A 72089-nucleotide genomic window follows, 5' to 3' on the forward strand; every position below is an offset into this window, starting at 1 on the left:
ATGCTATTTTCACGCATATTTCACACGAAAATAGCACATATCAAGCTCATTAAACTTAATTGCCCACTGAAATCAATGGAAGCATGTTTGTGTGTGCAAATATGCAGGGCATGCATGTGCAAAAACTACAGTAAAATACATACACACGCGCAAAAACGCAATGCCCATTGCCCAAATACACAGCACAAATGCATGCATAAATACACTTATGCCCGTGTGAACATGGCCGCATCGTTCAAACCATTATTAGTAATATCTGATTTTGTCTGTACAAGTACGCTCACATTTGTGGAGTTCTGTAGAATATGTTAGGCTGCTTTCACTTCCGCAATGGAGTCGGTTCAAAATGGGGTAAATTAGCTTCTGCCTCATTTGAGGGGCTTTGCCTTCCCTTGGATCAACAAGGGGGAGGGGTGGAAACAGGCAGAACTGGATGGACCTTTGTCTGCTTTCAGCCTAGCATACTGTGTTACTATGTAGGAGTTCCGCCTTTCTCTTCCGTTTTTGGAGGAGAGAAGCTGAAACAAAACGGATCCATTTTTTTTCCCCATTGATTACAATTGAGTTTCAAAAAAACGCAAAGCAGACCGAAAAGCTTCTGTTTTCTTCCAATCTGTCAGGTTTCCTTTTTTTTTGACTGCGAAAATCCCGCAATCTGCAGCATTATTTTTTGTCCAAAAAAATGGAAACCGGACAAAATGAAAACCCCCCCGTGGGGAAATCAATGAGGAAAAAAATGGATACTTTTTTTTTTTTTTCAATTAAATTTCAGATTCTCCAGCAAGAACGGAGCAGAAAGTCGAAAACCCTGAAGTGACCTTAACGTAGGTGTGAAAGCAGCCTCAGTGCTATAAAATAAAGATAATGTTTAGTATTATTAGAACCATAAAATGGAAAGTAGCATTGAACATTGAGCACAGTCTCACTTTTACAAAAGTTATTGTTAAATCCATGAAGTTAATGTATTTCCAACTAAAATGGATGTGAATGTTATAAACAACCTTCCTTTAAAATTCTAAAGAGAAGGTTTTTCTGACATCCATCACATTTCTCTCCAACCTGCATATTTAATTTGCATTAGGCTTTTCTAACAATCCATGTGAATGAGGACAATGCCTGAGCTGTCCTATTAGTTTTAAGTGGGTAAAGCTGTAAATAATGATAATGACAGATTACTAGTTAATACATACAGATGTGCAGAGATAAGGGCACCCAGGTGTGAGAATTAATTATATTCTTTCTTTCCCACTGCTCACTAAAGAGAGAAATTATGGCTTGGAAATATGAATGCAATTATTTTCGGAGCCACATAAACAGTAATATTTATGCACTATTGTTTGAGTAGGATTGTATAATGCATATTCATGGTATTTTTTTAACAGATTGCTTTATGTGGGATTACACTGGATATTCTCGCTTCAGGTTTCCCAGCTGGCTAGTTTTTAAACTAGACGATTATTGGGGTGTACAATGAAATTCATTGTATAACTAAAGGCACAGACTCGTGTAAATATAAATACAATGCAACATAGCCTTAAACCACTTCCACACTATAGATGAATGCCTTGGAGATAGCGTGACACTATAAGACCACCATCACACGTGGCGTAAGCACTATGGGCATTTCCCAATGGAAAAACCACAGCAGTTGTACTATAGTGGCCAAAGTTGCACCTCAATGCTGGGGATTTGGCCGCAGTTCTTGAACTGCATTATTGTGGGATTCAACACTTGTATGGTAAGAGGTGAATTCCCATGCTGCTGGTTCATTGTGTAAATTTTCCACACCATGTGAAGGAGTTTTCTGAATCCTCTCCGCATGGTTTGTACTGTAAAAGCTGCAGAATGCAAATGAAAAGAGTTGTGGAGTGATTGGATAAATGGCCTTGCCACATGAAGCCCTAAAAGTGGTTTCTTAAGGCCCGTTTACACTGGATGTATGCGGGCAAATGATGCCCATCACTCGTCCCCACATATACTCACTCCCGTGCTGTTACACAGGAGCGAGTATCGCTGCTCTCTCACATGCAGCTTCAAACCCTGAAGGATGATCGTTCAGTGTAAACAGCAGCTGTTCAGTACTGAACAGCCACTGTGTTACGTGAATGGAGAGAGGCAGGGGAGAGCGAGGAGTGAAATCTCTTCCAGTCGCCCCGCCCCTCTGCTGACAGCTCTGTCAGAGAGCCAGCGATACTCGCTCCTGTGCAGCATGATGGGAGTGGGTACTCACAGGGATGAGCATCGTTTGCCCGATATTCATCCAGTGTAAATGGGCCTTTAGTCTATAAAGCGACTCTCAGAGGCTCCATGTGTGTAGTGACTTCTTCTTCCGCTTGTGTAGAGCTTGTTGATCACCAGACGCCTCTACGACACAATCCAAGAGATTTCTCCCAGTTAATAGAATTTGAGAGTGGGCACATTATTGGAATGCGAGAAGCTTGATTGTCATATTGACGGATTTTGCCACCACCTAGACTTTTCTGACTAGAGTGCTAGGTTGGGACCAGTGGATGTGTGAGGACATGTACACAAGGCAACCAAGCTCAGGATGCCCTCATTCTGGACTGCTATGGAGTAGAACCCGATTATCTTCAGCCATGAATCCAGATTCAGTTTCAGCACCGACACTACTAGACTCATATAGACATCCAATATTGTTTAACATCCATGACTACGGGACATTGCAGCGCTTTTAGACTTTCCAAAGCCCACTGTTGGCAATGTTATTCAGAAATGGAAAACATCGGATGTGTGGGCAGTGCATCATCCCAAAAGTGAAGTTTGGTGGAGCTTGTGTTATGGTGTAGGGGGGGGGTTTCTGCTGTAAAGGACTAAGGCTATTGGTTATAGTAAAGTCCACCCTCAACACCAATGGGTGACATTCTGGACAATGTAGCATTATCTACCCTGTGGCAATACCTTGGTACAATTCCATGTCTCTACCAGTGTCGAGGTTTACTTTGAGGAGCAGAATGCCTCCAAACTTTATTGGCCAGCCCAAAGTCTGGATCTTAATCGCATCGAGCATCTTTGGGACAAACTAGAAAGCCGTATTCGTCCATCATTCCCTGCATAAAATCGAATGTCATCAATTCCCAGAAATTACAGACTGTTGTAATAAGGAGGGGAAAATACACAATGAGAGACAGAGCCCTGTCCCAACTTTCTTGATATGTGTTGCTGCCATCAATTTCTTTAACAAATAGTTTATTGGATTTTGTCAAAGGAGAATACAAATATAACAATAATATAATAAGGCATAGATAATCCACAATAAAAGTGATGAGTTGCAGGTAAGTAGTAGTGAGATGACCACCAGCTCGAATATTTGGTGCAGGGCGCTTATAGCATACAATAATTGTAAATGGGATAGAATAGGAAGAGTGTCCACTATATCTTGCCTTCAAGCCTGTGGAAGCCTGTCGAAGAAATATTGCTGCGGAGATCAAGATGCACAATAAAATTTCTAGTTTACAAGAGCTAAGTTGTAAGTCATACATCATGGTCTTCTTACAAGCATTGTAGATGTAAAATAGGTAGAGAATAAGAGAAAAGAATAACAACTAAAGACAATAAATAAAAAGAAAACTGGTCTGTAGTGAGCTTTAAAAAATCGGTTGGTACATTGATAGAGTCAATCATTTATGTATCTATACTAGTATATCCTTTTCTATACCAGATGTTTATTGAATAAGGAGAAATTAACATATGTATCCAGGCAATTAAAGCCACTCAACGACATCTACATTTTTCTAGTTCACCGATTCTGGTAACGATCAAATGTTCCAACAAGCAGTAATGCTTGACCATCAAGAATACTTCAGTTAAAAAAATGGTGACAGAACTTCTCCATTTTCTAGCTATGGGTTTTTGGGTTGCGACTAAAACATGAGAGGTAACAAGAAGGCCAGTGGTATTATAGCTATCTATATCTAGTGATAAAAGGGCTATACTTGGACCCCAACTAAGATTAGTTTGTAAAATCAAGCATAGTGCTGGGTGCACCTGATCCCATAATGGCTTAACCCCTCAGTGACCAGACCTGTTTGGGCCTTAATGACTAGACCAAATTTTGGAAATCTGACGTGTCAATTTAACATAAAATAACTCTGTAAAAGTTTTGCATATCCAAGTAATTCTGACATTGTTTTTTCACCACATATTGTACTTCATTTAGGTCTCATAAATAGACCAGTAGCAATTGTATATTCTTCTTAAAAATGCCAAAATTTGGAAAATTGTAAATAAAATTGTCATTTTTTTTCATATTTTCAACTGCAATGTCAAATATGGACAAACATACTGTATAAATCTTTGATGACATATATATTTCCATCTGTTTAATTTATTCTGGAAGCACATTGGAAGAACTTTATTATTATTTTTTAACCTTTTAGGAGACGTACAAATTTAACATTACTTATTGAAATTTTGAGCAACATTTTGTTTCCCTACATCAAGCCAAGATTGCAAAGACACATAAGTGTCAGAATGATAGCTACCGCCACAAATGACCGCATTTTAAAAAATACACTCCTTATTCCATTCAATGAGAGGTGTCATGAGTATTTTGACCCTACAGTTTTTTTTTCTCCAAGAGTCAATGCAATTCAGAGGAGAAAAAATAAAATTTAATGTATTTGCAAATATGTCATTTTAAAGACAGGTTTATTTTCTATAGTGAACATGAACTTAGCATGTGCATCCCAAAATGGATCCCCCTGTTTGTATTGTGTTCAGAAACATACCCATTGTGGCCCTAATCTTATGTCTGGATGTACAACAGGGTCCAAAATGAAAACAGCACCCGGTGGCTTTCAGAACAGAAATATTGGTAGACTATATTTTAGGCTCCATTGTAATATCCTCAAACTGCCAAAACAATAAAAAGCTGCCACAAATGACCCAATTTTGAAAACTAGATCTCTTAATCAATTTATCTAGGGGTGTACTGCCTGTTTTGACCTAACAACTACTGGGTGTTGAAGCTGGACACGTGGCCTGAACTCGCGCTGTATGCCCTGGAGGTGCTTGCTTGTCCTGCGGCTAGCGTCTTGTCGGAGAGGGTGTTTAGTGCGGCTGGGGGAATCATCACAGATAAGCGTACCCACCTGTCAACCGACAGTGCCGACAGGCTAACACTCATCAAGATTAACAAAGCCTGGATTTCCCCAGACTTCTGTTCTCCACCAGCGGACAGCAGCGATACCTAAGCAATACGTAGGCTGCACCCGCGGATGGAAGCATCGTTCTCTATCCCCATCAAAAACGGGGACCTTTTAGCTTCATCAATCTGTGTATAATATTCCTCCTCCTCCTCCTACTCCTCCTCCTGAAACCTCACGTAATCACGCCGAACGGGCAATTTTTCTTAGGCCCACAAGGCTCAGTCATATAATTTTTGTAAACAATTTTTATACGTTTCAATGCTCATTAAAGCGTTGAAACTTTCACCTGAACCAATTTTTATTTTAACTGGGCTGCCTCCAGGCCTAGTTACCAATTAAGCCACTTTAACCAAAGCGATTAATGGTTTTCACCTGCCCTCTTGGTTGGGCATGGGCAATTTTTCTGAGGTACATTAGTACTGTTGGTACACCAATTTTTTGGGGCCCTCGCCTACAGTGTAATCCAATAAATTTTTTGCCCACCTGCATTAAAGCTGACGTTACATCAGCTGTGATGGGCACTGCAATGGGATATATTTATGTACCGCCGGTGGCTTCCTGGCACCCACCCATGCTGTGGGTCCACAGGGAGTTGTAACTGCATGTGTCCACTTCTAAAGAACCCCAGTCTGACTGGGGCATGCAGTGTGGGCCGAAGCCCACCTGCATTTAATCGGACGTTACCTCAGCTGTGATGGGCACTGCAATGGGATACATTTATGTACAGCTGGTGGGTTCCAGGGAGCCACCCATGCTGTGGGTGCACACGGAAATTCCCATTGCGGAGTTGTACCTGCCTGTGACTATTTATAAAAAAACGCGGTCTGACTGGGGCATGCAGACACCTTGACAGAATGAATAGTGTGTGGCACATAGGTTCCCCATTGCTATGCCCACGTGTGCAGCTCCTGATGGCGGTGGCACAGGATTATATTTCTCATTCCTTTTGTACAGCATTGTGGGCTATCGCCCCGCCCCTTTTAAAGAGGGTCGCTGCCTAGCCGTGCCAACCCTCTGCAGTGTGTGCCTGCTTTTCCTGTGGCAGTAGCACTTATAAATAGACATGAGGGTGGTGTGGCATGAGTGCAGCTGAAGGCTGCGCAGGGACACTTTGGTGTGCGCTGTGGACACTGGGTCGTGCGGGGGGGTTGGGCAGCATGTAACCCACGAGAAGTGGCAGCGGAGTGTCATGCAGGCAGTGATTGTGCTTTGTTGGAGGTAGTGTGGTACTTAGCTAAGGTATGCCATGCTAATGAGGGCTTTTCAGAAGTAAAAGTTGTTGGGAGGGGGGGGCACTCTTGCCACTATTGTGGCTTAATAGTGGGACCTGGGAACTTCAGATGCAGCCCAACATGTAGCCCCTCGCCTGCCCTATCCGTTGCTGTGTCGTTCCCATCACTTTCTTGAATTGCCCAGATTTTCACAAATGAAAACCTTAGCGAGCATCGGCGATATACAAAAATGTTCTGGTCGCCCATTGACTTCAATGGGGTTCGTTACTCGAAACGAACCCTCGAGCATCGCAATAATTTCATCCCGAGTAACGAGCACCCGAGCATTTTGGTGCTCGCTCATCTCTACTCATTATGTACAAATGTATGTTCATCTAAGAGTGTGGGTTTAAGGACTTAAACAGACGAGCATGTTACGTAATATACTCGCTCCTACGCAATTTATTTGTGAAGAGAAAGAGTGTATTTTGCACGCATTCCTGCGCAAATGCTAAGTGTATTTGCGCAGGCACCACTTCTTCACATGGATGGGGGAATCACCCCACCCTGATTTAAATGGCTAATTAGCCTAATGTGGTACCAGTCATCAGATCGTGGGTATGTGCAATGATGGGCGTGTTTACGCACCTCCCATAGCCTTCTATGGGACTCTTTGGTGCGCAAATACACACAAGATAGAGAAGGTCCTATTGTTCTAAAAAAAAGGAAGTGAGAATGAATCCAATGAAATCCATCGGTTCTATTCTCCATGGGATTTTCCCGTGCGCAAAATAATGGTAAAACACGCTCATCTGTTTAAGCCCTAAACGTGAAACTTTCCTGCTGGTCATCTGGTAATACTTTATTTGTGGTCTGCTCATTAATATGCTGAAGAAATGCATAACTTGATATATAAATGTGTGATAGAAGCACGCCGCCAACGTTTTCTTAAGCATATATATTACATTGCTCAGATAAACGGCCTCATTTATTGGTGGAACCCAGTAAAGTTGAGGATTTATCCAAATTACTTTATAGCCATGAGCCATATTCATTGCTTATTTAGAAGGCTGCTGTAAATACGCCTTTCATATCCACAGCCTTACTTTTTCTATTCTTCCGTTTCTGGAATATGTAAAAAAAAAAGCTAACAACTTTTTGATTTATTTTTTTAAGTTATTAGTAATTTAATAGGATAGAATTTGTGTTTTATTTAGTGCTTCAGCTTTTTGAGCTTCATGTATTTTCTATGCCTTTCTACAGTTTGTTTCAGTCCATTTTCTGATCAGGCACATCTCTGCACCGTGAATCTACCGAAGCAGCATAGAACCCCACTCTGCTTTTTGTTTTATTTATAGAAAATTGTGTTACTATATTTTACTTCTACTTCTATTTTACTTTTGTATTGTAAAAAGACAGGTTCCTTGACTTATTATCCAGCCCGATCTACCATCTGCCCATATGTATATGCCAGTTAAAATGATGCATTGCACTGCATTATGTTTTCTTACTTTGTATCACATTCCAGCTTTGTAACATTCACAGTCGCTACATTTTTTCGACATCGTCTAATTTCCAGTTTATCATTTCATCATTAAAGTATAAAGTGTATTGTCACAAAGAACCACAAAGTCGGCTTTACATAACTTTTTTAGGGTGGTTTCACAAACAGGTTTTATTGGAAAAAAGTTGGCAGTTTTTGATACAGTTTTTGAACCAAAGCCAGAAGTGGATTCAAAGGAAATGGAAAGATTTATACTTCTCATTCTGGCTGGATCCATTTCTGGCTTTGGCTCAGAAAACTGTATCAAAAACTGTGGTGGCATTTTTCCATAAAATGCTGTGTGTAAGACCAATCTAATAGATGTTTGGTTTAGAATTACATTAAGATGAAAGAGAAACATTTTAACCTTTATGAACAATACACTGAGTGATAGATCGCACAAATAACATTAGTGACAAAAAAGGAATTTGTAGGATTTAGGAATCTGCAACTTTCATCTGTTCATCTTGCTTGTGACCTAGCAATACCCAATGGTCCATAAAGACAGAATGTACTTTCTGGAGAATGAACATAATTCTAGGAAGAAGTGAAATAAGACAACCACTGTGCTGCTTTCATAATTAGAAATATTGGAACGCCTCTGAAGGCAGCCTAAGGAGAAGCTATTGTCTATAATAAGAGCACTAATAATGGGCTGCAGATATGCTGATTGCACGGATTATTGCTTTCACTCTTTTTAATGGATAAACAGAGAAAAAGGAAATGTATTTTTTCGAGCATGTTTATATATTGATAAATATCAGAAGTTTTGATTGGTGGGGATTTAGGTGCCAAGACCTCTACTAATCATTAAACCAGTAGCCCAATGAAGCCAAGCAAAGTTGATCATAGCCAAAGGAGCAGGTACTTTTTTTGACACTTTGTTCGAGTGATCAGTGGGGTCTCAGTACCTCAACCTATTCTATAACATGGCAGAAGTTTTTTTCAAATGACACAAGCACAATATCTTATAGTTTAGCAAAGTATCACTCGATATTTAATGCATTAAGCATGCCACAGTTTATTTGCAATTTTAAAAACTTTTTAATGCCTTAGGACTCATTTAGACAAACGTGGTTTTAGCGCAGTATAGGCACGTGAAAAGATCGCGACTATACTGCACTAAAGATCGTGTGAATGGGTGACTTCCGTCTTTTAAGTCCCGAGGTGAAATTGCCCGTTCACACGATCGGCAGCTGCGTGGTGCATGTTATCCAGCTCCCATAGGAGTCTATGGAAACTCTTGCACATCACGCACCAAAGATAGGGCTGGTTCTATCTATTCACGCACAACGGACCTTAGATGTGAGCATTGCAGTCACATGTCCTATCTTTGTTAGGTGCGAGGATTTTGCACATCTAAAATTCCTTCATCTGAAGGGTTCTATAGGAAGCCATGGGTTTCAAAAGAAGCGATTTCTTTGTGCACCTATATTGCGCTAAATCCACGCTCGTGTGAATGAGGCCTTAAGATAACTTGCTGCACAAAGTGTTCACAGACACGTTGAAATTTGCTACATCTGTGCTTTTAACCCTTATTGACCAGGCCTTAACAAGGGTTATTTGTCAGATTAAGAAATTAATCTAATAGCAGAAAATGGTATAATAATAGAAGAGGAGAGAAGGAAGGAAGGAGAGGGGAAAAGGAAGAAGAATTAGAATGGAGAAGGAAGAAAAAGAAAAGGGAGAGGAGAGAAAGTGGAAGAGGGAAGAGGGAGAATGGAGAAAAGGGAAGGCGGGAGAGGAGGGAAGAAGAAAGATGAAGAACGGAGAAGAAGAGAGAAGAAGTGAGAACAGATAAGGGAGAAGAATCAGAAACGATCATAACTCACCTATTACTTCCACTTCTGCTCCAGCACAGATGCTCTGGTGGTTCCCACCCATCTTTGTTTATTTCCCTGGAGTGAGGATATTTCGATCACTGCACATGTTTCACACTAAACAAACAAATTATTTTTTGGGCTTTTATTGTCATGTGGATACTAGTGTTCCCTTTAATCTGCTGTGCAGTCACCCAGCCGCTCCTCTCCCCCTTTGCTAAGTCCCCTTTACTGTCTGTGCACAGAATGATCCTCAGAGTATAGGAACAGCTGCACCCTGGTCTGTGGTGTACAGTCTACACACTAAATATCATTTCTGATCCAGGACTGCTAGACTATCACAGGTCACAGCGTATCAGCGGCTGTACAGTGCTGCCATCTAGTGGCTTGAGCCCGCGTACTGTTTCTCTACAACGGGGAGAGGCACACAAGCTGGATTGGGTTTCCTCAGTTCCTTTTTTCCCATTCTGCCACTATCCGCATTGACACACTTTCCACAGCACTGTAATTGGCTGTGATATGGGGCACTAATGGTGGCACTGTGATAGCAGCACTGTGGGTGGCTTTGTTGTGGGGCACTGTTATGGCAGCAGTGTTGTATGCCTTCAATGAGAAGATAAATTGGCTGTAACCAAATAGCGGGCCTTCTACTGGCACACTACTGGAAGAAAAATAAAGTATTGTTTTTTCGGTTACGTTTTTACAGCGTTCACCATGTAGTAAAAATAAAATGATAATTTTATTCTGTAGGCCAGTACGATTCCATTAATACCAGTTTTAGATTTATAGTCCTGTATTACTACTTTTAAAAAATAATGCAAAAAAACTTTAAGGGCTCCTTCACATTGGCGAGAAAGTCCCGCAATTTTCTTGTGATGCGAAAGTGAGTGAAAACGCATAATTATGAAACAAATGATTTCCAATGGCTTCATTCTGATTTGCAATGTTTTGACTCCTGTGATGCTGCATGAAAAAAATTGCAGCGTTTCCTTTCCTTTTGCAATATTACCCATTGTTTTCAATATATGCATCAGTGTAACAGGCCTCTCTCCGTTTAACTTAATTTAAGAACTTCATCTAAGGATCTATGGATCCAACGTCAAGTATATGCATTCAGTTACCACACCATACTCGGCTGGTGAGCATTGTAGAACCTATGTAGACTTTTGTAAGCTGGGCAATAAATCATAGTATCTTGCTGAATTGCAGCACTGGGCAAATCAGCCCAAGGGCTTATTCCGATGTGCAGATATCGGCCGGGTTTTCACGCCCGGCCAATATACACTGTCCCTCTCTGCAGGGGGAGGAGGCGGGCCAGGAGCACTGAGCTTCTGATCCCTCCCCGCCCCTCGCCACTGTTTGCAATGGGAGGGCCGGGACAGGGGCGGAGCTAAGTTCCACCCCTCCTGCCCCATCCCGCCCCTCCAATTGCAAATAGTGGTGAGGGATGGAGAGAGGGCAGAGAGGGGGCGGGAGCTCAGTGCACTGCTCCCGGCCCAGCCAACCTCCTCCCCCTGAAGAGAGAGACAGCATATATCGGACGGGGGTGAAAACCCGGCCAATATACGAACGTCGGAATAAGCCCTAAGCATGTTTTTTTTTTTTACTGATCATGCAGCACAAAGTGAAGTGAAAAGATAACAAGGTTCTAGAAGGGGCACACTGTGCATACTGGGAAAGACCAGGCTGCTATTCGCTGAGTTGATTGCATGATCACATATCAGGATTTGCCATGTATAAGAGAGGCACTCTGTGCGATTGGCTTAAGGACCTGCCCTTCGTCCTTTGTTTCTCTCCATTGGCTGCTCAGCATGCAGCATCTCTTGATGGTCAGTCAAATGGGAGCATCCCTTCCTCATGTTATAATAACAGCAGTCATTTAGGGCTCATTCAGATGGGCATATACGTACAACGCTGCAAGTATCTCGCAGTGTTGTAGCATTGGAGCCTATTCGTTCTGCCAGCAGAGATTGTGTACAGAGATTCTGGCGTCACGGACATGCACAGTGGGACTTTTACTTTTTATCTTTTTTAATTCCCCGCTTTTGGCAGAGCAGGGCTGTATATTGGAATGCTGCCCCTTTCCCAATGTCTGCAAATGGACAGCATTTAATACACAGCCCTGCAAAGGCTGTGGGTAGTAATAGAGCATGCTGCGATTTTTTTTTTCCTTTGTATTGTACGCAATGTCCACTCACAGTTCAAAACAGGTTTGAATGGAAGAATGAAAGTCCACAGACTTTCATTGCCTCCATTCACCACATGTTACACATGGGAAATATGCATGCATAATACACAGTGACAATACACCTACGTGAATGAGCCCTTAAGTGGGTGTGCCTATAGTAACCCCAAAACCCTGGGGATGCCACTACATTGGCGAAATATGTTGGGGGGATTTCTATGTTTCTTTTAGCTAAAGCACGCAGACCTGGGGATATTATTTAGGCAAAATCATTAGTCTGCAGCAGTGACCTGCTTGATATCTAACATATCTGTTAGCTATTAAAGGCATTGTCCCGTGGCAGCAAGTGGGGTTATACACTTCTGTATGGCCATATTAATGCACTTTGTAATGTACATTGTGCATTAATTATGAGCCATACAGAAGTTATTCACTTACCTGCTCCGTTGCTGGCGTCCCCGTCTCCATGGTGCCGTCTAATTTCAGCGTCTAATCTCCCGATTAGACGCGCTTGCGCAGAAGGGTCTTCTCCCTTCTCTTGGGTCTCGGCACGAGCGGCTTTCTGGCTCCTCCCGCTTCTACGCGTCATCGCGTAGCTCCGCCCCGTCACGTGTGCCGATTCCAGCCAATCAGGAGGCTGGAATCGGCAATGGACCGCACAGAGCCCACGGTGCACCATGGGAAAGGACCCACGGTCCATCGTGGGTGAAGATCCCAGCGGCCATCTTGGCTGCAAAGAAGAAAGGAGCTGCAGAGACGGGATTCGGGTAAGTAAAATTATAATTTTTTTTTATCACGTCCCTTGGGTTTGTCCTGCGCTGAACGGGGGGGTCTATGAAAAAAAAAAAAAGCCTTTTCGGCGCGGGACAACCCCTTTAAGGAGATCTCTATACAGCCGAGTATACAGTATATTGCAGCAGCATTGAATGCTATGTATTATAGCTGGCTGAGCGCTCCCAGGTTTGTGTTTTTAATTCCTATGACTTTTAGTATTTTAATGTAGTTCAATAAAAGTTAGATTTTAATGAGGGTATTCAACTTGGGTGAAGTTCTTGCCTTTTAGGCAATTTTGGTGTTAATTATTGAATATCCCTTTAGGCAGTTTCTGTGGTAGAGTCCATGTAACAGAGAAATTGACTAGAAACTGAATATATAACCCCAAGTAAATCTGAGCTGGTCAAAGTTGAGATCACATGACCATCTGAAGAGAAAGAGGCCAGGAGTTTCAGATAGAAATAACTAACCACAATGCCAGTAAATCACTTATATATACTCGGGGCATAGCTACATAATGGATGGGGAAAAAATCACAGAAGAGGCTCTTTAACCCCTTAATGACACAGGATGTACAATTATATCCTGCATGTTTGAGGTATGCATGGAGTGGGATGGCGGGTGTACCTGGCTCCATACAATTTGGGTGGTGGTTGCTTTTTACAGCTGACACCCGCCCGTAACAGCTTTGATTAGCCGCAACGCTTATTGAAGCTGTTAACCCTCTAAATGTCACGGTCAATTCTGCAATTTAGACAGTGGCAATTAAAAGCAGCCGATGGATGTTCGGGGGTCTTGTATGGCCCACTGCAATGAGATTGTGGGTTGCCATGTGGTTGTAGTAGCAGCCAGGGGCCTTCTGAAAGGCCTCATGGCTGCCATTGCAGAGTGCCTATCAAGCCATCAAAAAGTCACATGGACTCCAACATTATACCAATAGAAACTACAAGACGTTCTGCAAAAAAAATGAGTCCTCGCACAACTATGTCTAAAGAAAAATAAAAAATGTATGGCTGTCAGAAGATAATAGCATTTAAAAAATTCAATACCTTTGAAAAAAAAACGTAGTACAGCAAAAGAAAAAACCTGTATAAGTTTTGTATCGTAGTAATCAAACTAAACCATAGTATACATTTATGTCATTTTTGTTGCAGTGTGTATGGTGTGGACACAAGACGCACCCAAAGATAGTGGAATTTCATTCTTTTTCCATTGCACTCCACTAAGAATTTTTTAAATGTTTTTCAGTGCATGGTATGGCATATATATGTGTATATATATATATATATATATATATATATATATATATACATTACATTATATAATATAGTACCACTGAAATCTTTGTTGATGGATAAATAAAAGACTTAGGACTTTTTAGAAGGGGGGAGTAAAAAACAAAAATGGGGAAAAAAATTGCTGCGTCCTTAGGTGGTTGAGAGTATTGCTTAATAGGAAATTGTAACCTCTTCAAAGTTGTACAGGGAACAGACTGATTTCTTCAGCTACTTAGAAACATATAGCTTTTGGGAGCTTAAAATACACATCATATCTTCTTCATCGCAGTAAACATATCTGCTGAAAGTTTTTTGCAGGACGGATTATGCAAATCTGCTTAAGACAAGGTTACCGGGCTGTCTTGGGAGCTTTCCTGAGCAGGGTAGGATCGGGGCTTAAAATGTCCCAAAATTTGATATATATTACTACCACTACAAAGAATAATCTTTATTTATAAGTGGACATGCACATACATAGGTGCTTGTCTTTAACATTTCTCAGCTTTTATTTGGTGGAAACAGTTTAAAGAAATGCAATGTGTTTGGAGGCAATGCAATCTTCAGTATTTCTGGGGACACGCTGTACACTATATATCATACAAAGAAGAGTGGGGGATATGATTAAGAGTACACATAGTGGGACAGAGACATAGAGGTAACAGAAAATAACAGGAAACCAGATAAAATCAAAAAGTAAAAAAAAAAACTTTTTTGCATCAGTAATGTATGTGCATAAAGGAAGAATTGGCAATACACTAGTACTATCAATAGCTGTGAATGAGTAATATATGTAAAAAATGGTACCGGTCATAATGATAAAGGTAATAATAATCAATGGCAATATTATTATAATCTGAGGGATGGGACTGAGGGAGATGGGAGTGTAATAATAAAATATAGTTTTGGGGCATTAAGCCAAGGTGGGGAGTTGAATCTTGGGGAGCAAAGGAGAGGGAATGTAAAATAAAGAGGTATACCAATATTAGTGTATTGGGGGAGTGAGTATGTCAGGTGCGTGCAAATATTAAGCAATTATTGATTGCATCAATAAAACAAATTATATATCATTTAAAAATATCTAAATATAGGAAATAAAATCTAAATTAAAGAATACATAAGTAAGTAAAAAATAAAGATAAAGAATGCTATAATAATATAAAAGTGTAATGAGTTTGAATTCGAACTAAGTAAAGTTTCTATGTAATGTGAGCATCTAAAATATGAATTGGAATCACTGTTTGAAATACACTTGCATATAAGATCACAGTTGTAAATGAGGTGTGTCAGTTTTCAAAAACATTTTGAAGTCCTTCATTAAGTCCCATTGGAGACAAAATGTTCAATTTGTAGATCCAGAACATGTCTCTTTTCTGAGTGTCCCGAATCTATCAGGGGCATTGGGAAGGATCAGTAACAGAGCTAGAAATGAAACATCTTCAAAGTTACAATTGAGTACAAGGGCTGCATGAGGGGAGACACTGATTCAGGCTTCATGTGTTACGTTAGATCTCTGTTTGTTCATTCTACAACGTAATTTCTGTGTGGTGCGGCCCACATACTGGACTTGACAAGAGCGCTGTAGTAAATATATCAGAGTTTGAAGAGCAGTACATAAAATACTTGATCTTGAAGTTCTGTTTTGTGGTGAGGCTGGTAAATTCCGCTGTTCTGTTCAGGCAACATTTACAGTTTTTTTTTGTTGCGATTAAAACACCCCAATGTAATGTAGTATGTAACGCTGAAAAAACCTGCATGTCCATCCAGTTCAGCCTATTACCTCCCAATGTTGATCCAGAGGAAGGCAGAAAACCCCAAATGAAGTAGAGACCCATTCAAAGGGGTTGTCTCGCGCCGAAACGTTTTTGTTTTTTTTCCATAGGCCCCCCGTTCGGCACAGGACAACCCCAATGGATGTGTTAAAATAAAAAAAATACATATTACTTACCCGAATCCCCACTCTGCGACGTCTTCCTTCTTCCTACTTCTTCCTTCACCAAGATGGCCGCCGGGATCTTCACCCACGATGCACCGCGGGTCCTTTCCCATGGTGCACCGTGGGCTCTGTGCGGTCCATTGCCGATTCCAGCCTCCTGATTGGCTGGAATCGGCACACGTGACGGGGCGGAGCTACGACGATCAGCTCTCCGGCACGAGCGGCCCCATTCACCAGGAAGAAGACCGGACAGCGCAAGCGCGTCTAAAAACGCCAGAAGAAAGCGAAATTAGACGGATCCATGGCGACGGGGACGCTAGCAACGGAGCAGGTAAGTGAATAACTTCTGTATGGCTCATATTTAATGCACAATGTATATTACAAAGTGCATTAATATGGCCATACAGAAGTGTATAACCCCACTTGCTTTCGTGAGACAACCCCTTTAAGGGAAAAAAAATCCTCCTCGACTCCAATTTGGAATTGGAATAATCCCCAGATTAACAAACCTTTGGAAGTCATTAATGATTGTAACATATAATATTTTATCGCTCAAGAAAGGCGTCCAGGACCCTCTTAAACTCTTTTATCAAATTTGCCATCACCACGTCCTCAGGCAGAGAATTCCATAGTTTCACTGCTCTTACAGTAAAGAACCCCCTCCATGTTGGTCTAGAAACATTCTTTCCTCTAGATGCAGAGGAGGTCCCTTTATTACAGTCACAGTTCTGGGTACAAATAGATGGTAGAAGAGATCTCTGTATTGTCCCGTGATATATTTATACATAGTTATTAGGTCGCCCCTCAGCCGTCTTTTTTAAAACTAAATAATCCTAATTTTGATCACCTCTCTGGATATTGTAGTCCACCCAATCTATTTATTACTTTAGTTGTCCACCTTTGTACCTCCTCAAGCTCTGATATGTCCTTCTTGAGTACTGGTGCCCAAATCTGTATACAATATTCCATGTGTGGTCTGACCAGTGACTTGTAATGAGGAAGAACAATGTTCTCATCATGCACCCCTAGACCTCTTTGGATGCCCCCCATGATCCTATTAGCCTTAGCAGCAGCTGCATGACACTGGTTACTCCAGTTAAGCTTATGGTTAACTAAAACCCCCAAGTCCTTTCCCATGTCAGTATCCCCAGTGGTTTCCCATTTACTGTGTAATGCTGACATGTATTTCCTCTGCCCATGTGCAGAACCTTATATTTATTGGTGTTAAATCTCATTTGCCACTTTTCTGTCCAAACCGGTAACTTATCCAGGTCATCTTGCAATGTTTTGTGTCCTATCTTGAGTTAATTTCTTTACATAGTTTTGTATCATCTACAAATATTGATTTTTTTACTGTACAATCCTTCTACCAGGGCATTAATAAACCCAAAACCGACCCATCTTGTATTCCTCTAATAACGGTGATCCAATCAGAGTATGTACCATTTATAACCACCCTCTGCTTTCTATCCCTGAGCCAGTTACTTACCCACTTACATACATTTTCATCCAAACCAAGCATTCTTATTTTACATACCAACCTTTTAGGCAGCACAGTATCAAACACTTTCGAAAAATCCAGATACACAAGATGCAGTGACTTTTCCATGTGTTAGGAAAAAAGTTAAGACAACTGGTGACTTAGGATTTTTTTTAGTTTACTGGTTACTAATGTGTTCTTAAGGGAGCAAGCTCTTCTGATGGTGATCCGGGGTTTGGAGAGAATGGACCGTGCAATATATGGATCCTTTAAGAGGATTGGCCAGTGTCTCCAGAGGGTAGATCTGATGACCAAGTGTGAAGAATTGTAGGTCATGATAAAATTAAGATTGTATTTGCAGGGGTCTTCAAAGTGTTCCTTCTTTTTCTCTAAGGCCTTCGTTTGGGATTTGCTTTTTTGCTTTATTGGAAGCTGATGAGGTAGCCTTTTTCCTTGAGCCTATTCTTGATAATACTGCATTGTAAGATCACGTCTTCTGCTCTTGTGTAGTTGCATCTAAACTGTTTAAACTGACCGCAGGGTAAAATAGTTTTCCTTTTCTTGTAGTGTTTGTAATTGTTGGTGTTATTGGATTTAAAGAATGTCTTTGTAATAATCGTGTTGTTCTCATGGTATAGTATGAGGTCTTGGTATTCATTATTAGTTTCCAAGCTCTTTCCGGAGAAGAACAAATTGAAATGGTTTTTGTTTCGGTAAACAGTGAAATAATTAAAATCATCATCTGAACAGTCCGGTATAACAATGTAGCGTTTATAAAATGTTATATTCTTTGACCATCTGTAATTAGATCAGATATATTTATTCTCAAACTCATCAACGAATAGTTTTGAGAAACTTTAGGGCCCATCGCAGTTCCTTTTGTTTGTATAAAAAGTTTTGAGTTGAAAGTGATGAACTGAATGCTATGGAGGATAAAAGCTTTCTGTTCGGTAGGTATGGTTGGGTCTGGTTTAACAGTGGAACAGATAGTGTTTATGCTGTGCTTAGGCACTTGCAGCGTGTCGGATGATAGCTTGGATATGAAATAAAATGGTGTCACAGTAGCTATCACCACAGTTCTTCAGGCAATAATGTCCGTAGCGGAGCTCAACAAATTTTATGGCGGTGTAGATAATGTCCTATGTCATGGCACCAATGCTATATAGCCTAGTAGTTAGCTGTGAAGAGTCAGTAAAACATGGAGGTCAGTGGTTATGAAATTATTAAAATACAACATTGCTAGGGCTAATGCCCATGGCCAGATTTCTGCCGCGTTTCTGCCACAGCTGTTAGGTTCTATTGAGTTCAATGTTCACGCTGCGGAATTCTACCGCAGAATTCTGCAGTGTAAAAGAAACTGCAGCATACTCTAATTGCCGTGGGAATACGTGCTGTTGGCTTCCATTGTTGTCAATGGAAGCTGGCCGTCACGCTATACTTCCGCTGTAGCACAGTGGAATTATCGCATGAATACGCATCCTCACCCACTGCCAGCTGTGTCATCCTGTACTGCCAGTGCATCATGTGCTGTACTGTGCATGTGCGCTGGCTCGAGGGACGGGACTAATGTCGCGGATCCGGGAAGTAAATATGGGGGTTTTGGGGGGCGCCATGGCGGACTCGTCTGCGATATTCCACTAGCGGAGTCTGCCACAGGTGAAACTAGGCAGCATTTCTCCACAGGCATTAGAATGGCAGATCAAATAATTTGCATGGAAGATGGCCGAGTATATTTGGGAGAGATGAGGTGACAATATTGCAATTTATATAGTGAGCCTTCAGACCTTTAGCAATCTACAACAGGGCCTTTCTGTTACCAGTATTAGGAAAATTCAGGCCCTGGCTACTGCGCTATCGCCATCACTCAGCAGCATTTCACCAGGCCTCTGTCACTTCTGGCCTGTCTTCTGGCTATCAGACACCTTTATGCTTTATTTTGTGTATACAGAATCACAGTCAGGGACCACCACTTGAAGAGGAGCTTCAGTCCTTCCCTCTCCAGAGCTCTCACCTACTCTGTGACCTGTCTCATGTCTCCTCAGTCCACCACAGCTCTCCCCCAGCTCCTCCATTCAGTGCTGTATCACACCAACTCACTGTTCTCCACTTACAACTGACTCTTTAACTATCTCCTCCAACTAACTGCCGAAACTCATCTGCTCTCTCTCCACTGCCCTGTCTAAAATAATTTGCACACTTTCTTTCGTGTCTTCCCATATGGGCTCTGGTGCTCCTTGGCAACAAGCAAACCAATCTCAGTCTGCCTCTTAATTGTCACCCCACCATTAGATAGCCAATCATATTGTTCAACTCTCCAGACAGACTGGCCAATTGAAGCTCAGACTACCGGCAGCCAATGATAAATAGCTGGCTGACGGCCACATTACCAGTAAATTTAGCTCTGTTGCAGGGCAGATTAACAAGGAGTTAACCCTTGCTTGCCATGGGTGAGTAGCAAATCTACATAAAATTAGAGATAGTACTTTTGTAGGTCTCTTCTTGGCCGCATCAGCTAGACCTTGATCATGTGAAATATTGGAGTATAGGGAGGTAATATGTAGTGTGGCCTAGCAGTATAGATGCTAGAATAGTAAGTAAAGTAGGGGTGTCTTTTAAATAAGACTCCAGATAAATCATGTATCTTTGGGGTAGGATGTAGAGATGAGTGAACGGACTCTGTAAGGCCGATTTCGCAATTGAGCACCGCAATTTTCGAGTACTTCACTACTCGGGTGAAAAGTACTCGGGGGCGCTGTGGGTGAGCGGGGGGTTGCAGAGGGGAGTGGGGGGGAGAGGGAGAGAGAGAGAGCTCCCCCCTGTTCCGCGCTGCTACCCCCCGCTCCACCACGCCACGCCCCGCCACACAGCGCCCCCGAGTACTTTTCACCTGAGTAGTGAAGTACTCGAAAATCACGGTGCTCGATTGCGAAATCGGCCTTACCGAGTACGTTTGCTAGTAGGATATCTATGTACTGTGACAGGTTGCTTGTGAAGGAGTTGATCTCAGATATGATTGGTCTGCCATGAGGGTTTCATTGGGATGTTTGGTAAGTGGTTAGAAAATTGGCATTCTTTGGTTCTCAATGATAGGAAAGTCTCTCTCCTTTGTTATGATTTAGTGATTGTAGGCCCATTGAACTAGATTGATGAGGGATCTTTGTATGTCTCCAGTGGGGTCTGCTGTTATGGGATTGTTGTATGGGTTCTATTATATAGGTCAGGTGATTCTGCAGTACTATTCCACTTCCCTTGTCCACACTTCGAATGATGATGTTTGGGTCATCTGTTTGAGACCTAAGAGCTGAATGTTCACTTTTATTAAGATTTTGCCTGTATTTGGGTTGGCATATCTTATTGATGCTCCTGAACTCCGTGTTGACCAATGTGAAAAAGGTTTTGATACAGTTGTTCTTATGATAATTTGGGTAAAATAAAGATTTGGGTTTTAAATCTGTGCAGAGGAGAGGTGGAGAGGAGTTGGGGTCTGTGGTGAGTAAGCGTGGAATATTTCCAGATTCACTGGGATGCTTCACAGGACTTTGATTTTCTTGGATAGCAAAATATATCTAAATGGTTAGTTTTCTAAGGAAGTTGTTGATGAATAGATTAAATTTATTGATTTTTTTTCTTTAGGTTAGAAGGAGAGACCTTTAATCAAGATATTACGTTCTGTTTCTGAAAGAACATGTTTAGAGAGGTTGAAAAGTTTTATTGTGCTGATCTGTTAATTTTGGGGGTTAGGATGCTTCCTTTTCCCCCTTTTGGTCCTTTATTTACTTGTAGTTTTCTTTTTTGGGTTATTGAGGTGAAGAATTTGGCGATTTGGGTGTTTTTTGGGGCTTATTTTAGCTAGTTGCAATGATATTGGGATTAACGATGGTAGAAGATCTAAAAAAGATATAGTGTAATTGTGTAAACTTGATGTTAGGTTGTGCTTCAGGGACCTGTAATACTATGGGTTTACAGGAGCACATTTCCACAGGTGTGGAATAATTGTGCTAGCTGAGTGTGGATGCCTCTAGCCAGATAATCTCTACTGGTCTGCTGAATAAGGAATCTAGTATTCCTTAATTCAGAGCTGGTGTTATTCATGCTTGTCTGAAGTGCCTCTCTCATCTTTCCTGAGGGCGGTCTGGACACCTGTTGTCCCTGTCTGCATTTTATGTGGACCCCTCTCCCATCTCCTGTTACAGGTGTGGCCTCCAGACATCTGATGTCTAGTATGATCAGATGGGTGATTCCTGACATAGTTCACTGTATGTCAGCACGGTAGATAACTCTCTTTCCCCTTGGTGTGAGGACAGTTGGGCTAGCCATGGTTTGATATCTGTATGCATGAGATTTCTGAGAGGAGTCTGGTTCGCTGGTGTGAACACCAACGTGTTCTGTGTCTTTGCAGGTGGCTGGACATGTGCTGTAAACAGTTCTGCTTAGTGTGCATGGAAGTGAACAGTGATTTGCTCTGTATGTCTGTGCAGGTGGCTGGACATGTGATGTGAATCGCCCTGTTCTGGGTTACATGCAATTCCTGGTGTGTTGGTGTGAACTGTGTCAAGTCCTGCTGTGGATCATTTAGCATCTCTGGGCAAGTTAGGTCGTTAGGTTCCAGTGCAAGGCCATCCTTATCAGGATGATCGCCCTGCTTGCAGGCAGGTTTCCTGGGGGTTTCTCCTTATTAGAGTAGGGACCCGCGAGACAACGAGGGCCCTTGATGTGGGTTTGTGGGCTTAAGGGAGATGGCCAATCCACAAACTAATACCTCGTACTTATAGCAAGTCTTTCTGGTTATGCATGCAGGTATGAGGGGGTTTGTGTTTAGAGCGTGGAAGGAAGGAAGGACGTAACACTTGATACAGTTAATTCTGGTAGGGACCCTGCTGGGATTTTCCTTTGTAGTGTGTCTGTGTTTCTTGGAGTGTAGTTTGGAGAGTTGTAAATCATAACCAGGGAGTCGTTTAGGGCTGATAAAGTTGAATAGGTGCATGCGCCGAGCTCCTATCCTGCTATTCATGAGCTGTAAGCATTCTCATTTCCCCGTGTCATTCTATCGATTATCATGTCATTCCCTGATAAAATGAGCATAGGTGGCACTATTGGAGTGATCTCTACACAGAGTACTTGTTCCAGCAGGTGAAAACAGATAATCGAAGCAGGTTGAGGAGTAGGCAATGATCCATCACGATCCTTTGGCTCTCAGAGTCATAACTTTTCTCAGCAGGCCTAACTCCAACCACAGATCCTCCTTACTGCTTACTAGTTCAGGAAAGGTGTGCACTGGCTTTGCCTCACTGTGCCGAATATACTCTCTATCTGTCTTAATTACTCATAGACTGAACATGTAGCACATGAGCTGACTTCTTATATATCCTAAACACATCTAGCATAGAGCCATTGTAGCCCAAAGTACAGTCTAGTTAAGGCACGTGTGACCTCTGGACCAGCCAACTGTGCGCCAACTGATAACAGTACAACATAGCTCAAAGGTACAATGTATTTTCAACGACTCACATACTGTACATCAACATGGCATAACATAACATGGAATTACAAAGCATAGATTTGGTTATCAGTTATCTTCATTGGGGTACTAGAGTTCAGGGATACATCATGTAGAAAGGGGGTGGATCAGTGATCTGATGGTCCACAGATCTGAATGCCCCCTTAGAGTACCCTTTATAAATATGAACTTTAGTTACATAGCGGTCTTTTATTTTCTTTGTGCCATAACAAGGTGTGTATTTAGCTTTTCCGAATGTGAGAAATACAAGCCATCATGAGTCATTTGCTGAATATCAATTAGGGAACATTTTAGCTCAGATCAGATGAGTGTTAAAGGGTCAAATGAGCACATCAACATGTTGCAAGATAATTAGCGACTACATCAATTATGAATGCATTAATGTAATTACTAAAATGGTTCCAGGTCTTTATGGTAAGGTAGACGAACGCACCAATACTAATAGAGATCAATATGCATATAACTCTTCATTACCCATATTTGATATACGACTGCATGTTTATTAATTGTGTCAGTGACTTCTCATTTCTATTGCATATGTTGTTGTGTTGTAAACTTGCAATGATTTCATCACAGAAGAAAACTGCAAATACCGGGTTGCTCATTAACAAGACCACCTGCTAGTCATCAATATGTTACCTCTTGTTAACAGTTGGCAAGTATATTAGGAATTAAATTTGAAATGGTTCAAAATCCAATCACACAAGACATTTAAAAAGCTTTTCCAATACCTTTAATGTATTTTACAATGTGTTTTAATACAGGGTCATTATTCAATAAAACACACAATACAACATGAAGAAAGCAGCCTAGAGAACAACCTAATTAATCAACAATGTAATCAAATTGATTTGCAGTAGTTACAGTGCTATGGATTAAATTAAGGTAAATCAAACAACAACAAAAACAAACTGGGCAACAGTAATTTTATGCTACATGTGCAAATTACACAGCCTACATGAATCTTCTCATATTTAAAATAGCCTTTTTTATTTATTCATCTATACCAAGGTCTAGTGCACATTCCAGATTTTAGCTGTGTACAAGCTAAAGCATGAGTTGTGCAGAGCCAAAATATAGAACTCATGGACATCTTTGGGTGATACTGCAGTTCTCTATGCTTTGATTTGGTACGAGGGAACATGAAGGCTCTAGGGGATTAGATGCCTCACACAGGGACATGAAGTGCATGCACAGTCCCTATGTACAGTAGCACTTGTTAGTGTAGCATAAAGATTTGCTAAAAAGGTATGTCTTTAGGTTTCCAAATTAATTGTTTATACTCAAGCTCTAAGTAACTTGCAGACCACACACGCATTGGATGTGATAGGAAGTCATCCTGTTTATTCCAGTAACAAGCAGCAGTATATCTACAAAAGACATTTGTTATGAGGCTCGAACATGCCTCACTTGTAATAAATATAATTTATTGGTTAGTAACTTAAGCAAGAATATTAACATGTTCGTTGTCCAGCAGACTTCTCACAAGCAGATTGGAACTATGTATAATAGATTTCTCAAAACAAAATGAAAAAATGTATAAACAATAAGATATAGCTTCTTCCTGCAGAACAAGTTGTGCTGACGCAAGACCACCAGTCTGGATTCTTTATCTCCCCAGCATAGTACATTCTGTTCAATCAAGGTATTTTTTAACTATTATTACGTATCTGTAAAATCCTTGTTAAAGGAAAATGACAAATGATATGACACAGGCAGAGGCATACAAGATGGAAGATGGATACAATATGGATTCATATTTACTGCTCTAGGCCCTAATCATGGCCCCCACACACTTAGAACAACATGATCTTCATTCTTATCCCCAAAACTTGAGCTAACCACTAAGGAATGTGTTGCTCTAACTTATGTCTAGGAAGATGGATGTTCATAAGAACCATCTATAGTCCTCTAGTTACACCCATGTATGATGGCCCCAGCCCATCCCTAAGGGCTATATTCTAACACTAGGTCTGAGGGTAGAAAATTCATATATGCAATGTACTGGGATAGATAAGGCATGACAAGAAATGATACAACAATTTAGTCATATCTGAGTGGTATTTCCTTTAAATAACATAAATTATGAATCTGTGTATTAATGGACCCATAAACCACATATTATATAACCTACTGGATTAGGTATGCACTGAATGCAACAGCAAAGGAGTATACAACACACCACTACAACACAAAATATACAGAAAAGTAGACAAAAACAAAAATGCACTGAATCAGGAACCAGAAAGCCAATCAAACTTTCCCTGTTCCTTATTTTGCCTGAGTGTCTGTATTAATGTTCTAAATATTTCCATGAACAGATTTTAAATTATCAGTTAGGCTGAAACACACATACCTTAAAATTTCTCACATCAATTATAGTTCTGTTCTGCAGAGCAGCTTCCTAAGTACCATGTGCATTCACCAGTAATAAGTCAAAAGCTTATGAGGTAGCGTGAACTGCTCTTGACATATCACATGCTATGCCATGTATTACCCTGCCATTAGTTATTGTTAGTCCCCAGACCGCTCCCCCCCACATACCCCTCCTCCACCAGTGATGCTTCCAAAGCTATAACTTTACTATTACTCAACAGTGTGGGAGGTTCCTCACAGGTTTTATCTAGCTGACAGGATTCCCTTTTTGCTCTAAATTGTAACATACATAGTATGCTAGGCTGAAAAAAGACAAATGTCCATCTAGTTTAGCCTGTTTCCATTTCCATGCATTCCATGACATTAGGAGTTAACTACTAGTTTAAAAAAATATACCAAATTTGGATTTCTGTTTATATCACTTGAAGTATATCTGCCCTAATTAGGCAGGTCTCTGACACCATAAATTTACCCATATGGTCTCTGACACCATACATTTATTAATCTGATTCTGTTTGCAATCACTTATTAGGTTTGTCAAGTGCATAATTATGTTTTTTTTAATCTACCCAGCTTTCCTGAGTCAATTTCACACAGCTTTCCAAACAGAACAGGATATTGCTCCCAGTGTTCTGTTTCTCAAAACCTTATCCTCCTTTCCTTACATCATCCAGCTCCACCCCTTTTAGTCTGGCAAATTGTGTGAACACTTTTGCTCACACTTGATTATTACAATTCAACAAGGCACATATCATATATAACACATACAAGAGCCCTTCATGTTTCTCCTGTGCATTAAAAATTACAGTCTTATTATAACATTAGTGTCTAAGCATTAGTCAGTCTGTTATTCACAGCTTTACAGATAAAACACTGCATAGTTCTAACACCAGAATTAACTCAATATGCTGTACAGATCTATTCAATTTAAGCAAGCAGTGGTTACAAGGTTACACAGCTCTGAAGCTGACAGCCCCTCCCTTCTCAGTGTCTCTGAGCAGCAAGTAGTTCTCTGAGAAACAACTGTTTTATACCTGTTCATGACTTTAAAACGTTTTAACTTCGAATATTGCTAACTGTAGAGATCTCTCTCTCTCTCTAAGATCTCAGTCAGACGGGCATTTTTTACATGTGTTTATTTGCACCCATTTGTTCTATCTTTTGTGGGTGTGAATTTTATGCGCATGTAAAAATCGGACATGTGACCGCTACAATTGAAAAGCCTTGGTACTGTATAGATGCGAATCGCAAATGCAAAAAACATATACAGCAAAAAATGCCCATCTGACTGAGCCCTAAGTGTCTACATAGCAAGGAAACTATTAAGTGATCTTTATTTAAGAATAGAATATATTGCTTAGCACTGTTGCCTTGCAGCACTGGGGTCCAAGGTTCACATCTAACTGTGGGTGTTATCTTCATGAAGCTTGCATGTTCTTCCTGAGTTTGCACATGCTGGCCCTATACTGACGCAGTGAAGTTGATAACGGATGTGAATGATGACAATCCATGTACAGCATTGTGGAATATGTTGGTACCACAGTATATAAGCAACAGGAAATACTGTAAATAAAATAGCCCTATATACTTTCAATAACCTTTGTAAAAACCATTTTAATGTTAAAAGTCATACAGAAATCTCTTCCATTTTATTGGAACTTTTTTCTTATTTTTTAGTTTTAAAATTGAAAAAAAACTGTTGATCGTTAAGAAAGAATGAATTTACCGGAGAGCGCCATACAGTTGGTATTTGCGTCAAATGTAAACATAGTAACATAGTTCGTAAGGCTGAAAGAAGACAATGTCCATCTAGTCCAGCCTGTCTATCTTCCTGTGCTGTTGATCCAGAGGAAGGCAAAAAACCCCAAGAGCAGAAGCCAGATAGCCTTTTGGGGAAAAAATTCCTTCCCGACTCCCTGATGGCAATCAGACTGTTCCCTGGATAGTTCCCTAATAGTTCCTACCTGCCTGTATACCCGGATTAACAAATAATGTTAGATTTATAGCTTATAATATCCTTCCTCTCCAGAAGGACATCTAGTCCCCTTTTAAACTCCTCTAAGGATTTTGCCATCACCACATCCTCAGGCAGAGAGTTCCACAGTCTAGCTGCTCTAACAGTAAAGAATCCCTTTCTATGTTGGTGATGAAACCTGCCTTCCTCTAAACGTAGTGGATGCCCTCTTGTTACTGTTGCAGTCCTGGGTGTAAACAGATCCTGCAAAAGATCCTTGTATTGGCCTTGTATTGTAAAGGAACCGTAAACTTCACTCACCTGGTGCTAAGCAGATCTCCTGATGGGGAGAAGACCCGCTTGCATCATGAATCCAAGTGAACCTTAAGCAATTTCATTAGATGTCCTCCATAATCCAATGGTGCTGAGAGCTGCAAAAGGAAGATAACCCTGATTGCATGTCCAAAGTGGGGAAGTGAAAAAATGAATGATGAAGAAAAACTTCTTGCGCTCGTGTAGAGATATCTCATTCACGACAAAAAAGCCGATCCAAAAAACATTGGCGTCTCACGTGTCAGCGTAATGACGTCAACACTCCTGTAATCTGCAACGCATTTTGGCCTGACATACGCCCTTATCAGGCATAAGTAACTAACAGGTTGATACAGTTATATATAGCCGCCTTACATACCATGTGTCCACCTGTAGAATGAATCGCCATCTTCATGCCGGCTGAAACACACACAGCACTGGCGCTGCTCAGATGACGTGTACCCCCTGGCATCATAGTGCCTAATGTTTGAAACGCACACTGCGTTCCACGGCGGCGTCTCAGGTGTCAGCATCATCACTCCAATCACGTATCAACGTGTTGACGTGACAACGCTGACATGTGAGACGCCGCTGTGATTAGAGTACAACAGGAGCGTTGTACTACAGGAGCGGTGTACTACAGGAGCGGTGTACTACAGGAGCGGTGTACTACAGGAGCGTTGTACTACAGGAGCGGTGTACTACAGGAGCGTTGTACAACAGGAGCGTTGTACAACAGGAGCGTTGTACAACAGGAGCGTTGTACAACAGGAGCGTTGTACTACAGGAGCGTTGTACTACAGGAGCGTTGTACAACAGGAGCGTTGTACAACAGGAGCGTTGTACAACAGGAGCGTTGTACAACAGGAGCGTTGTACTACAGGAGCGTTGTACTACAGGAGCGTTGTACAACAGGAGCGTTGTACAACAGGAGCGTTGTACAACAGGAGCGTTGTACAACAGGAGCGTTGTACAACAGGAGCGTTGTACTACAGGAGCGTTGTACTACAGGAGCGGTGTACTACAGGAGCGGTGTACTACAGGAGCGGTGTACTTTCACCTTTTAAGGAGAGCTTGCAGGCTTCTATGAATTCTACGATTTTGTTTTGAAAATAAACGACAGATGTTTTTTGGATCGGCTTTTTTGTCGTGAACGAGGCATCTCCACACGAGCGCAGGAAGTTTTTCTTCATCATTCATTTGATCGTTAAGAAAGAACATGAGCCAAGGTCCGGTATACTGAATATGAAAATGAAACTACAATGTTTGATATTTAGTTAAGAAAAAAACAACAAGACATAAGTGTTTCATGCCGCATCCTGTAAGTCTCTAGACAAGATAATAACCATGTGCGAGAGACAGCCTGGGGGGCCTTCTTCAAAAGATGACACATTTTTCTTTTTAAAGATGTTTGTTAACTGCAGGTGTGAAATGGAGGGGGAAGCAAAACAGTGCGTGACTCTGCAGTACATTAAAAAGATGGTTAGGATCTGACTATCAAAAGTTTAGGCTGCGATATACCAGCTACAAAAGAAAAGTGAAGGAAACTTAAATAATGGGAAGACCAATCATGACATGATTTTTTTTTCTTTGAATGTATATATGTCCCAAATCAAACAATCTCTGCCAATTATAAAACACGTCGCCCATTCGCTTATAATTCGAGAATCGCTGGTCCGATTTTCAGGCCGTTTTCTCCATCATGGTGCCACATTATCCGGTCATATTATAGACTTTGTTTCATGGAAATCTGTTTGGTATTTCTAAAGTCATAACAATATTTATGCACAAGATTAGCCCAAATCCATATATTTTCAATGCCATGCTGTTTCCTCGACATCAAAATTGTTTAGTAATTGAAGCATTATATTTTAAGCTATGGTTTATTTAAATTGATATTGATGTGCAGCCATAATACAAAATCGAATTGTCAAATTTGCAACTTACATATTTTCTTGAAATACATTGTAGCGCTGTCTAAAAGAGTGACTTTGTTGCCCATATTGTAGCAACCAATCACAGTGCTTCTTTCATTTTATAAGAGCTCTATGCGAAATGAAAGCTGGTTTAGGCAACAAATACACTTTCTCTTTGAAGCTCGTTCATATCTGCATTGGAGGTTCTGTTCAGAGGCCTCTGTCCAGATCTGGCAGAAAATCCCAAACGAATTATCGCAGCATGGTGCGATATTTTATCCAGTAAAATGCTGGTCGCAATGTTGAAAGCCACATGGACCACATTATAGTCAATGGGGCTCGGCTCAAGCATGTGGATCCAGTGGTTCATGTACTTTCGAACAACGGAAATCACCTGAACAGATGTGAAAGGGGTCGTAGGCAGTTTCATAAATCTGCCACATTATGTTTATTCAAAAGAAAAGTTAACTTTCATGCTGCAAGGCTAATTATGCTTATTACTTGACTTTTCTATTTCTTTTGTTTTTGATTGTTTTTCCATTTTTTTGATGAAACTGCTTTGATGCAAAAAAAGGATAACAAAAGGATAAACTTACATAGACAAAGTGAAAGTAGCTCCCAATAGGAAGCCTGTCTTTTGCAAGATGCCATTCGACAAGGATCCCCGAGAGCAACTGAATATTCTTTAAGCAGGGAGGACCAATAATTTCTACATAGTTTCAGAAACACCATGCTTAGAAGCCTTGGACTGACACGACAGACAGAGTTAGTTTAACTGCAGATAAAGAAGGATATGCCTCCCAGCATATTGAAAAGTCTTCTGATGGAAGAACTCTACACTTCCGTGCTGATAGAGAAATGCACACCTCTCAATGTGTCCAAGAGTTTTCTGCATGGAGGGATCTACATCTCACTGCTGATAGAGAAAGGCACACCTCTCAATGCTCTCAAGAATCCTATATAGTGAGGTAAAATAATCTCTGGCAATTGAGTACACCATGTTATTCTAAAGGAAACAGAACCACCATTGCAACGATTTACCTGCCTTCGATGCAACCAAGTTCGAGTGCCAATAATTTTACTAAAAACATAAATATACCCAAATAATGCAATGGCACCTGCCTGTAAAATAGTGAACAAAACAACCTTATAGTAACAACTCTTTTTACAGGTTGCAGGACCGGAGAAAAGACATGACTAAGGGTGGTTTCACATAGGCGAGAAAATTGCGTGATTTTCACCTGATGCATGCTCTATCTTTGAGAGTCAACACCCACACGCAACACCTGCAATCAAGGGTAACACCAATCACCAATCATGGCCATTACCTCTTTAAATGCTGCTGTCAGTTCTGACATAGATATTTAAATATCCTGATCAGATATCTGTCCAGGTGTCATGGCAGCCTTTTGAAGGCCTCCAAAGCTGCCATGAATGATTGCCTATTACACATGCATGGAACACATCATTATATATTGCTGGTCAAAATAAAGGATAATTCAATACTATAGTATACAAAACTGTATAGTATTGTATACCATAATATTGCATTATACTATATGAACAATCGTAAGTTCAAGACCCCTATGGGGACTAAAGAAGTATGTAAACATAAGTGAAATAAAGTTGTTTTTTAAATTAGAGTGGTGCTTGAAAGTTTGTGAACCCTTCAGAATAGTCCGTATTTCTGCACATTGGTTTTAGAGGAAGTTTACCCCATTCTACCTTACAAAGCAGCTTCCATTCTGTTATACTTGTGACTTCCTCCCATGAACGGCTCACTTCTGGTCTTTCCACAACATTTCTATAGGATTATTGTCAGGACTTTGACTTGGCCATTTTGCTTTGGGTCCCCATCTTGCTGCATGACCCAAGTTCTCTTCAGTTTCATCTCACAGAAAGATGGCCTGACCTTTAGAATCTGTTGGTATGATTCAGAATTCACTGTTCCAGCAATTAAAGGGGTTGTCCCGCGGCAGCAAGTGGGGTTATACACTTCTGTATGGCCATATTAATGCACTTTGTAATGTACATCGTGCATTAATTATGAGCCATACAGAAGTTATTCACTTACCTGCTCCGTTGCTAGCGTCCTCGTCTCCATGGTGCCGTCTAATTTTCAGCGTCTAATCGCCGGATTAGACGCGCTTGCGCAGTCCGGTCTTCTTTTCTGAATGGGGCCGCTCGTGCCGGAGAGCGTCTCCTCGTAGCTCCGCCCCGTCACGTGCCGATTCCAGCCAATCAGGAGGCTGGAATCGGCAATGGACCGCACAGAAGACCTGCGGTCCACCGAGGGTGAAGATCCCAGCGGCCATCTTCACCAGGTAAGTAAGAAGTCACCGGAGCGCGGGGATTCAGGTAAGCACTATCCGGTTTTCTTTTTTAACCCCTGCATCGGGTTTGTCTCGCGCCGAACGGGGGGGTTATTGAAAAAAAAAAAAAAAAACGTTTCGGCGCGGGACAACCCCTTTAAGGCAAGCTGTCCTAGGCCACTTACTACCACAATTCTGTTTAACAGATATTGTATGGTTTTTATACTGTAATTCAGTTTGTTTTTTTCTCCAAACATAATGCTTCTCATTTAAACCAAAAAGCTGTATTTTGTTCTCATCCATCACACACTGACTTGTCTGGGTGCTCTTTTGCAAACTGAAGATTGGCAGCAGTGTTCTTTTTGGAGACAGTGGCATTCTCCTTGCAATCCTAGCATGCACACCATTGTTATTCAGTGTCCTCCTGATGGTGGACTCTTGAACATTAACATCAGTTAATGTGAGAAAGTCCTCTAGTTCTTTAGAGGTTATCTTGGATTCCTTTGTGACCTTGCAGATTATTATACACATTGCTCTTGGCATGATTTTTGTTGGTCAACCACTCCTTGGGAGGGTAGTAATGATCTTAAATTTCCTGCATTTTGTAACCTTTTCCAGCCTAATGAGCATAAATAACTGTTCTTCTGAGGTTCTCAGAATTTTTCATAGTCACTGCATTAAAAAAAACATTAAAACGTGGTGTTCTTGTGCCCATAGAGGTCCAAATTATTAAAATATCACATTATTAATCCCACACAGTAAATGCCAGCGGAAAAAAAATGTCTACAACGCCAGAATTCTTAGGATTCTTTTGAGGGGTCTCCCAGTCTTCAAGAAAATATAATATTATAAGATAATTGTTCAGTGTAGACACAGCCGGTGATCGAACAATGGATGATATGTCATCATTGGCTTATTTGCTAATCGTTCGGTTTAAATAACGATCGGTCAGTAATTCTCAATTACTAGTACGGCAAATGTGAGCAATAAATATGAGATCGATCGATCAATAGATATGTACACAGTAGAGATGGGGCTGCAATATAGCAATATCAAACTAGGCATTTACTACTATGATAAATGTTGCCACCCAAAAATAAATTCCTGGTGTTAGTTTGCTTCTTTCCCTTACACTCACTTTCCATGAGCCAATTCCTCTCCTCCTTGTTTTCTAATAGTGCACTTGCTCTAAAGAGGGTAGTTCTGCATTCACCTTTGTGACCTAATAGCAAAGAGGAAAGAACTAACCAGAACTCTGACTCCTTTCTTCAAAGGCCCCATTGTAGCAGCATGCACTACCTGTATGGTAGAACTGCTCTTGCCTTCCTCCCAGAGTTGGATTTGTTTAGTTATTGGAGGCTGATGGTAAACCAAATACAATGTGGTTGCTCTTACATTAGGCTCTGATGCAGTAATGGGTTGGAAATTAAATTTAATGCATAAAAAGGTAGGCTGCCGTTTATAGCGTCTACCAAGGAGTGGGGGATACAGGCTGACATAAAACGCCTTTCTATGAAAAGTCAAAAAGGAAATCATGGAAAATGTTCTATCCCTGAAGCTTCTTCTTTCTATTCTCAAAATGCATTTGCACATAATGGGAGTAATGAGGATAATAAAGGGTAATAGGGAATTGTGGGACATGTTATTTAAACTATGATGATTGCTTCAATCACTATAATCTTAGCCATCATCTGCCTATCAAATATGCGCATTGTATTATTGCTTATGTCCTTCTTTAGCCTCTTAATTATCATTGAAATGATTTCTGAGATGTCTTAGATCAAATCTCAATGTTGTTTGAAGGTGCTGTTAATCAAAATCAAATCTCTATAATACAAAAGAGTCTCTTCTTTCTATAATATAAAGTTGTAAAAAGAAGAAATTGCATGAGATAATCAGAAAACAAAGGGTTCTATCTTGCAGTTTTATATCACCAGTGTAACAATATGTTTTAGATTTCTTGAAATTTGTGAATAATACACTCGGCAAAGACAAATATAGAAGCACTACTGAAACGCGAAGAACATTAATATTTCCTATAACTATGGTACTAAAACCTTTCCTTGGAGACAACCGACTATTCTACAGCTAAAGAATAACTGACGCATTGTTACACTAGGAGAAAAAAAAAGCGATTTGCATATAAATAGAATGTTGTCTTCGAATCTTGGACTGGCTCAAAAGCCCATAGGAGCAACCTACAGTCTGCATTAAATTGAATTCCTTATTAGCAAAGCCTTCCCCATACTGTATGCAATAGGTTCATTTAGCAAGAAAGCAGCAATACATTTAGATTGGGCAGATCAAATATCATGCAATCTTGAAGATAATCCTATCATTTGTAACAATGAAGAAATATTCAGTAATGTTTAAATGTAAAAATGTCAACGAGGATGAGAGTCGTGAACTTAAACTGCTGAATCGCTAATATTATACCGAGTCGCTTTTCTGTCCGAGTTTCTTTACATAGTGGTGCAGTATAGTGTATTAGAGAATGATCTCTTAATATATAAAACTCAATTAATTGATTAGCTCCTCATTGCCATGAACACGTTTGGAAAATTCAAAGTAGATTTCAGTGCTTAAACAGATGGGCGTGACTAGGATACCCAGAAATCAACTACTCCAATACAAGGAGAAGGAAAGAAACAATCGTGTGCCTCTAGTAGTGACCTGCAATCCGCAACTAGAGGTACTAAGGAAAACTGCAAAGAAACTCCACCATACCCTGCACAAGGATGACCGTCTGAAAACCATATTCCCGGACCCTCCCCTCCTATGTTACAGGCAACCTCCTAACTTGAGGAACTTTATAATCAGGAGTGCATTACCCTCTGACACACAAAAAGGAACTTATCCCTGTAATGTAAGGAGCTGTAAGACCTGCTCACATGTACGGAGCACGGACAGGATACGGATCCCCAACACACAGCAGGACTATAAGATCCCGGGGACATTTACATGTTCCTCGTCCAATGTTGTGTACCTGATCATGTGCAGGAAATGTCCTGTTGGGGGTCTTTATGTTGGAGAAACAAGGCAAAAACTGAAAGCCAGGATGAGATTGCATCACCACATGATTAAACACAGAAAAAGAGAATTACCTGTGGCCGAGCACTTCTCTAACCATGGACATAACATAGGAGATATGAGAGTTTTGATATTGAAGGGTGGTTTCAAGTCACAAAACCACAGAAGAATTTGGGAATATAAATTGATAACAACCTTTGACACGCTGAATACTGGGTTAAATTATTCACGAGATTTATGGGCGAATGGGAGGTATGAGACATCTATAGCACAGATAAGACTGCTGGCCTGGTGAAAACCCCCACCAACAGTAATTCAGAGACCATAAACTTATAATCCCTTATCAGTATCCAGTTAAAAATGTTTGTGCACCTCTTATAGCATTCCTATATAACATCCTGTATTTTTGTTAGCCATTAAAAGGTCTCATATCTACAAGATTACGTGGTTTCTCTTGCTGGGAACAATCACATTTTGCCCTCAGCGTGTATTTCCTGTTTCCCTAGTCAGATAGCCATCCGTTCAGTTATTTTCTTATTTGTTTCATCTGTTCTTGATCTGGTCCATCTGACTTCGCTCCTTGTGATACTGTTATCAACCTTGCTATCTCGACTGCACTTTTTGTCTGACACTTGTACTTCTGCCAATATTATATAGAGGGGGGGAAAAGAAAGAGGGCACTTCGTAGGAGGATTGCTTGTACTTTGTGGCAAATATAATAAGGATCTTGGGCTAATTCATTCACATACGGTGAGCGCAGGAAGGGACAGCGTTTTGGAGTGTTTATTATGTATCATTTACTCTTTGACTGCAGCCCTAGATTGTCTCTGGAGAACTCTGTCGAGGCTAGCATCAGGTAATCAATCAAGACAATGGAAGAAATGGATCTGATTCAGTGCTGTCCCAATGGAGTTATTTCATGGTTGGACACAGATAAAATGAACATTTTCGTTTATATTAAGACCGAGTTTTGGACTCAAGTCCTTCTTGAAACACAGTCTGAGGTTTAAAGGGAACCTGTCACCTCCCTGCGACCATAAATTTACTTATGTTGCTGCTAAGTGAGGTGACAAGGAGCTGGGTGATTTGTTTTTTACCTGCTGATTATTGCACGCCACACGAAAATTTGACTCTTTTCAGATTGCCATGCGAGCAATCTGAAAACAGTCAGATTTTCCTGAGGTGCGCAATCTGCGGGGAGTGACAGTGTGCGATCGGGACAGCCAAAAAATACATCACAAAGCTGCCTATCGCTTCCCTTGATTGCACCATATCTTGGTGTATCAGCATCAGTATGTCCACCCAACAGAGCCTAGAAGGTACAAAAACAGAGCGGAAAATGACAGCCACAAGATAGGACCTTCAAAGCTACTACACCGAGATCAACAAATAAAACATTATTGGCAATAAACAAGAGCATATTGGTTAAATCAAAGTGGCGCTGGAAAAAAAATCCCAAAGTGGCCCCATGTTGTAGCTGGGCCCAAACTATCAGCAAGTGGGATGAACATAATTAGGCAGGGGTCAGCAAACCTCCAGCTGCAGTTATGTTGACTGTTGAAGGGGGGAGGCTTATGCAATGTGCATAGCTCACTGCAGCAGATTTTCTATGAAGCACAGAACATGTTAGAATTGGGAGTATACACCTATTTTTAACCCATGAAGCTCCCATGACATAAATAAACATCATAGACTGGCTTGTCTTAAGCCTCCATGACGGACATTTATGCTATAGGTTCACACCAGCAAAATTCACGTGAGGGCTCTGTGTAGGTTAGCAGCTGGGCTCTTTCTGTAATGGCTAGGAACCAACTATGAACCTGGTCATTTAATTCCCTAGATGCCATGATCAATAGTGACCGCAGAGGGAGGAGGCTCTGCCCCTCAGAAGTGCAATCACGGGATGCCGATGGGTAGCCATGGCAGTCAGAAGCCTAATTACGACCTCTAGGCCTTTCACTGTAGTATGCCTATTAGGTGGTGCCTTCAACACAGCTTAATACATTGCTTTGCAGTTTTACACTCACAGTGAATAATTCTTTGCTATGCTGAGTATACCAAAGCATTATAAAAAGACCAAACTAATGCATTGGGACATCTCCAGTGCAATTAAATAACTGAATGCATATTATTAAAGTTTTTTTTTTAATGTACAGAGTTTAAAAAATCATTTTTAGTTTTATTTTCTAAAATTAAAAAACACATCCGTACACGATATCACTGCAATCGTAATGTCCAGTATAGCTACTTCCATACTGTCATTGTACCAGACCCACTATGCCAAGACCAACATTACCAAAAATGCCATATACACCACAAAGTAATGTTATCCCCTTTGTGTGCTCCCTGTAGACCCAACACAGTAAGTGCCACATTTAGTACCCTTATACAGTAATTGTGCCCCTTTTAAGCCCCCACTCAGAAATAATGCCCCTCATGACCTTCTTTAAGTAATAATGCCCATCCTGTCCCCAATTAGTAATAATAATGCCCCTCCTGGCCTGCATTTAGTAATAATGCCTATCCTTTCCCCCTTTTAGTAATAATGCTCCCCTTGTTCTGTTTTAGTCATAATGCCTCTCCTAGCCTTCTTTTACTAGTAATGCCACCCAGACCCATTTTAATAATAATGCCACTCCTGGCCCTCTTTTTAGTAGCAATGCCCCCTGATCCCTGTTTAATAATAATGCCCTTTCTGGTCCCCTTGTAGTAATAATGCCCCTTATTACCACAGATTAACAGCTCTTCTTATCTTCCACTAGGGTAGGTGACACAGACCTACCTGAGCGGGGAGATCGCCCCAATAAAGGGTGGCCCAGCGGTCTTTGGATCTGGGCCCTTGCTGCTCCTAGGAACCCACGCACCCTAGGTAGGGCACATACACATGCAACCACCGATAGGGACAACAGAGCCATATTCACACCATACAGCAGCAAACACACAACCATTAGTAGCAGATGGGAATACTATAAATGGCAGGTATTAGTTGAAATTTTGATCAAAATATGGAAGCTAGCAGGCCACATCACAACTTCTGGCTATACCACTAATCCTTACACTAACCAGGAGTCCAGTGACACAACCAAACAAAACCCAAAGCACAAACCTTTCTTGCAGACACCAGCTCACACCCCACAGAGAGAGAATGAGAACAGAGAACGCTGACCACACCCACACCTGGGAAGACAGCTGACCACACCCACACCTGGAAAGACAGCTTTTATGTGTACTGACCGAGAGCAATTGGCTGACTGGAGACACACACATACCCAGCCAGTCCAATCCCCCACATCTGAGCAGGAGAACTCCAGAGCACCTCCAAAACCACAGATCTCAGGAGAAAGACGTGACAATTACTTTCTTGTGATTGATCCAGCTGTTATAAAGAGATTTTATTCATTAGCGTATGTTTACACAGGTGCAATACATGTTAGATTTCTTCTAAGCCATTACAGAAATCTGCCAATAAGAAAGATAGAAGAATACCTCTGCGGCGCCACCTATTGAAAGGCAGCATTCCTGCAAGTCAATGTTAGCCTCTTTATACAAGCCTTATAACAATGACTGGGAATTGAGAGCCAAACCAGAATCCATACACATACAGATGTTTTTTTTTTACCCTCATCAGGGGTGAGTGACATCTATTGGAGAAAATGCCACCCCCCCCCCGTGCCTCATTCACCTGATTATAAGAATAGGAAAAGAAAATGTTCTTTTTGAAATGCACATTCAGTCCTACATTTGAATATATTAAATTTCCTTTTCCACAAAGTACAACTTTTTCCTTATACAGTAGATTAAAATAACTAGCTGTGATTTTGACATTGTAAAGTGTCATCTGTCTTCAAAAATGTATTTAATGGTAGATTATTTATAGTCTGCAATTATATGACACCTACATCTGTCACTCAACATTAACTAAACTGCACTATGATAATCGTTGTTACCGTTGCATTAAATCAAGTATTCTGCAAGGTATTTAACTATAACCAAAGTCTGGGAGCGGTTTATACTCTATGATGTATTCATCGCTTCATTTGTCTAAGAAGCTCCAAAGCAGAATTGGGGACATCTCTGAAATGATCTACAGAACAAATTCTTTCTGTAAGTCACTTTAAGTCTACTTACTGTATCTGCAGTGTTAGTATCTAGAGCCTCTCAACACTGACACCAGTAAGGAATACTGAAACCAGCAAACTTTATATAGGAGCCATCAAGGAGTGCCATGGCCATGCAAAAGCGTCAGACCACATGGGGAGTGCTTTTATGCAGGGCAGAGAACGCAGAGGTAACTTCTGTTATGCTTTATAATTTATGGTGGGAGAACATTATTGATTTTCATACAGATGTGTCCACTCTAGTTCAAATTTGGTTAAGGACTCCAATTTCTCATGGTACCAATTCAATACAATATTGCTAGATGCTAGTAAAACCCTTAACAGGCTAGAACCCACATCACAACCACAAGGTGGCCATAGTAAAACATCTGTAGGATAGAGATTTTGTGACAGAGTATCGTGAATTTGTATTGTTTTGAAAAGCTGGTTATCTTGTGTAAGGTGAGGTAAAAAGGAACACGTGTTCACACTTTAAATTCTGTCTTAACTTTTTAGGAGGGTTAGAACCCCTACACATAGTAGAGCCAAGTGCACATGGCCTGTAGGTTAGTGCATGGAGGTTGCAATGCTTCTAGAGAAGAATACTTAATTATAATAATCTTTATTTGTATAGCGCCAACATATTCCGCAGCGCTTACATAGACAGGGGGAATACAGAAAGACAAAAGTACAAACATTACAGAACCACGGTTACATAGTAATCAGCTGATGGAAACAGTAGGGGTGAGGGTCCTGCTCCAACGAGCTTACATACTACAAGTAATGGGGGGATACAGAAGGTAAAGGGCTGGAGATGTGCACGGTATGGCGAGGTGGAGAGTGAGGGATGCTATACACATAGAGAATGGTCAGACATTTAGGCGTGTGACGGCAGAATCATCATGACTGCAGGAGTGGTTTATGACAGCTGGCAGGAATTGCAGTCAGTAGGTCAGGGAGCATGTTATCAGGCGGCGTACAGAGGAGTTTGTTTAGGGAATGCGGTATGCCTCCCTGAAGAGGTGCGTTTTTAGAGCACGCCTGAAGTTTTTCAAGTCCTGGATTGCCCGGGTATCCTTTGGTAGTGCATTCCAGAGGACCGGTGCTGCTCTGGAAAAGTCTTGTAGGCGGGAGTGAGAAGTTCGAATTAAAGGGGCGCGCAGTCTAGTTTTGTTAGCAGAGCGGAGAACCTGGGCTGGGTGATGGATTGAGATGAGGGAGGCAATATAGGGGGGGGGGGTGCTGCACTGTGGAGGGCTTTGTGGATGAAAGTAGTAAGTTTAAATTGAATTCTGTATTTAACGGGCAGCCAGTGCAGTGACCGGCACAGGGCAGAGGCGTCCGAGTAGCGGCTGGACAGGAAGATGAGCCTGGCTGCCGCATTCAGGATGGATTGGAGAGGGTAGAGTCCGGTGCAGGGGAGGCCGATCAGCAAGGAGTTGCAATAGTCGAGCCGTGAGTGGATGAGGGCAACAATAAGCGTTTTTAGCGTACTTCCAATACTTCCATCCACATTTCATCTGATCAAACATGCATGACTTTTTTTTAACCGGAGACATAGTAGAGGGCGCATAGAATTTTTACATGTGTTTTTGAAAACAATAATAAGACCAACACATCTGGATATGTCTTAATGTCTCATTCAGAGGGTGCATGATTCTAGAGTGTTTAACTGTCCATAGGTCAGTAACAACACCCAGACTCTCCATATTTCTGTTGAACCAAACGTGCAGCACCACAGGAATGTATGATACTGTAAGTTCATTTTGAGAGAACCATGTGGCTCATCAGAGTTACAGAAGGAACATGGACAGTTAAATGTGTTTTACCCTTTGCAATCCAATTTTAGATTCAGGGTTTCCTAAGGGGCTTTCTCTTTATGCCATTATACAATGGCGCCATCTGCTGGCTAGAGCCAGTACTGCAGTATGTGAGATGCCAGAGAGGCCAGTAATCTACAGTAAGAATACCCTGCCAGATGTCTTCTGATATCAGAGCTGTACAGCCTTCAATCAGAATGTCTTTAGATGTCAGACAGTGGATTGGAAAGGGTTACTACATCCTCCTGAATGAGGTAAACGGTGGAGATTTCTGTCCACACTCAGCTGATTAATAAGAAATACCTTAATACTTTGTATAAGGGCCTAAACACATGGCCATGTGTTTGTCATGATTTTCACGGCTGCTAAACGTGACAAAACCAAACCCTTGATTTACTGCCGTTTTGGTGCAGATTTTCTGTTGCAGGCAATCCATAACATTTTCAGCTACATGGAAAAATGCCAAAAAACTAATCACAACGAACGTCTATAATGAGGTCTGTCCTGCTTCCGATATTCTGACCAGAATTGTCCTGGATCAAATACCCTGTTTCCCTGAAAATAAGACATACCCTGAAAATAAGAGATAGCAGGATTGTTCTGGATTTTTGAGGATGCAGAATGTTTTTTCAGTATTTTTGAAGATGCTTGAAGTATTAGCCCTACTTCAAAATTGAGCCCTACTTGCAGTTAATAAAAAGGGACAATATAAATAGTGTCCAGGCAGCTGTACATGTAAAATAGTACAATCTACTGGAGCAAAAATTGATAAAAGACACTGCCTTATTTTCGAGGAAACTGCGCTACTTCATCCAGGATTTTGTGCTGGGTCTTCACCAGCCCTGAAAGGACCCCCAACGCAGATGTGAATCTCTGTATCAGAATGTGATGTCAAATCTAATATTATTTGCAGACATTTCAATGGGATGTGTATTATAATAGGATATGTACATTGCTCATAATAGCATCAACATCCCAAGTAATACTGTATGCTGCTATGCTAGACTGGCACTGCTATAATCATCAGCACATGAGTACTACTGTCTTGGATACTTTTCTGCTAGGTAGGTGAATTTAAGTGAAACTTTATTCTCTCTTCTAGGTATAATCCTTTTATGAAAGAATGAGGTTTATTTATCACAAGAAGCCTCTAATGTGTGGCTACTTTAAACGAATTGAGGCTTTTCTAAAGCTGCACATCCTCTTAAATGCAACAAAATTGCAGTTTTCACTGCTGTTGCTAATGTACCTTGGAATCCTTGAAAAGCCATGGGATTAGCATATTATTTAAAATGTGAACTAACCCATTTTAGACGTCTTTCTCTTCTTTTTCTACATTTCTCAATAGGTCATATGTACAGCATTTCCTTCCGTCTTTATACAGTTGCTCGCATGAAGAGAGGCAGCCTAAATTTCCATTAACTGTTGCAGAATAAATATGAAAAGTCTCCGTAGTAAGGAGAATGACATTCAAAATAAACTAAAGACTTCTCCAATAATATGATAACATTTCTAGGATAGTCATGCGGTTCATAAATTTAAGGCCCTCGTTTGGGCAACTGTTCTTCCCATTGTATGGAGTGCGAAAATGCCAATATTTTATAATATATACATATTATACTAGAGTCTTCATTATTATTATAATAAATATGTGGATATTGCAAGATCTTCGACCGCAATATCCAAAAAGTAAGAACACCGTGTAAAATGTAAATAAAGGAAAAGGAAACAATAATGCAACGATTTGCACGACTCGTATAACCATATTTTATTCACAACACTATGTAACACACTTTTTGTCCTTGGCAAGTGAGTGTTATTTCCTGCTTTCTTATGTCTGAAAAGTTTAGAAAATGGCCATTATACTTACCAAAGTTTGCTTTTGTGCTCAGGAGAATGAGTTTTATATTTTGCATATCCGCATATATGTAAATGAGTAACAAATTTTTATTTTTATAAACAGACAATATCTATATCAACAGTAATGTTTATTTATACTACAAAACAAAGAAAATATTTAGAAATGTGTGGTTTTTCTAGATTTATGATTATACTGCACACCACTTTCCCGAATTAGTACTGTCCTTGGTATCAATGTTCAAAGTCCATAATATCTTGGTGGAAGCATTCGCCGTGCTCCTCTCAGTATTCTTCCATGCTCTGCTTGAAGTGATCCAAGTGAGCATCAAGGATACGTTTGCACCAAGATATTATGGCCTTTGAACGTCGATACCAAGGACAGTACAATGAGAGCATGATGGGAGACTACATATAGGGATTAAGTCAGGAAAGTGGTGTGCAGTACAATCGTAAAACTAGAAAAAAATCACACATTTCTAAGTATTGTCTTTGTTCTGAAGTATAAATAAGCATTACTTTTGATCAATTTATAATAAAAAAAATCTTACCCATTTACATATATGGGGATATGCAAAATATAAAACTCATTCTCCTGAGCACAAAAGCAAACTTTGGAAGGTGTAATGGCCATTTTCTGTACTTTCTAGACATGGGGAAACAGGAAAACACAATTAATGCCCAAGGACAGAAAAAAAGATGAAATTTGTTACATAGTGTAATAGAACACACCAGGAGATGAAAGGGAGACATTTTTGCATTTAGTTTTTAAAAAGTAATTGATGTAGAAATTGATGGGAGCAACACAGCTCAAAAAATTTGGGACAGGGCCATGTCTACCATTGTGTAGCATCAGCTTTTCTTTTTACAACAGCCTTTAAATGTCTGGGAAGTGAGGAGACTAAGGGTGGACACCCACTGGCTCCCCAACACTGCTGTCCAGCACTTTCAGCAAGCGGGGATTTAAAAATCCTGGCTTCCTGAAAGGGCTGTGCTGATTGGCTCAGGGCTCAGCCAATAGCAGCTAGTGCTTAGCTATTGGCTGAGCGCTCAGCCAATTACAGATAGTGCTTAGCTATTCATTCATGATAGCGCTATTCATGAATGAATAGCCAAACACTATCTGTAATTGGCTGAGCGCTCAGCCAATAGCTAAGCACTAGCTGCTATTGGCTGAGCCCTCGATGTTCCAGCGATTTACCAGCGTTTTTCTCGCACTGCGCTGCAAGACTTTTCACTTACTCTCGCAGCACAGTGGAGAAAAAAACGCCAGTGAGTGTCCACCCTAATTGATGGAGTTTTGGGAGAAAATGTTGTCCCATTCTTGTCTGATGTCGGCTTCTAGCTGCTCAATAATTCTGGGGTCTTTGCCAAATTTTTATTAATTTCATAATGCACCAAATGTTTTCAATTGGTGAAAGGTATGGACTGCAGGCGTTTGGTTCAGCACCCAGACTTTTCTTCTGTGAAGCCATGCTGTTGTGATGGATGCAGTATGTGGTTAAGCATCATCTTCCCGAAATATGTAAGGCCTTCCCTGAAAGAGATGTTGTCTTAGTGGGGGCATATGTTGCTTTAAGATCTCTATATATGATTCAGAATTAATAGTACCTTTTAGAGATGAGCTAGCACCAAAATGCTCGGGTGCTCGTTGCTCGACTCAAACTCTTCGTAATACTTGAGAGCTTGTTTCGAGTAACGAACCCCATTGAAGTCAATGGGTGACTCGAGCATTTTTGTATGGGACCAATGCTTCGTATAGCTGATGACTTGTCAAATACCAGAAAACATCAGAAAGTCATGGAAACACCACAGAAATAGATAGGGAAGGGCAAGGGCAGCATGCATGGCTGCATTTGAGGCTCCCAGGTCCCACTATTAAGCCAAAATGGGGGCAAGAGTCTGGCGTCACCCCCCTAACAATTTACTTCGGACAAACCCTCATTAGCAAGGCACACCTAAGCTAAGCACCACACTATCTGCAACCAGGGACAATCACTGACTGCGCGTTACACCGCTACCTCTACTCCTGGGTTACATGCTGGCATTGCTGTCCCCCCCCCCCCCCCCCGCACGACCATGCATCCACAGCGCACACAAAAGTTTCCCTGCGCAGCGTTCACCTGCCCTCGTGCCACACGCTCACTTCATAGCCACACCACCCTCATGTCTTTTTTATAAGCGTGTACTGGATGAGGAGGAAGCGGAGGCACACACTGCAAAGGGTTGGCAGGGCCAGGCAGCGAACCTCTTTGAACATGTGGGCGATAGCCCACAATGCTGTTGAGAATTGATGATAAATTGACGTACGATCATCATTCCAATCCCGTGCCACCTCTGTCACAAAATTGTCAGGAGCCGCAAACGTGGGCATAAAGGGGACTCAGGTGCCAGCACTTCTACACATCTCCGCAATGCAGCAATACTCTGTGTGGGAAGCACATGAGCAGGCCCAGGGTCAGGCTCGGTCCCAGCCTCCACCTTGTGTGACCCAAGGTGCCGTGAGTTACATAGCAATGGGAAATCCATGTGTCCCCACACAATTCATTCTGTGTAGGTGTTAGATAGCTCAACACTGCTATGGAAAGTCTTTGAGTTCCTTGGGCTTACCTATGCTGTCGGTGCACAAAGATGGTATTACACAAGAAGAAATCAGAGCGCTCAAACATGGCAGAGTTTCACCCCGCCAAGGACCTCGGCCCACATTTCTACCCTAGTCAGTCAGTGTATTTGTACCAGACAGGTAAAACAATGCAATCGGAAGTCTTTATGCACTCATAGCATAGGCGAGCCCAAGGAACTCAAGCATGGTATTATACATGAGGAAATCAGAGTGCCCAAACATGGCAGAGTTTCACCCTGCTAAGGGCCTCAGCCTACATTTCTGCTCTAGTCAGTCAGTGTGTTTGTGCCAGACAGGTAAGACAACGCAATGGGAAGTCTTTGTGCACCCACAACATAGATGAACACCTGGAACACAAGGAAAGTATTACACATAAAGAAATCAGAGCACCCAAACAAGTCAGTTTCACCCTGCCAAGGACCTTAACTTCGGCTCACACCCTCAGTAATCGTGGGCATAAAGAAGATTCGGATGCTAGTGCAGCTGTGAACATGTCATTAATGCAGTAACGCTCCTTTTGTTTGGCCCAAACCGGTGTCTCAGATAACTGTGGTAACATGAGAGAAAATACATGTTGCCCAGTGCTGTTCCCCTGGAGGAGGAGGTGGCATAACAAGGCCAAGAAACCATGACCGAGGTAGCCTCCACCTTGTGTGACCCAAGGTGCCGTGAGTTACATAGCAATGGGAAATCCATGTTTCCACACACTATTCATTCTGTGTGGGTGTCAGATAGCTCAACACTGCAAGGGGAAGTCTTTGAGTTCCTTGGGCTTACCTATGCTGTCAGTGCACAAAGATGGTATTACAAAGGAAGAAATCAGAGTGCCCAAACATGGGAGAGTTTCACCCCGCCAAGGACCTTGGCCTCGGCCTACATTTCTGCCCTAGTCAGTCAGTGTATTTGTGCCAGATAGGTAAAACACCGCGATAGGAAGTCTTTGTGCACCCATAGTATAGGCAGACCCCTGTAACATTTCTGTAGCAGAAGTATAGGCAGACCCCTGTAACATTTCTGTAGCAGAAGTATAGGCAGACCCCTGTAACATTTCTGTAGCAGAAGTATAGGCAGACCCCTGTAACATTTCCATAGCAGAAGTATAGGCGAACCCCTGAAACATTGGTGTACCATGAGTGTAGGCGAAGGCCAGAAAAATTAGTTAGATAACAGTATAGGCGAGGGCCAGAAAAATTGCTCAACCGCGAGGGCAGGTGAAACCCATAAACATTTGTTAAAGATACAGCTCGCTGTTGCTTAATTTGTAACAGAGCCTGGAGGCAGCCCTGTGAAAAAATTGGTTTCTGTTAAAGTATCAATACTTTTGAAACTTTGAAAAATTGTAAAAAATTATAAGCAGAGCCTTTTGGACCGTTTCACGGTGAGAGCTGGTTGTACGGCACTGCAGCCTGAGAAAATTATTACTGAAAGGCTGGGAACAGGCCTAGATGCGTAATACAAAAATGGATGCACTATAACTCCCAGCAAGCCACAAGTATAATGTACACGGCCAGATGTAGCCCTAAGAAGGAGCTTTGGGGTTTTTGCACGGAGGATCAGGAGGACTGTATTGTGTATATAACTTTCCCTATAGAAGTGGCTGTGCCCCAACACTCTGTGTTATGCACTGCAGACACAGAACGGTATAAATGAAGTCGTTCACAGTAGGCTAGGAATTATTTGAGTGCAGTTTCACGGTGAGAGCTGGTTGTACGGCACTGCAGCCTGAGAACGCTATTACTGAAAGGCTGGGAACAGGCCTAGATGCGTAATACAAAAATGGATGCACTACAACTCCTAGAAAGCCACAAGTATAATGCACACGGTCAGATGTAGCCCTAAGAAGCACTGTTGGGGTTCTTGAAGACAGGACCTACACTAACACTATCCCTGAATGAGCAGCAGCACTTTCCCTAACCTCTGCAAGCGTGTGTCTGAGGCGAGCCGTGGGCGGGACCACTTTAAGTACTCGGCAGTCACCTGATCTCGCCAGCCACTCACTGCTGTGGGGTGGGATAGGGCTGGCACGTCACAGCGGGAAGTGGTAATGCCTTCCCCACATGTCTATTGCCTAGAAAATGGCGGTAAACATGCGGGGAAGGAAATGCAATTGACTCGAGTACCACGTGGTGTTTGACTCGAGTAACGAGCATCTTGAGTACCCTAATGCTCAAACGAGCATCAAGCTCGGACGAGTGTGCTCGCTCATCTCTAGTGCCTCTTAAGATGTGTAAGCTGCCCACGCCAAAGGCACTAATGCAACCACAGAACAGTTTTCCATTTTGCCTCGGTCAATTTTAAATGAGCTTTGGTCCAGAGAAGACACCGGCATTTCTGGATTGTGTTGCTATATGGCTTCTTCTTTGCATGATACAGCTTTCAGTTGCATTTGTGGATTGCACCGCGAACTGTGTTCACAGACAATGATTTCTGGAAGTATTCCAAAGCCCATACATTAATTTGCACTACAGAATCATGTCTGTTTTTAATGCAGTCATGCTCGAGCATCTAATATTGACCGTCGGCCTTGTCCATTGTGCACATGAATTTCTCCAGATTCTCTGAATCTTTTGATAATCTAATGTACTGTAGATGGTGGGATAGTCAAAGTCTTTCCAATTTTATACTGAGAAAATGTTTTCTGAAATTGTTCCACAATTTTTAGATGCAGTTGTTTACAGATGGGTGAACCTCTGGCCATCAATGCCCCTGAGAGACTCTGCCTCTCTAACATTCTCTTTTTCTCTAGCATGTAACTCAATCACAGCCAGACAGGTGGTCGCTAAAATTTTTTATAGTTTTCTTTGTATTTAGTTCTGTTTTTTTCAGTCCTGGATTCTTCTACATTTTCTAGAGAGACCGTAGACAAGTGTACATCTTTTCCCAATAAGGTGTAATTGCTTTGTAAATACCGGTATGTTACTTCAGTTTATGATAAAAGGGTTCACAAGTATTCATGTATCTATTCTTCATTTTGACAGTAAAAAGTAAAATCCATTTTCTATCTTAACTACTTCACACTCATTAAATGAATTGTGAATTAGTGTATAAATACAGTATATGTACATAGTTTATTACCTTTTCTATTTGTCTTCCTCTTATCTTTGTTAATATAATAGTTATTTGAAGTTTATGGCATGTTATGTGCAGTGCTTTATTACTTTATCACCTTCGGATGGTTGCATCTACATCATCTGAAGCAGAATTACACTATATGGATGCTATCTGCCTTTGTTACTATGTCCAGCCAAAATGCCAGAATTGAATGGAAAACTTGCAACATGCAATTAAACATCAGTCAACAAAGACCTAGCCAGTCCATATATTTAATGTGTTTTAGGTTAAGCACACCTGATGCAAATAATGAAGTCCTTGATTAGTTGCATCGGGTGTTCTTAAGACAGCATCTGATTTGCAAATGCGTGCAATCATTAGAGATTCTGTATAGGGTGGAATAATTCTGAGACTGAAGTAATCATTAAAAGTGGCATTTTGTGTTTAATTTATAGAAATCACGCCCCTGGGGTGCAGGTTAGAAGGTTGGCACTATTGCTATGTTCATGTTCCCATTATTGTCCTGTACATGTGAATATGTAGTATTTAATATGCTTGTTGTATTATCATCATCATTGTAAACATGATTGTGATAGCATTGGATATCTCTTGCATACACATCTCTATTTACATGATATGCTGAATGCCTTCCTTTTTTGATGCATTGTTTAGTTTTGTTTGGGAACTCATCTCTTATGTAATGTGATATTTTTATATAATTCTATTTTTAAAAAATGTAAAAAAAAATCTTTTTATTGAGGCTTTTGCGTGCTGACCTGTTGGTTCACCTTTTCAGAGAAGTGGTGTCATATATTTCAGTGTTCCCCAACTCCAGTCCTCAGGGACCGCCAACAGGCCATGTTTTCAGGATTTCCTCAGTATTGCACAGGTGATGTAATTATTGTCAGTCTTCAGACATTGCTACAGATGTTCTTACCATAGATATCCTGAAAACATGACCTGTGTTGTGGTCCCTGAGGACTGGAGTTGGGGACCCCTGCTATATTTCATTACCAGGGGATTCAACTGGGAATTATTCTAAGGAACTGGACAACCTACTCTCAAGGGGTCTCACTCTTAGAGTTATTAACCCTAAACAGCTCAAACTTTGGGGTAGGATCATTCTATTTGTCCTATGTTTAATGCCCTCCCCAAAATCCATAAAGATCTTTTCCCTCCAAACCTCAGACCCATTATTGCCAGCCGGGTGTCCCTCTTTGAGAAATCATCTCAGTGTTTAGGTGCCTTGCTTTAATTGTTTGTAACCTGAGCTTCCTCACGGATACCAAATTTGTTCTGCAGGTTTTGGATAAATTACAAAGGAAGGAACACTACAGGTGGGTCACCTGTGACATTGTCACTATATTCTTCCATACTACATGACAAGGCCATCACTTAGCTACTTCCAGCAATTATTCTTGGGATCTGAAAGAATACATTGGTTTGATAATAAATTGTTTATAATCATGTGGATGCTCGCTGGGCTCGGCTTTTTCTCTGTCTTTGGAGAATTTATACATGACATGGTGGGAAGGTTTTTTTTTTCCAATTCTCGTAATATCTTTTTGGACAACGTTGTGTGGTATTGAAAATATATAGATGATATGATCAGAATTTGGGACTCCTGACCTTCTTCACAGAATTTCTTCCATTGTATAAATGATAATAATCTGATCTTCACAGGTACACAACATGGGAAAGAAAGAGTGTTTCTAGATCTATGTTTGATGAAAAATTCAATTAGTGAGAGTAGAAACTAAGTTGTTTCGAAGACCTGTTTTGGGCAACTCGATGTTACATGCTAAAAGCCTTTATCTTACGCTTGTGACTTCCAATTTACGAACTAGGGAATTCATCAGAGCTAAAAGAGTCTGTTCACAACAAACTGAATATTTGCAAGAAGCCAAAAAGATCACCAGCAGGTTTCTTCAACTGGGTTACCGTGCACACACCATTCAAAATGCACACCTCAGGGTGGAAAATAAATCCAGAGATTTTTATTAGAGATGAGCGAGCACCAAAATGCTCGGGTGCTCGTTACTCGGGACGAAATTATCGCGATGCTCGAGGGTTCGTTTCGAGTAACAAACCCCATTGAAGTCAATGGGCGACCCGAGCATTTTTGTATATCGCCGATGCTCGCTAAGGTTTTCATTTGTGAAAATCTGGGCAATTCAAGAAAGTGATGGGAACGACACAGCAATGGATAGGGCAGGCGAGGGGCTACATGTTGGGCTGCATCTGAAGTTCACAGGTCCCACTATTAAGCCACAATAGCGGCAAGAGTGCCCCCCCCCCCTCCCAACAACTTTTACTTCTGAAAAGCCCTCATTATAGCAATGCAAACCTTAGCTAAGCACCACACTACCTCCAACAAAGCACAGTCACTGCCTGCATGACACTCCGCTGCCACTTCTCCTGGGTTACATGCTGCCCAACCCCCCCCCCTTCCCGCACGACCCAGTGTCCACAGTGCACACCAAACTGTCCCTGCGCAGCCTTCAGCTGCCCTCATGCCACCCCACCCTCATGTCTATTTATAAGTGCGTCTGCCATGAGGAGGAACCACAGGCGCACACTGCAGAGGGTTGGCACGGCTAGGCAGCGACCTTCTTTAAAAGGGGCGGGGCGATAGCCCACAATGCTGTACAGAAGAAATGAGAAATCCAATCCTGTGCCACCTCCATCTGGAGCTGCACACGTGGGCATAGCAATGGGGAACCTATGTGCCACACACTATTCATTCTGTCAAGGTGTCTGCATGCCCCAGTCAGACCGCGTTTTTTATAAATAGTCACAGGCAGGAACAACTCCGCAATGGGAATTCCGTGTGCACCCACAGCATGGGTGGCTCCCTGGAACCCACCGGCTGTACATTAATGTATCCCATTGCATTGCCCATCACAGCTGAGGTAACGTCGTGCTTAATGCAGGTGGGCTTCGGCCCACACTGCATGCCCCAGTCAGACTGGGGTTCTTTAGAAGTGGACACATGCAGTTACAACTCCGTGTGGACCCACGGCATGGGTGGCTCCCTGGAACCCACCGGCGGTACATAAATATATCCCATTGCAGTGCCCAACACAGCTGATGTAACGTCAGCTGTAATGCAGGTGGGCTAAAAATTAATTGGATTACACTGTAGGCGAGGGCCCCCAAAAATTGGTGTACCAACAGTACTAATGTACCTGAGAAAAATTGCCCATGCCCAACCAAGAGGGCAGGTGAAACCCATTAATCGCTTTGGTTAATGTGGCTTAATTTGTAACTAGGCCTGGAGGCAGCCCAGTTAAAATAAAAATTGGTTCAGGTGCAAGTTTCAACGCTTTAATGAGCATTGAAACGTATAAAAATTGTTTACAAAAATTATATGACTGAGCCTTGTGGGCCTAAGAAAAATTGCCCGTTCGGCGTGATTACGTGAGGTTTCAGGAGGAGGAGCAGGAGGAAGAGGATGAATATTATACACAGATTGATGAAGCTAAAAGGTCCACGTTTTTGATGGTGAGAGAGAACACTGCTTCCATCCGCGGGTGCAGCCTACGTATAGTTTAGGTATCGCTGCTGTCCGCTGGTGGAGAAGAGAAGTCTGGGGAAATCCAGGCTTTGTTCATCTTGATGAGTGTAAGCCTGTTGGCACTGTCGGTTGACAGGCGGGTACGCTTATCTGTGATGATTCCCCCAGCCGCACTAAACACCCTCTCTGACAAGACGCTAGCCGCAGGACAAGCAAGCACCTCCAGGGCATACAGCGCGAGTTCAGGCCACGTGTCCAGCTTCGACACCCAGTAGTTGTAGGGGGCAGAGGCGTCACGGAGGACGGTCGTGCGATCGGCTACGTACTCCCTCACCATCCTTTTACAGTGCTCCCGCCGACTCAGCCTTGACTGGGGAGCGGTGACACAGTCTTGCTGGGGAGCCAGAAAGCTGTCAAAGGCCTTAGAGAGTGTTCCCCTGCCTGTGCTGTACATGCTGCCTGATCTCTGCGCCTCCCCTGCTACCTGGCCCTCGGAAGTGCGCCTTCGGCCACTAGCGCTGTCGGATGGGAATTTTACCAACAGTTTGTCCGCCAGGGTCCTGTGGTATATCATCACTCTTGAACCCTTTTCCTCTTCGGGTATGAGAGTGGAAAGGTTCTCCTTATACCGTGGGTTGAGCAGTGTGTACACCCAGTAATCCGTAGTGGCCAGAATGCGTGTAACGCGAGGGTCACGAGAAAGGCATCCTAACATGAAGTCAGCCATGTGTGCCAGGGTACCTGTACGCAACACATGGCTGTCCTCACTAGGAAGATCACTTTCAGGATCCTCCTCCTCCTCCTCCTCCTCCGGCCATACACGCTGAAAGGATGACAGGCAAGTAGCATGTGTACCCTCAGCAGTGGGCCAAGCTGTCTCTTCCCCCTCCTCCTCATCCTGCTCATGCTCCTCCTCCTCCTCCTCAACGCGCTGAGATATAGATAGGAGGGTGCTCCAACTATCCAGCGACATACTGTCTTCCCCCGCCTCTGTTTCCGAGCGCAAAGCGTCTGCCTTTATGCTTTGCAGGGAACTTCTCAAGAGGCATAGCAGAGGAATGGTGACGCTAATGATTGCAGCATCACCGCTCACCATCTGGGTAGACTCCTCAAAGTTTCCAAGGACCTGGCAGATGTCTGCCAACCAGGCCCACTCTTCTGTAAAGAATTGAGGAGGCTGACTCCCACTGCGCCGCCCATGTTGGAGTTGGTATTCTACTATAGCTCTACGCTGCTCATAGAGCCTGGCCAACATGTGGAGCGTAGAGTTCCACCGTGTGGGCACGTCGCACAGCAGTTGGTGCACTGGCAGATGAAACCAATGTTGCAGGGTGCGCAGGGTGGCAGCGTCCGTGTGGGACTTGCGGAAATGTGCGCAGAGGCGGCGCACCTTTCTGAGCAGGTCTGACAAGCGTGGGTAGCTTTTCAGAAAGCGCTGAACCACCAAATTAAAGACGTGGGCCGGGCATGGCACGTGCGTGAGGCTGCCGAGCTGCAGAGCCGCCACCAGGTTACGGCCGTTGTCACACACGACCATGCCCGATTGGAGGCTCAGCGGCGCAAGCCAGCGGTCGGTCTGCTCTGTCAGACCCTGCAGCAGTTCGTGGGCCGTGTGCCTCTCATCTCCTAAGCTGAGTAGTTTCAGCACGGCCTGCTGACGCTTGCCCACCGCCTTGCTGCTGTGCCGCGCGACACCGACTGCTGGTGACGTGCTGCTGCTGCTGACACATCTTGATTGCGAGACAGAGGTTGCGTAGGAGGAGGAGGAGGAGGAGGAGCGTGGTTTAGTGGAGGAAGCATACACCACTGCAGATACCACCATCGAGCTGGGGCCTGCAATTCTGGGGGTGGGTAGGACGTGAGCGGTCCCAGGCTCTGACTCTGTCCCAGCCTCCACTAAATTCACCCAATGTGCCATCAGGGAGATATAGTGGCCCTGCCCGCCTGTGCTTGTCCACGTGTCCGTTGTTAAGTGGACCTTGCCAGTAACCGCGTTGGTGAGGGCGCGTACAATGTTGCGGGAGACGTGGTCATGCAGGGCTGGGACAGCACATCGGGAAAAGTAGTGGCGACTGGGAACTGAGTAGCGCGGGGCCGCCGCCGCCATCATACTTTTGAAAGACTCCATTTCCACAACCCTATACGGCAGCATCTCCAGGCTGATAAATTTGGCTATTTGCACGTTTAACGCTTGAGCGTGCAGGTGCGTGGCGGCGTACTTGCGCTTCCGCTCCAACACTTGCACTAGCGACGGCTGAACGGTGCGCTGACAGACATTGGTGGATGGGGCCGAGGACAGCGGAGGTGAGGGTGTGGGTGCAGGCCAGGAGACGGTAGTGCCTGTGTCCTGAGAGGGGGGTTGGATCTCAGTGGCAGGTTGGGGCACAGGGGGAGAGGCAGCGGTGCAAACCAGAGGCGGTGAACGGCCTTCGTCCCACCTTGTGGGGTGCTTGGCCATCATATGTCTGCGCATGCTGGTGGTGGTGAGGCTGGTGGTGGTGGCTCCCCGGCTGATCTTGGCGCGACAAAGGTTGCACACCACTGTTTGTCGGTCGTCAGCACTCTCAGTGAAAAACTGCCAGACCTTTGAGCACCTCGGCCTCTGCAGGGTGGCATGGCGCGAGGGGGCGCTTTGGGAAACAGTTGGTGGATTATTCGGTCTGGCCCTGCCTCTACCCCTGGACACCGCACTGCCTCTTGCAACCTGCTCTGCTGCTGCCCTTGCCTCCCCCTCTGAAGACCTGTCCTCCGTAGGCGTAGCAAACCAGGTGGGGTCAGTCACCTCATCGTCCTGCTGCTCTTTCTTCGAATCCTCTGTGCGCTCCTCACTCGGACTTACTCCAATTACTACTACCTGAGTGATAGACAACTGTGGCTCATCGTCATCGTCCTCCTCACCCACTGAAAGCTCTTGAGACTGTTGCCGGAAGTCCCCAGCCTCATCCCCCGGACCCCGGGAACTTTCCAAATGTTAGGAATCGGTCACGACAAACTCCTCCAGTGGGAGAGGAACCATTGCTGGCCATTCTGGGCAGGGACCCGGGAACAGTTCCTGGGAGTCTGCCTGCTCCTCAGAATGTGTCATTGTAATGGAGTGAGGAGGCTGGGAGGAAGGAGGAGCAGCAGTCAGAGGATTTAGAGTTGCAGCAGTGGACGGCGCAGAACTCTGGGTGGTCGATAGATTGCTGGATGAACTTTCTGCCATCCATGACAGGACCTGCTCAAACTCCTCATTTTCTAATAAAGGTCTACCGCGTGGACCCATTAATTGTGAGATGAATGTGGGGACGCCAGAAACGTGCCTCTCTCCTAATCCCGCAGCAGTCGGCTGTGATACACCTGGATCAGGAGCTCGGCCTGTGCCCACACCCTGACTTGGGCCTCCGCGTCCTCGCCCGCGTCCACGTCCTCTAGGCCTACCCCTACCTCTCAGCATGCTGTATTACCAGTAGTGCAGAAACAGAACGCTGTAATTAAATGTGCCGCTTATTGGCCTGTGGTTGGAGGCTGACTTCGATTACGGAACGCACAGCAGAGGCAGGAAAGAATTTTGCGCAAGCCTGCTGTAACACTTAGCTGGCTGCGTATGAATTAGGACAACTACCCCCAGCAGAGACCCAGTACACTTGTGGACAGTAATACAGCGGTGATGTAAGAGGCAACACAGAGGCAGGAAAGAATTTTGCGCAAGCCTGCTGTAACACTTAGCTGGCTGCGTATGAATTAGGACAACTACCCCCAGCAGAGACCCAGTACACTTGTGGACAGGAATACAGTGGTGATGTAAGAGGCAACACAGAGGCAGGAAAGAATTTTGCGCAAGCCTGCTGTAACACTTAGCTGGCTGCGTATGAATTAGGACAACTACCCCCAGCAGAGACCCAGTACACTTGTGGACAGGAATACAGCAGTGATGTAAGAGGCAACACAGAGGCAGGAAAGAATTTTGCGCAAGCCTGCTGTAACACTTAGCTGGCTGCGTATGAATTAGGACAACTACCCCCAGCAGAGACCCAGTACATTTGTGGACAGGAATACAGCGGTGATGTAAGAGGCAACACAGAGGCAGGAAAGAATTTTGTGCAAGCCTGCTGTAACACTTAGCTGGCTGCGTATGAATTAGGACAACTACCCCCAGCAGAGACCCAGTACACTTGTGGACAGGAATACAGCGGTGATTTAAGAGGCAACACAGAGGCAGGAAAGAGTTTTGCACAAGCCTGCTGTAACACTTAGCTGGCTGCGTATGAATTAGGACAACTACCCCCAGCAGAGACCCAGTACACTTGTGGACAGGAATGCAGCGGTGATGTAAGAGGCAACACAGAGGCAGGAAAGAATTTTGCGCAAGCCTGCTGTAACACTTAGCTGGCTGCGTATGAATTAGGACAACTACCCCCAGCAGAGACCCAGTGCACTTGTGGACAGGAATACAGCGGTGATGTAAGAGGCAACACAGAGGCAGGAAAGAATTTTGCGCAAGCCTGCTGTAACACTTAGCTGGCTGCGAATGAATTAGGACAACTACCCCCAGCAGAGACCCAGTACACTTGTGGACAGGAATACAGCGGTGATGTAAGAGGCAACACAGAGGCAGGAAAGAATTTTGCGCAAGCCTGCTGTAACACTTAGCTGGCTGCGAATGAATTAGGACAACTACCCCCAGCAGAGACCCAGTACACTTGTGGACAGGAATACAGCGGTGATGTAAGAGGCAACACAGAGGCAGGAAAGAATTTTGCGCAAGCCTGCTGTAACACTTAGCTGGCTGCGTATGAATTAGGACAACTACCCCCAGCAGAGACCCAGTACACTTGTGGACAGGAATACAGCAGTGATGTAAGAGGCAACACAGAGGCAGGAAAGAATTTTGCGCAAGCCTGCTGTAACACTTAGCTGGCTGCGTATGAATTAGGACAACTACCCCCAGCAGAGACCCAGTACACTTGTGGAAAGGAATACAGCGGTGATTTAAGAGGCAACACAGAGGCAGGAAAGAATTTTGTACAAGCCTGCTGTAACACTTAGCTGGCTGCGTATGAATTAGGACAACTACCCCCAGCAGAGACCCAGTACACTTGTGGACAGGAATGCAGCGGTGATGTAAGAGGCAACACAGAGGCAGGAAAGAATTTTGCGCAAGCCTGCTGTAACACTTAGCTGGCTGCGTATGAATTAGGACAACTACCCCCAGCAGAGACCCAGTACACTTGTGGACAGGAATACAGCGGTGATGTAAGAGGCAACACAGAGGCAGGAAAGAATTTTGCGCAAGCCTGCTGTAACACTTAGCTGGCTGTGTATGAATTAGGACAACTAAAAATTACTACTATACAAAAAAAAAAAAAGTGCAACACTGCAAAAAGCAGCCTCCACACTACTGCACATGGTTAGATGTGGCCCTAAGAAGGACCATTGGGGTTCTTGAAGCCTAAAATAACTCCTAACGCTCTCCCTATAGCAGCTCCGGCACCAGCAGCACTTTCCCTGAACTATGTCAGAATGCATCTGTGGCGAGCCGCGGGAGGGGCCGATTTATATACCCGGGTGACACCTGATCTCGCCAGCCACTCACTGCAGGGGGGTGGTATAGGGCTTGAACGTCACAGGGGGAAGTTGTAATGCCTTCCCTGTCTTTCTATTGGCCAGAAAAGCGCGCTAACGTCTCAGAGATGAAAGTGAAAGTAACTCGAACATCGCGTGGTACTCGTCTCTAGTAACGAGCATCTCGAACACGCTAATACTCAAACGAGTATCAAGCTTGGACGAGTACGTTCGCTCATCTCTAGTCAGACATGATTGAATGTGAGCCTTGAAGAAGTGGGACATTGCCTATAAATGTGTAGGGACCGAGGCATTAATGCAAATGGGAAGGATAGCAAGCTGTAACAGACCCCCCTCCCTGAGCCTGAGCGTGTGTTTGCATGTGAGTAAAATACCTGCCGTGACCTTGAAATATGAAGCACAAAATTAGTACTTAACATTCAGAAACAGAATGCTCATTGTGGATTCAAAATTTAAAAAAAATGTACCAAAAAGGAAGGAAAAAAATGCTTTTTTTAAATCTCCAAAATAAAAAAAAAGTTTGCGGGAAACCGCCTGTGCTGATCAACCCCTCCCCCAAATGAAAGGAGAACTTGACAGCGAACACCCGCAATCCACCGTTTGTAGCAAAAAAAAAAAAACACTGATACATATTTTTTGGGTTAAAAAAACAACCAACCAAATAAACTAATCCTGCCTTTACGGGCAAGACAAGACAGTATGAAGTGCTTAATACAAAGGGAAAGCCACAAAATACATGTAAACAGAAAATGGACATCGGAAACCTTTACGGCCATTGTAGCATATTGGGTAGTTCACACTGCCGGAGAGCCGTGCTGCGTGCCCCATAGGAGCCCCATATAAAGATCAGCGCAGCACGGACCTTACAGCTGCACGGGTCCTTTTTCTTGTTGTGCACGCGTTTGCACGCCACAAAAACACGGACATATGAACACAATACAGAAAAAACATGGTTCTAATAGGCGTGTGTTTTTGTGCGCGCATAAACATGCTCGTCTGAAGCCACCCTAAGGCAGACGTTCTGCCGATATGCGTCAGAAATTTTGAAGTTCCTGTGTGCGCACGGGCTGCGGTTTTTAAGATGATGCAATAAATTTCAAGTTTTTTCTTATTTTCGGATGCTGGATACTATTTCTTCATTCAGTCAGAAAGCAATGTGTGCATCAGGTAGCTAGAAGACTGCCACAGTCATCTTGGATGACTAAAAAGGGAAGTTGGAACTGGCGTATCAGAGGGACCATGGCACAGAAGACCAACAGCAGCACTCACTACAACCCCTCCTCCAGTCTGGGGCAAAAAAAATTTTGTCCTGCGACCTGAGAGTTGCTTTAACCCCTTAACACTATAGTTTCGTCCTGCAGCGTTCGGGTATGTATGAAGGTGATCGCACAGCCATCTTCCTCCATACAACACGTGCATCGGCTCTTTCTTACAGCCAACATCCATCAGCAACACCTCCGATAAGTCACGCGGCTTATCGTAGCTGTTAACGCTTTAAATGCTGCAGTCAATTCTGACAGCGGCATTTTAATCCCCCGGCCTATTTTCGGGGGTCCCATGATGAGTTCGCAGGGAGCCGTGTAGGTGTCATGGCAGCCAGGGGCCATCTGAAAGGCCCCAGGGCTGTCACAGCAGAATGCCTATCAAGCCATGCCTGTAGGTTGGCTTGATAGAATGCCTGCCCGATCGCAGTATGATGTAATGCTATAGCATTATATCATACAGCAGAAGCAATCAAAGCATCGCAAGTTGTGGGCCTCTGTGGGGACTAAGAAAAAAAGTAAAAATAAGATTAATAAAGCTTTACTAATTATTTAAAAAAAAGTAATTAAAATAGAAAAAAAAAACCTTTTGTCATAATTATAATAAAAGAAAAATACATATTTGGTATTCCTATGTCCGTAACAGCCCGATCTATCAAAGTAATGCATTATTTACTCCACACGGTTAACATCATCTGAGAAAAAAAATAAAGAACGCCAGGAATGCGCTTTTTTGTTCACCCTGTCTGCAAGAAAAAAATGCAATAAAAAGTGATCAAAAAGTCATATACATTCCAAAATGGCACCAACACAAACTTTAGGACGTCCTGCAAAAAATGAGCTCCCAAACAACTGCCAGACGATGGTGGCAAAAAAATAACAAAAATAATTAAATATCTTTGAAAAAAAAAAATAAAAGTAGTGCAGCAAAAACAAAAACTATATAAGTTTACTATTGTAGTAATCATACCGTCCCATAGAATAAAGTTATCATTTTAGTTTTCTTGCAAATTGTCTTCCATAGAAACAAGACGCACCTAAAGATGGTGGAATTTTTATTTCACTCCATTTAGAATTTTTTTTTACGTTTTTCACTACAATATATGGTACACTAAATAGAACCATTGAAGAATACAACTCTCCATGCAAAAAACAAGCCCTCAGACATCTATGTTGATGGGTAAATGAAAGGGTTACGATTTTTTAAAAGGGAGGAGGAAAGACCAAAAATAGGAAGAAAAAAAGGGCCATGTCCTTAAGGCCTCATGTCCACGGGGAAAATCAGGCCCGCTACAGATTCTCCATGTAGAATCCGTAGCGGATCCCTCCTGCCCTGCGGACATGAGGCATAAAATAAGAATAAACTCACCTGCAGCGGACCGTGCAGGTCTTCCTTCTGTCGAGCCGGATCTTCTTTCTTCGGCCCGACGGATGTGCTCAACACGTCGGCTACGTGCCGCGCGCATGCGCCGGGCACATCCACCGGGCCAGAGAAAGAAGTTTCCGGCCGCGAAGGAAAGAAGACCTGCATCACCCGGAGCAGGTGAGTTTAATTCAGGCGCGGGTCTCCCGTGGATCCGGATGGCTTCCATAGGCTTCAATAGAAGCCTGCGGGAGCCATCACCGCGGGAGACCCGTGCCTGAATGGAGCATGTCCGGATTTTTTCCCGCACGCGGGACCCGCGCCTGCAAAGAAAAATGACATCTGCAGGTATTTAACTACCTGCGGGTGTCTAATGCATCCCTATGGGGCGCGGATCCACGTGCAGGAAAAACGCTGCGGATTTAAAATCCTAATTTGCCCGTGGACATGAGGCCTAAGGGGTAAAGCAAACTAAACTGGCTATTCAGTGTAAGCAACAGCAATTTTTTTACTAATCTCCTCTCCTAGAAATGATAACATAGCAGAACGAACACAAAGTCCTAACAGTGGCTACAAATAAAATAAAATCTACTATTACATTATATTGTCAGACCCTTTTTATGAGCCTCCAATCCCCAACTCCACACATCTGCTTTCATCATTTGTGATTTACGAAAACGCAATTATCTATGTTGTTTGTCTTCCCTGGAGATGTATGCAATCTGATGTGAGGCATCCCATATCATGTCAATTCCAAATGAATAGACCCCTGCTTTAACAATTCCCGAACAATACATGAATGTGTCTGTGAGGCGATTCTTTACCAGTGCTCTGTAGGTATTTTGTAAGAAGATTCCGTATAAATGCTTTCTATAGAGACTATTATAGCTTAAAGTATCCTATTTAGCTACAAAATACAGATGTATTTAAGACGGACAATGGGGATCCAACAATGGGTGAGTTTTCTGACTTGTTCTTTGAGATAGCTTCTTCTAAGCCAATGCTGGTCACATAGTCTCTGTATTTGTTAAACACTTTCAGTGTGCCAATAGCATAAATAACAGAATATTGCTGAACAAAGAATGCGCATATCCGGTGTCTAATCATAACTCAATTGTGAGATACAAAGAATCAAACACAAATAGGATATGCAAAGTTCTTCAATTCTAAAGTTGTTAAATAATTCAAAAGTCTGTGAGAAAATTCAAATTACAATCCGCCTACTTGATTCATTGTGTGGAGAAAAGAATAAATGTCCAAAGTTACATCTGAGAATAATGAAAACTGATAAGTGAAGATAATGGCACAAAAATGAAAAATAAGAAAAGCCGAACATCTCCACATTGGTTTGCTGGTTTGGTTAAGGGCAACATATAATAACAAGCACAAATCCGACAGATGCGGTATGTCACAGAAAGGAATGGAAAACTAGAATAAGAAGCACAGGGTCTCAAGCAATACAATGGGGTGAAGCGTATGAAAAAAATTAGTTATGATGAATATTTCTACCAGCTGTATCTCAGGAATTATTATTGGATATCATAAGCTGGACGGACATTGGATCCAATTAGAAATGTATACAATTTATGTCTTTCTGCTCAGTTTCCACTTTCTGTACAACGTAGCAAGTTATGTACAACAACAAACAAGTCCAATTTGATTTTCCTAAGTACTTGAGGGTTAGGTCAGTGTAATAAAACTGTGCCATGGGAATTGCCTGCAATAGAGATGAGTGAGCGTACTTGATAAGGCAAACTACTCGAGTGAGCAGTGCCTTATGTGAGTACCTGCCCACTCGTCTCTAAAGATTCGGGTGCCGGCGGGGAGCGGCAGGGAGGAACGGAGAGGAGATCTCTCTCACTCCCCCCCCCCCCCCCCCTCCGCTCCCCCCTGCTCACTCCTGCAACTCACCGCTCTCCCCCGCCGGCACCCAAATCTTAAGAGACGAGCGGGCAGGTACTCGCATACGGTACTACTCGCTTGAGTAGTTTGCCTTAGCGAGTACACTCGCTCATCTCTAGCCTGCAATGAAATCCTTGAAGGTGTGACAGCGGGTTTTTATAAGTACATTTCTTATTTTTTAAATTTTTTAAAATATTTTTACAACTCCTGGACTGACCGATGCAGAGACTCCCATCTTCTTAGCACTTTCTATATCTCATATTCATATTTTATACCAGGTCTTTTAAATAATGTATTTATCTTACATGGTATACACTTTTATCCTTTCCATATATCTGTCTTTGATCTTAGTCTTATACCCACTCCCTATTATCATACCACCTCTGGGTTAATGTCAATAGTTTTACTTTGTATTGGTATTGTTCTTCTTATGAATATTCATTATTTATTTATTACTCGTTGTTATTACCATTCTTTTATATATTGATTTTAACCAGCTGTTGAAACATAATTTGTGTGTGTGTGTGTAATATATATATATATAATATGTGTGTGTGTATGTGTAATATATATATATATTCTCTGCTATATTTTATCCATTGGAACCACATTTTTAACATCATCTTAGGGCTCAGTCAGACACATATGCGCGCACAAAACAGTACGTCTATTAGAACCATTGGTTTCCCATGGTGTGGTCTCATGTCCATTTTTTCCAGGTGCCTGCAAAAAAAAAAGACATCCATGGTACGTGTAAATATTCTCCGCGGGAAGCCCCCTCATCACTTATCATTGTGATAGCACTGTCACAGTATTCAGTGATGATGGCACTCTCCTGTGACAGCTTTGGCAAAGGAAAGCAATGTTTCCCATTGCTTTCAATGGGGCTGGCGTTGCTGCAATGGGATGCAGGCAACCCCCCACATAGTGATTTTCGGGAAAGGGATTTAAATGTAAGCCCTTCCGTGAAAATCATGTCTAGGTGTAGAAAAAAATACTCACCTAGCAGCACTGTCTGGGCTCCAGCACATCTAAAAATCTCCACCCAGGGAAAGGGCTTTGTCTGATTGGCTGAGTGCTTAGCCAATCACAGGCAGTGCTCAGCCATTCATTGAATGATAGCTGAGCACTGACTGTGATTGGCTGAGTGCTGTGACCAATCACAAGTAGTGCTCAGCTGTCATTCAATTAATGGCTGAGTGCTACCTGTGATTGGCTTACCACTCAGTGAATGAGACCCAGCACTTTTTCTGGGCAGGGAATTTTAAATTCCCTGGGAAGGGAAAGTGCTTCAGAACAGTCCCGGGGATGCCATAGAGAAGAGGCACCGGAGTCCGGACAGCGCTGCTAGGGGAATAATTTATTAATTTTTTTTGTTCTACACCTAGGGATAATTTTCAGGGGATGATTTTCTATTTAAAACCCTTCCCCGAAAATCACTGCGGGCGTTTGTGTATCACATTGCTTTCAATGTGGCCATCAGCAGCAGCGGCGGCCCCATTGAAAGTAATGGGAACAGAGTTCTGGTCATGCGCTTTTCTGCACATCTGATGATGTGCTGTTTTGGTGCACACATAGACGCGCATAAACACACGGTCGTCTGACTTCGACCTTAGGGATCACTCAGATGAGTGTTGTTTTTTACGCACCTGTATGCACAAAAAAGAATGCTCCACTCATGTTAAAAATTTGCGTGACTGAAGCTCCGTGCCCATGGCTATCAATGGGGCTGGCGCTACTGAAAATGGCGCCATTGAAAGCAATGGGATGCAGGCAATCCCCACAGTGATTTTTGAGAAAGGGCTTGAAATATATAAGCCCTTCCCTGAAAATCATCCCAAGCTGGTTTAAAGAATAAAAAAATATATACATCACCTTCCGCTGCTGCTGGGGCTCCGGCACTGCTCTGAAACACTTTTTGCCGGCCAGGAATTTAAAAATAGCTGTCTCCAGAAAGTGCTGGTCTGATTGGCTGAGCGCTCAGCCAATCACAGGCAGTGCTCAGCCATTCATTGAATGAAATCTGAGCGCCGCCTGTCATTGGTCATAGTGCTCAGCCAATCAGAAGCAGCGCTCAGCCATTCATTGATGCCCTATCTTTTGCAGGTGCGAGCATTTTGCACATGTAAAAGACAGACCTCTGAACACTACATAGGGAACCAATGGTTCATGGAATAACATCATTGAATGGCTGTGATTGGTTAATTGAATAGTGGCTCTGATTGGTTCATCGAGCGTAGCGTCAGCCAATCAGAGCAATTGTTTGCTGTAGGCGGGATTCAAGCCCCGCTACCAGTAAAAAATGCTCTGTCAGCATTCAGGACTACACGTAAGCCTGCTGCAGCACCACAGCCCAGGGCGAGGGACCTGAACGTTGTTTAGTAGATGAGTATTGCTTTTTTTAATTTTTTCATGTAGTGTAGCTAGGGCTTATTATTGGGGAAACACGGTAGCTGTAATTCCTGGAGAACTGGATTTGCTTTATTCATCATAATTTCCATACACTTTGAGGGTTAAGTCAGTGTAATGAAACCGTGTCACGGCAATTGCCTGTCCAGCAATTGCAGTTCCACAGCCAGAGTCGGCACAGGCTACTTTGGGTAGCAGGGCCTTGAAACTATGGGTTTCCATTATTTAGCCTCTATGCACGCATCTAGATTTCACTGCTTTGAATCCCTAGATTGTGTCATCAGAGTAGTCAGTGATTGGTGCAGCAAACAGGCAACTCTGGCAACAATCAGTCTGGGTTCAATACCAGGTAAGGAGCAGAGATACAAATCAGACCAAATCAGAATCAACACTGAGAATCAGGAACAGAGTCAAGTCAAACCAGAGGTACTACAGGTCACAGAGCGGCAGTCAGAGTGGTTGATGTGTCCAAAGTTTAACACAGTTCAGGAAGGAGAGAATTAATTCAGAAAAATAGTCAAGTAAGCCCAGTCAGAATCACAAAGGTCAGTCAATATCGCAGGAACAGCACACTAGATTGTTGGACAATAACTGGCACAGGTATTCAGTATAATGGTGTTTAAATAGAGCGCTGAGCACTCTCATAGGCTGCTGGTGAGATATCCTGATTGATCCGTTGGCTGAGCCTGCTTGAAACCAGGAAACATCTAGGTTACAATTTAAAGAGACACATACACCAGTAAGCATTATGCAGAGTTGTTTTGAAGGCTGTGTTCTCTGCCAACACTTCACCCCTCAAGCTACCTAGTGCCACCGCTGTGGTCAAAGAGGCAACCTCCAACCCCAAGGATCATTATGGAAGTACAGACAGGTAACTGTATTATATTCAGCTCATAGAATTACAATATCCAGGGTAAGTAAATTAGTGCTTGATGAAGCATCAGAAATATCAAAAAACTCTTGGCCGTCTAGTCAACAACTAACATAGTAGTATCCCTAGATACCCAGGTCTAGAAAACCATGATATTCGAAGTTGATATGAAGAAAATTGGGCTTACTATTCATGTTCCAAACACTTCACACCAAACACCAATTTTCAGGTTGTACATTGGTGCTTCATGAGTGAGGTGGGAAGACCTCTCAGTAGACCACTACCTCATATTTTGTGAATTTGCATCATTTACTAATTGAAACCAAGCTTTGGCTGTCATAAAGTACAGCAAAAGTCCTCTAGCAATCATAGTTATGTAGTGGCCCAGTACATACTTTCCTGGCCACCTCCATAATGTCACACGTGTATGTCTTATGTAGATGCTCTGTGCAAGACTATCTTGTCATTCTATCATGTGTATTGCTCAGCTGCAGCAAGTGAAGTTTAAGTGTTTGCAAAAGCCTGGAGACTGTCTGTAAATGTATCATTTATGTCCTGTCACGTGGTATGAGAGAAGTTATAAAAGTGAGGGTTGAGAGCGGGAAGAGAGTCCATATCTTTTCGAGTTGTGGTCAAGAGGTCCAGCTACATGGGGGTACCTTTAACCCCCCATGTAGTGAAGCATGGAAGAGGAGAGGTTTTCCCAGCTTGGATGTAAGTGTGATGAGGAAGCAGTGAACCCCACCTAAGCAGAGTGAGAGCAAGAGCAACTGTGAGTGAGTGCTTTTCAAGGCCCAGTGCAGAGGTACTGTCTACATCATATTTTCCTACGTGGCCGTCTGGAAGTAGTGGATCACCACGTAGAGGAACACCCAGTTGTCTTTCACACCCAGCCGTCCTGAAGTCTGGGATCACCGGGTGGAGGTACTCTTAAGTCTATTGTTCACGCACCGGTGTTCTGAAGTCTGGATCACCATGTGGAGGTACTACTATTCAAGCCTATTAATTTCCTACACTGAGAATGCTCTAAATTGGGCCTTGTACTGTTGAAGTTTACTAAATAAAGTTATTCCAGGCCCTGACCATTCCCAGGGACCTGATGTACTTCATATCTGTCTGTGGCTCATGTTGTTCTCTGCTGGAGTACATGCTGGTGTGTACCAGAATGGTGGCATCACCCGTGACAAACTCTTTCCCTGTTCTACCATCTACTGGGCATCCCTATCCTAGGGATGTCCGGAAGAGGCGCTGCCCTGGCCTTGGCTGCATGCATTTCTTTGGGAGGGAGCCTGGTAAGTGCTGCTGTGACAAGCCAGCATCTTGACCTCCCAGCTCCTTGGTGTATGCCATGTGTCTAGGGTTACCCTACAGGACGCTGCAGTTAGCAGCCATGTACAGTAAGTTATGCATTTAGCTTTGTTGAGCCCTTTCAGTTATGTGGTACGGTTTCAGGTTCGGAAATTTCAGCATTCTCTGACACATTGTTCATGATACACTTCCAACTTGCTGATACAGTCTCCAAGCTGATTTTCGAGGGCTATTTTCAATCTGAATATCACAAACAACTTTGGACATCTGGATTGACGGAGTCCTCGGTTTCTTCATGTTTGCAACAGTTTGGTGCCATTTTTGAACAGAGTTTTGAATACATAATTTAGCAGGTGGTTTTGTATCTGGGTACTGGTTGGCGAAGGTCTCTTATGTTTTCATAGTTGATATGCTTTGCACATACCCTTCCACAATAACCATTCACTGTTGCAGCAAGAACACCATCTTTGTGACATGACCTGCACATAAAGACAAATTAGCAGGTTAAAATAAAGCCAGAACGCTGTCAGCTGAATGCCTGCTAACTGAGAGCTATTGTAGCCGTATGGGCACTTGAAAGAGGTTTTCTGAAAAAAAAAAAAAATAAAGCTGGGTGGCAATGCTGAAAACTATTAAAAGAACATCTACTCATTTAATCCAGGTCCCCACAGCTCCACTGCCACCTCTGCTGTTCGTTCTTGCAATCAGTCTATGAATGGGACATCACAGACTGCTGTAGAAAATCACAGACCTCAGCAGTAGGGGTCACTAGAATTGAATATTTTTCTACCTATAGTAAGAGACACAAATGGCATGTTGGCAGCACAGTTACTGTGGCAACCGTATGATGCTCAAAAGAGCCTTGTGCACAAGTCCTATTAGTTATAACAAAACTCTCTGGGCATTGTGCGATTGACTTGGAAACTTTTCCTCCCAAAGTACCAACTGCCTAATGCAGAATTCACAGGGGAATGCAATTATAGTGACACTTTAACCCCTTCCCACTCCAGGACGTAAGGGTACGTCATGGAGCGTCGGGGTACGTGTGAAGAGACGTCGCGGGGCGACCTGTCTTCATACAGTGCAGGCATCAGCTATTTATTACAGCTGACACCCGCGGGCAATGGCCGAGCGTGGCTATTAACCCTTTAAATGCCGCTGTCAATTTGTCTGAAGCGGAATTTAAATCCTCCGAATTGCGGTGAGATCGGGGGAGCCGTGCAGGTGTCATGGCAGCCGGGGGCCTTCTGAAAAGCCCCAGGGCTGCCTTAGCAGACTGCCTTTCAAGCCATCCCCGTGGGGTGCCTTGATAGACTGCCTGTCATACTGCAGGAGCGATCAAAGCATCGCTGGTTGTGGTCCCCCAGGGGAGCATTAAAGTAAAGTAAAAAACAAATCAATAAAGTTTTATTAATTGTAAAAAAAAAATGTAAAAGTTTAAATCACCCCCCTTTTGCCATATCTATTATTAAAAAATCTAAATCCTAAAATAAAAATATGTATTTGGTATCGCCACATCCGTAAGAGTACGATTTATCAAAGTAGCACATTATTTTTCCCGCACAGTGAACGTCGTCTGAAAAAAATAAAAAATAAATAAAAATAAAGAACGCCAGAAATGCCCTTTTTTAGTTACCCTGTCTCCCAGAAAAAAATGCAATAAAAATCTATCAAAAAGTCGCATGTATTCCGAATTGGTACTATCGGAAACTACAGGCCATCCCGCAAATAATGAGCCCTTGCTCAACTACGTCGATGGAAAAATAAAAGTTATTGCGCGCACAAAATGACCGCAGAAAATAATTGAAAAAATTAAATGTAAAAAAAAAAGTAGTACAGTAAAAAAAAACCTATACAAGTTTGGCATCGTAGTAATCGTACCGACCCATAGAATAAAGTTATCATGTCGCTTTTGTTGCAGTTTGTGTGCCGTAGAAAAAAGGTGGACTAAAAGATGACAGAATGTCGTTTTTTTTTAAATTATTTTACTCCACTTAAAAAAAAATTTTAAGTTTTTCAGTACATTATATGGTACACTAAACAGCACCATTGAAAACTATAACTGGGCCAGCAAACAACAAGCCCTCATACAGCGACGTCGATGGATAAATGAAGGAGTTACGATTTTTTTGAAGGGGGGAGAAAAAAACGAAAATGGAATAAGAAAAAGGCTCCACGTCATTAAGGGGTTAACTAACTTAAGTACATTAGTAAGTGTTCATTGTGCCCAACTTTTTAATCTGCTTGGTGATTATTTAGAGGGTCACTTTGTATTTGGAGCAGATATCTAATATAAAAAACCTACAGGTCTCTCTCTGTCTGTCTGTGTCTCTCTATCTGTCTTGCCAAAGGCCACACTGACCGAAATATAACTGTGTTGGGAGAATAAGTAGATTTATAGAATCTTTTGCCCCCTTATATGCTGCCACAGTATTTTTGTTTCTGTCTGTTTGACTCTCTATATCTCCCTCTGTCTCTCTCATTGTCTGTTTGTCTCTTTGTCTTTGTCTGTCTGTCTCTCTGTTTGTCTCTCTCTGTACGTCCCTCTCTCTCTATCTGTTTCTGTCTGCTGTCATTTTCTGTCTTTCTCTCCCTCTGTCTCTCTCGTTGTCTGTCTCTCTCTCTGTTTGTCTCTCTCTGTATGTCCCTCTCTCTGTCTGTCTCTTTTTCTGCCTTTCTCTTTCTTTCCCTCTGTCTCTGTCTGTCTATCACTCTCTCTATCTGTCTCTCTATCACTTTCTAGTCCCCCTCATGTATGTGAGGTAGCATTAATTTATTTAGGTAGTCCTTTCCATCTGAACCATTCTCTTCCGCTGGGACATGTGATCTCATGGGGACTCTCTGGGAATTACCTTTTTTTCCATTTTTGTATTGTGAATATGAATTGCTTGGTCTATATGAGATGCAAATAAAGTTAGCCGAGTCCAATTTGAATGAGAAACCTTTGCATTGCACTGACCTTCCCCTACCAAACATTCATATGTATACACCTATAAACACAGCTGTAATATTTACTTAGTAATTGCATAGAAAGCTGCATGACGGACCATCACCAGAACATTGTGGTCAGTGACTTATAAACCACTTGGTTCAATATTTGTAATGATATCTCGAAAGGTCCAAAATCAGGACTAGTATTAGCATATTTGTAAATAACAGAAAATGTATGCAAATAAGGAAGATGGAACAATTCCTCTGCAGCACCACCTATTGGATGGCAGCATTCCTGCAAATCAATGCCCGACCTTCTATACAGGTCTTTATAACAATGAATGGGAATTGAAAACCAAGCCAGAATCCATACACAGACAGCTGTTTCGGGGTGTTTGCCCCTCATCAGTGTGCAGTAGGTTTCTGGCTTGGCTAGTGAGAGGTCTATGACATCACTGCTTAAGCAGAGCACCTAGAAGGTGAGTGGAGACACCTAGGAGGTGAGTGAGGAGACTTTTAAGGCAACAGATCTAGTTTGTCTTTGCAGATTACACAGTTCTATTATCTAAGTGAGCTTTTAGAAACAAACATGATTTATTTTGCAAATTTAATGTGTAAATTATGCATCAGAAGGGCATCAAAGTTATGTCTACATTTTAAAGGAAAATCATTAAATTGACAAAGATCTAGGTTTATCTGGCTCCGCTGCAACATGCTCCACAAACACAACCTGCAGCACCAATCTAATTTTAGTAGGGTACCTTCTTCTATTAAAAGATGCAGAAACTCAAGAGAGAACGATCATCTGCCTGCTTTAAAAAGTTCAGAGCAAAATCCATCAATAATATGAAATTCAGTTTTGTTTATAACTTCCTAAAAACAAAGTTAAAACTTTAATTTGTACCTTAAAGTGTAAAGAAAAACTTCCCAGCGCCCTTAGGCCTTTATGTATGGTATCTATGTGAAGCCTTTCTGTAGACTTTGTCTTCTTCCGAGTTCACTAACAAAAGCTGCCATGTAACTGATACAATAGGGGCACAGTCCGGTCCAGGGTCACCATGTCTACAGGTCTGCTGCAGTACTTTACAATTTCACTAGTCAACCTTTAGCTTGCGCCTCTCCCACTGTAAAGAAGGAGAGAAAGAGAGAGAATGCATACCAGAATCAGTGCGATCTTACAGTAATAACTGGAACGGACAGTATTCTCCATCCTCTGCAAAGTGCTCAATGGCTGTTGTATATCGAGCATAGGGTGTCTGTTCTAAAATATGTTAGAATGACCATTCAAGAATTTACAAGACACTTTTCTAAACACTTAAAGGGGTTGTCCGGCCATAAAGAATGAATCTCATTACTTCTGTTTGCCCAATACAATGCACTTTGTAATATACATTGTGCATTGTAAATTAGGCAAACAGAAGTTATTCACTTACCTTTTGGGGTGCCCCCCCCCCCCCCCTGTGTTGCTCCTCGGTTGCCATTGGTTCCGACAAGTCTCTTGTCCTCTTCTTGTCGGGCCAGCTCCAGGTGTTCTCTGCACGGGGACGCGCTTCTTCTACTCCGCGCATGCGCAGTAGATCTTCTTCTGCCGGCTGCTTCAGGAAGCTCTGGCCTGCCTGCAGGGGACGCGCGGCCGCGGGATCTTCAGCTGACAGGTAGGGGGAGTGGAGTGCCGGTCTCTCACGAGGGAGGGGTGCTGCGAGCTGTCAGTAGTCAGGGGTGGGGGTGGAGAGGTGTAGGGGTGACAGACCTGTCAGTCAGTAGTCCCGGGATGGGGGTGAGGGGGAAGCTGCTGGTCGGAGCTGTCAGCCAGTGGGGGGGGGGGGGATGCTGCTGGTTGGAGCTGTCAGCTGGTGGCTTGCGGGGGGCGGGGGCAGCTGGTCGGAGCTGTCAGCTGGTGGCTTGCGGGGGGGGGGCACTGGAGGGGGACACTGTGGGGTGCATGTGTGTGGGGGCAGTGTGGAGGGGGCGCTGTGTGTGGGCACTGTGAGGGGGGGGCATGTGTGTGTCATGTTTGGTGCTACTTTCAATAGCAGAGGATAGCGATTCTCTTCTATTGAAAGTGCTGCTAGAGATCACGATCTGCTCCTACTGCTCTGACAGCTGTAGCAGGGGATTCCCTCATCTCCTCATCATGTCCCCTTATTACTGGACACTGTGACAGGGCTGTCAGTGATGAGGGGACATGCCAGGGAGATGAAGGAATCTCCTACTAACAGCTGTCACAGCTCTAGCAGGAGATCACACTGCTCTCCCTGCCCTCTCATTGCTCTGAATGGGGCCGGCTGCCGGCTCCATTCAAAGCAGTGAAGCATGCGTCTGCATTATGACGCTGGTCCTCCAGTCATGTGACCGGCGTCATCGGGAGCGCGCACGCACTGAGGAGAGAGAGGCAGCAATGCATCATGGGAACTACCCAGCGGCGCCATCTTTGGAAAATTCTTCAGGCAAACTTTATAAAGGGAAGAAAAGGAATAAAAAGGTAAGCAGAATATCGATTTTTATGGGAAAGGCTGTTGTGTGTTATGCTTCTACTCCACAGGGCATTAATGGTGAAAAAAATCAGTTTGGGCGGCGGACAACCCCTTTAAGCTCTATCAATATAAGAGAAGACTCTTCAATGGCAAGGCACATCCTAATAGCCCATGGGGCTAATACTAAAGTTCATGGGCATTTCCCCCTTAGTGACCACCAATACGCAGTC

Source organism: Eleutherodactylus coqui, chromosome 9 (genome assembly GCF_035609145.1).
Source record: "Eleutherodactylus coqui strain aEleCoq1 chromosome 9, aEleCoq1.hap1, whole genome shotgun sequence".
Lineage (NCBI taxonomy): Eukaryota > Metazoa > Chordata > Amphibia > Anura > Eleutherodactylidae > Eleutherodactylus > Eleutherodactylus coqui.